Source organism: Henckelia pumila, chromosome 3 (assembly GCF_033568475.1).
Source record: "Henckelia pumila isolate YLH828 chromosome 3, ASM3356847v2, whole genome shotgun sequence".
Classification (NCBI taxonomy): Eukaryota; Viridiplantae; Streptophyta; class Magnoliopsida; order Lamiales; family Gesneriaceae; genus Henckelia; species Henckelia pumila.
In genome coordinates, this window is record NC_133122.1 from 51466538 (window position 1) to 51538626 (window position 72089).

At 40.3% G+C, this 72089-nt stretch overlaps 1 pseudogene; it reads right to left on the minus strand.

The window, feature by feature from the left end:
* Positions 1-21217: 21217 nt before the first annotated feature.
* On the minus strand, positions 21218-53688 carry LOC140888710 (uncharacterized; annotated as a pseudogene).
* Positions 53689-72089: the final 18401 nt, after the last annotated feature.

Below are 72089 nucleotides of genomic sequence, written 5' to 3' on the forward strand. Positions count from 1 at the left end.
GTATATTCTAAACTGTTCCTAGTCGATTGAGCCGTCCGATAATAAGGATAAGGATCGCTCGAGTTTGAGACTAGCATTTGCGATGCAGAGTACCACGTTTCATTGGTAAGGAACATAGAGATGTTCGAAGCATGCAAATGGATATTAATACGATGAATGATCGAACTACCCTATCCGGACTTTCCAAGTGGTTATCACTTATCGAGTGGATAAATTCCGCGGTTTTGGTTGTACACCATTAGTCCTTACTACTTGAAACATCATTGAGACTCTATATGCTAGTACTGTGCTTTGACTCGTTTACCGACTCTATTGGGGTCATCAGGTGTCGGGATTGGGTACAGTTACGACACATATAGGAGTCGATGCTTTGTTGTCAAGGATTCACCACATACTTGCGAGTGTGGATATCCTATGCGATCTGAGGAGATATTAGTGTGACGAATCTATGGCCAGAGTACATGATGTGTTTTAAGAAATGGTTTCTTAGTAACACATGCGATGTCACTATTTGATCTTCAAGATGTATTGCATAGTTATCGAATCTCGAACGACTCTCGATATACCAATGGTTGTTGATTCGATCGGGATATATGGATGAAGGGACCGTACTGTACGCTAACCAAAATCTATTGGTTCTTGCAGGCACTATCAGTGATACCTAGGGAATCATGGGGCGATGTTGCTAGGCGCTCTTACCATGATTCGATGGGCAAGTCGGAAATTGTTGTTTCGAGTCACAAGGAGTTGTGAGCCCACGGCTAGCTGTATCCCTGAACCATTGAGGGTCACACAGAGTAATGGATTTTTAATCCCCGTTGAGATAGTTAAATTTAAAGAGTTAAATTTAATGAACAAAGAAGTTGGACTTCTTAATTATGAGTAGAGGAGTAAGATTTCCTAAAATGACATAGTGATGGGCATTTTTGGAAACCACTGAATTCGGATTCAGAAAAATTTATCTTGACTTTAAAAGGTGCAGAAATGGTTTCTGTGCACATTGGTGAAATCGGTTTATCAATCGGAGTCATGATGAATTTTATATTAATTTCTGAACATGCGGGCTTTGCTTGTCGGGCTTGAACTTATGACTAATGGGCCCTAAGCTGTTAGCGGCCTACATTATAAATAAGTTATTGCAGTACAGAAATTACATACAACAGGTCACAATTTTCGAAAACCCTAGTATTTTTCTCTCAATAGTGGCCGCCCCCTTTCTCCCCTCTGCTCGGAAAATCCAGTCTGTGAATTTTGATTTACATTCTGGTTTAACGGATCAAATTCGTTAATCTCTTCGTAGAAACTTCTGATAGATTTTCTAGTGCAATCTATCAGAGGGATTAAATATCCGTTCGTGGACCTGATTGAAGAACAGTTCGTCCATCAGTTTCAGGGATATACAACAAGAGCAGAGCAATCTGTTGGTGTCCATAATCTCGCTTCGAGATTGGAGGTAAAAATTTATAATCGTTATTTAATTTTTACACACACACAATTTAATCGTAAGGTTGATACCCATTATGGAATCGTTTCATATAAAATTTTTAAACTTCCGCTGCACCGGGTATCAATCCTGATTGATCTGATCGCCGCGTTCTCCAACAGTTCGTTCATCAGTTCCTGGATATACAACAAGAGCAGAGTTATCTGTTGGTGTCCATAATCTCGTTTCGAGATTTCAAGGTAAAAATTTAATTGTTATTTAATTTTTACACGCACAATTTAATCGTAAAGTTTTGATACCCATGATATGGAATCGTTCCATATAAAATTTTAAAACTTCCGCTGCACCGGGTATCAATTTTGATTGATCTGAACACCGTTTTCCAACATCTACACCAGCGGGCTGACGACGGACGAAGGTATAATTTGGCTTCCTAAAAATATTTAGGAGTATGCAATAGCTTAGTTAAGGCTTTTAGAGCTTAATTGTTGATGCATGGATATTTGCATTGTAGTAGCTAGTAGACTGGACTAGTAGGCTTGGAGTCTAGACCAGCAGAGCTAGGTTTGACCAGCAGTGTAAGAGGTACGTAAGTACTGACCGAGATAGCCGGCATGATATATTTGCTTATATGTTGCATGAGTATGTGCTATATGTTTTATCATGTTTTAGCATGTTTTACCGCCTTAGCACATACATGATTTTACGTGTGACTGCATCCGGAGAGATGTGAGTCATTGACAGTCTCCATAGGGAACGATGATCTCATTCTGGACTCGAGTCAGGTATGACAGTTTCCATATGAGGCTTGTATCCTGTTTTGGATTCGGGTCAGGATGGGGTTGGCTCAGCCCTGATATGGAATATACGAGTACCCCGCGGAGTAGCTCTCTAGCCGGTACTGTATATTCTCGGCGCCATGAGCAAGTGTTTTCACTTGAGTTTTAAATCATCTGTGTGCGCATATTTGTAATTATATCATTGCTTCGCATTGAGCGTTCTAGCTCATGCCCCTGTGTTTGGGTATTGTGTACCTTGTGGCAGGGCAGGTTTGAGGCTGGACGGTTCAGGCGGCTCCCACCAGGATTGAGCTTTGGAGAGTCCTAGGTAGTAGAGGATAGGGATTTATTTACCCTGAACCTTCGATTTGGTTGTATAACAGTATTTATACTTGTGACAGCGTCGGTTGTATTCTGCCGATTGGATTTGTTGTATTTTAATTATCCGCACTTTACGCTTAAAGCTTTTATTGCGTGTGCTTTTACTATAACTCTGATTAGATAGTGGATCCGGGTTGGGTCACTACATTTTTGGTATCAGGGAGACGCATTGCACTGGGAATATCATAAGCGGATTAAGTAATTATGTGTTCTTATATAACAGATGGAATATTACGACGAAAGTCACGGTAGCGTAGACGGCGGTCGTTGGGGCGATCCAGATGATCGTAGACGTCGGGGACAGCCCGAGGAGCGCAGGCGAGTCAGCATGCGTAGGTTTAAGGAAATTAGCCCGAAGCCTTTGACGGGTGGGGAGACAGCTGAAGAGGCAGAGGATTGGATGGAGAGGATGGAGCAGTGCTTCCAGGAGTTCCGTTGCACGGCTGAGGATAGGATGGAGATTCTTGCCTTTATGCTTGAAGGCAGAGCGAGGAAGTGGTGGATATCTACTTCCGCAACGTTCATAGCAGCTAGAGGTGCAGCTACTTGGGTTGAGTTCCGTACTGCTTATCAAAGATTTTATTTTCCTCCAGCTCTTCGTCAGGCGAAAGCCAGTGAGTTGTTGAGTTTGCGGCAGGGGACGATGACGATCGAGGAGTACCAGCAGAAGTTCTTTGATCTGCTACCTTTTTGTCCTCATATTGCCGATAGTTCTATGGCAAAGTTTGATCATTTCCTTCAGGGTTTGAATCCTGACATTCATCGTATGGTTGCTGTGGGCGGCGATGGGACTTACGAGGATTTGGTGGACCGTTGTCGCCAGGCCAAGGTAAGTATTCGGAGGAACAGGGGACTTTATTCTTCTTCCAGGCCAGCGAGCTCTAGTCCTTTGGGTCCAAAAGGACAATCCTTCAAGAAGCCAGGAGGTACTTCTTTTTCTTCCTCTGGATCTGGTGGAGTGCATAACTTTGGTGGCCAAAGGCCGAACCGTTGCCATCAGTGCCGACACAGACATCCGCCAGGGCAGTGTGGTCGATCGACCACTGCATGTTTCCAGTGTGGCCAGGAGGGTCACATGAAGAGAGATTGTCCTATGCTGATTGGGGCAGCAAGTGGTTCTGGAGGTTCTCAGGCATCTGTTCAGCCACCTCAGTACCAGCAGCCACCTTTCCAGCAGCAGTTTTCGCAGCAGCGTCAGCATCCGCCAGAGACAGCCTACTCAGACTCCTTCTCGGGGTCATTCTTCTTTGAGGCCACGTGCCCAGGGTCAGGTCTATGCGCTTAACCAGGAGCAGGAAGAGGCTGACAGCGATCGGATGATTGCAGGTATTTGTAGTTTATATGGTTTTCCTGCATATGTTTTAATTGATACCGGTGCATCGCATTCTTTTGTCTCAGCACGTTTCGCTAAGAAGTATAAGTTGCCATATATTCCTCTAGACGTGTTATTAGTGGTTTCTACTCCTATGGGGAGCGAGGTTTTAGCCAAGCGTCTAGTTGTGGTTTGTGTTTTGGATTTCGAGGGACATCAGCTTAGTGTGAACCTAATGATTTTAGCGATGGAGGATTTCGATTGCATCATTGGGATAGATCTATTGACTACCTACCGAGCGATAGTGGATTGCTATCAGAGGTTTGTTCAGTTTCGTCCAGAGGATGACGAGTCATGGTATTTATATGGTGAGGGAGCGCGACCTCCGATGCCAGTGGTTTCAGCTCTGAAGGCCCAGCGTGCGTTAGAGTCTGGTGGGGAAGGCTACCTTATCTACGCCATTGACGCATCCTTAGGAGAGCCAGATATCCAAGAGATACCAGTGGTTCGTGACTTTCCAGATGTGTTTTCGGAGGAGATTCCAGGTTTGCCACCAATAAGGGAGATTGAGTTTGGCATTGAGTTAGTGCCAGGGACTACACCGATTTCCAGAACTCCTTACCGATTGGCACCGTCAGAAATGAAAGAGCTACAGAAGCAATTGCAAGATCTTCTTGATAAGGGTTATATTCGACCTAGTGTTTCGCCATGGGGAGCCCCAGTACTGTTTGTCAAGAAGAAGGATGGGTCGATGCGGTTGTGTATTGACTACCATCAGTTGAATCAGGTGACAGTGAAGAATAAGTATCCTTTTCCGTGGATAGATGATCTCTTTGATCAGTTGCAGGGTACTTCTGTCTATTCGAAGAATGATCTTCGGTCTGGGTATCATCAATTGCGAGTTTGACAGGGGGATGTTCCTAAGACAACATTTCGTACGTGGTATGGACACTATGAGTTTCTAGTGATGCCGTTTGGTTTGACGAATGCTCCAGCTGTTTTTATGGATCTGATGAACCGAGTTTTCCGCGACTTTCTGGATAAGTTCGTGGTGGTGTTCATCGATGACATTTTGGTGTATTCTCGCAGCATGGATGAGCATGCCTACCATCTCTATACTGTACTGCAGGTCTTGAGGGAGAGACAGTTGTACGCGAAGCTGAGTAAGTGTGACTTCTGGATTGACCGAGTTGTGTTCCTTGGTCATGTCATTTATCAGGAGGGCGTATCTATGGATCCTAGTAAGACAGAGGCTATTTTGAATTGATCGCGTCCGACTACAGCTTTTGAGATTCGTAGTTTCCTTGGTTTAGCAGGATACTATCGTTGTTTTGTGGAGAATTTCTCTCAGATAGCTAAGCCATTGACTCAGTTGACGAAGAAAGACGTTTCTTTCATTTGGTCTGATGCTTTTGAAGATAGTTTTTGTGAGTTGAGACATCGTCTGACGACAGCTCCAGTTCTTGCCTTACCGTCTGGATCAGGTGGATTTGTAGTCTTCACTGATGCTTCTCTCCAGGGTTTGGGGTGTGTGTTGACTCAGAATGGTCACGTGATTGCCTATGCCTCCAGACAGTTGAAGACTCACGAGGAGAACTATCCCGTACACGATTTAGAGCTTGCAACTATTGTCTTTGCTCTTAAGATATGGCGTCATTATTTGTACGGAGAATGATTCGAGATCTTCACCGATCATAAGAGTTTGAAGTATCTGTTCACTCAGGCTGAGTTGAACATGCGGCAGCGTCGTTGGATGGATCTGTTGAAGGATTACGACTGTGAGATCAAGTACCATCCAGGTTCTTCAAATCCCGTTGCTGATGCGCTTAGTCGAAAAGTTTATGTGAGTTCCCTTCGTACCAGTTCGATTTCGAAGGCAGTGGAGGAGTGTTGTTCTTTGGGATTTACATTCCGTCATAAGAAATAACATCAAGGGATTCATGTCTCTTCTGTGCTTGCAAAGCCAGCGCTATACAGACGAATCCGGGAAGCTCAAAATTCTGATCTGAAGACTCAGAAGTTGGTCCGGCTGGCTGAAGGTGATAATACTTCTGGTTTTCATCTGCAAGGAGACGGTCTGTTGTGTCTTTCTGGTCGAGTTGTGGTACCCAAGGATTCTACTTTGAGGGATGAGATCTTATTGCAAGCTCACCGCAGTCGATTCTCTGTACATCCCGGCAGCATGAAGATGTATAAGGATCTTCACACTCGATTTTGGTGGAAAGGGATGAAGCGCAGTGTTTATCAGTTCGTATCTCGATGCCTTGTGTGTCAACAAGTCAAGGCAGAGTTTAGACGACCCGGAGGGTTACTTCACAGCTTAGAGATTCCTGAATGGAAGTGGGAGCATGTGACGATGGACTTTGTCACCCACTTACCTATGTCTTCCAGGAATTGTGATGCTATTTGGGTTGTCGTGGATCGGTTGTCGAATTCAGCGCATTTTCTTCCCTATAACCGCAATTACACCTTTGATAGGATGGCGCAATTGTATGTGCAAGAGATTGTGCGATTGCATGGGATTTTGTTGAGCATTGTCAGCGATAGAGATCCGAGATTCATCTCGAGATTTTGGGGTAGTTTCCAGTGAGCCATTGGTACTACTTTGAGCTTGAGTACGGCTTATCATCCAGAGACGGACGGACAGTCGGAGCGTACTATTCGCACTCTAGAGGATATGCTTCGCACGGCGGTGATGGATTTTGGTCCAGCGTGGCATGACCATTTACCCTTGGTGGAGTTCGCCTACAATAATAGTTTCCACCGCAGCATTGGCATGGCACCATTTGAGGCTCTTTATGGACGCCGTTGTCGTACACCTTTGTTTTGGGACGAGGTTGGAGAGCGTCAGGTTGAGGGTCCTCAGATGATTCAGCAGATGATTGATGCAGTAGAGTTGATCCGAAGCAGGGTTAAGGCAGCCCAGGATCGATAGGCTAGCTACGCAAACACTCACCGCAGACCACTTCATTTTGAGGTAGGAGAGTATGTTTTCTTGCGTGTGTCACCTTTCCGGAAGGTGATGAGGTTTGGTCTCAAGGGTAAGTTGTCACCCAGATTTATTGGTCCTTTCGAGATTCTCGAGAAGGTTGGGGATGTTGCTTATCGTCTGGCCTTGCCACACGATCTTTCGGAGATCCACAATGTGTTCCACGTATCCTTGTTAAGAAAGTATGTGGCAGACGAGTCGCATATTTTTCATCCGACCGAGGTAAAAGTGGATCGAGATCTATCGTATGTGGAGAAACCCCTACGGATTCTTGACAGGAAGGACAAGGTACTTCGTAACAAGAGTATACTGTTGGTGATGGTACAGTGCCAACACAGAGGTACAGAGGAAGCTACTTGGGAGTTGGAGAGCCGGATGTTAGCCGAGCACCCCGAGTTATTTTGAGATTTTGTACTTCTTTATATCAAGTTTATACTTGTTCAGTTGTAATAAAGAACATTGGTTAGCTATTTATGTTTTTCCTCTAAGACTTAAATTTCGAGGACGAAATTTCTTAAGTGGGGGAGAATGTAGTAACCCGCATTTCTGATTAGTGATTAAATGAGTAATTAATCACGTGATCATGTTTAGATTAAGTAAAACATGATTAAGTAAGTTCCTGTTGGGATAACTGACTTCAGAAATGGATTCAGAGCACTCGAACTAGGTGAATTGGTTCAGCAGGACCGGACGGTCCGATGAGGAGTTCGGACGATCCGAAGTGGATCGGAAGCACCGTGCCAGGATCGGAAGCTCCGATCGAGATCGGAAGCTCCGTCGGCAAGATCGGAAGCTCTGATCTGACTCGGTGAACACATCATCGCTTACGTCAGCAAGATGACGTCATGACTGACGTAATATTGAGTGATCGGACGCTCCGAAGGTGCGATCGGAGGTTCCGATCATGATCAGACGTTCCGAACGGGGATCGGAGGTTTCGATCGCCGTCTATAAATAAGGGGTCCGAGCCCTCATTTTGTGCACAGATTTTCCCTCTTTTCCTCTGGTTTTCGAACCTTCTTACTTAGATCTATGGAGTTCTAGGCATCTATTGGGAATCCGGAAGTTTACTAGCGATCCCGGCGTCGTAGCGGAGGTGTGCCTAAGTTTTGAGGCGATTCTACACCAGCGGGCTGACGACGGACGAAGGTATAATTTGGCTTCCTAAAAATATTTAGGAGTATGCAATAGCTTAGTTAAGGCTTTTAGAGCTTAATTGTTGATGAATGGATATTTGCATTGTAGTAGCTAGTAGACTGGACTAGTAGGCTTGGAGTCTAGACCAACAGAGCTAAGTTTGACCAGCAGTGTAAGAGGTACGTAAGTACTGACCGAGATAGCCGGCATGATATATTTGCTTATATGTTGCATGAGTATGTGCTATATGTTTTATCATGTTTTAGCATGTTTTACCGCCTTAGCACATACATGATTTTACGTGTGACTGCATCCGGAGAGATGTGAGTCATTGACAGTCTCCATAGGGAACGATGATCTCATTCTGGACTCGAGTCAGGTATGACAGTTTCCATATGAGGCTTGTATCCTGTTTTGGATTCGGGTCAGGATGGGGTTGGCTCAGCCCTGATATGGAATATACGAGTACCCCGCGGAGTAGCTCTCTAGCCAGTACTGTATATTCTCGGCGCCATGAGCAAGTGTTTTCACTTGAGTTTTAAATCATCTGTGTGCGCATATTTGTAATTATATCATTGCTTCGCATTGAGCGTTCTAGCTCACGCCCCTGTGTTTGGGTATTGTGTACCTTGTGGCGGGGCAGGTTTGAGGCTGGACGGTTCAGGCAGCTCCCACCAGGATTGAGCTTTGGAGAGTCCAAGGTAGTAGAGGATAGGGATTTATTTACCCTGAACCTTAGATTTGGTTGTATAACAGTATTTATACTTGTGACAGCGTCGGTTGTATTCTGCCGATTGGATTTGTTGTATTTTAATTATCCACACTTTACGCTTAAAGCTTTTATTGCGTGCGCTTTTACTATAACTCTGATTAGATAGTGGATCCGGGTTGGGTCACTACAACATTAGTCAAACCGAACGGCATGACTATAAACTCAAAGTGACCATACCTTGTTCTGAATGCGGTCTTAGGAACATCTTCCTCTCGCACTCTCAGCTGATGATAGCCTGACCTCAGATCAATCTTAGAATAGACAGAAGAACCCTGCAGCTGATCAAAAAGGTCATCTATTCGGGGTAAAGGATACCTGTTCTTAACTGTAGCCTGATTCAACTAACGGTAGTCGATAGAAAGCCGCATAGAACCATCCTTCTTTCGAACAAATAGAACAGGAGCACCCCAAGGAGATACACTAGGTCTGATGTATCCCTTGGCAATCAAATCTTTAAGTTGCTCCTTCAACTCTCTCAGTTCAATAGGTGTCATACGATAAGGAGCTTTGGAAATAGGTTGAGTACCTGGCACCAAATCGATGCTGAATTCGATCTCTCGAATAGGTGGCAATCCAGGAACATCTTTCGAAAACACATCAGCAAAATCTCTAACCACTGGTAAGTCAACCAAAGCTGGGCTAGATTTTTGTACATCAACTGCATAAACCAAAAATCCTTCTGCACCTCTCTGTAACAAACGAGTCATAGATAACACTGAAATCAAAGGAATTCTAGATCGAGAACCCTTACCAAAGAACTTCCATTCGTCTTCCATTTCAGGTCTAAATCTGACAACCTTCAGAAAACAATCAACTGTTGCCCTGTACTTGGTCAAAGCATCTATACCGACAATACAATCAAAATCTGACAGCCCAAGCACAATACAGTCGAATTCTAACAAATTCCCCTCAACACAAAGTTCACAGTTCCTGACTAGTCTGACAGAAACAATTCCTCCACCCAACGGTGAAGTAACAGCTACTATAGTAGGCAACAACTCAGTAGGCAAGGCATGCAATAACACAAATTTCTCAGAGATAAAGGAATGGGAAGCACCTGTATCTATCAAAACATGAGCAGAATAACCGAAAATCGAACATTTACCTGCTATAACATCGTCAGATGCTGCCTGAGCCTGATCCTCTGTCAAAGCAAAGACTCGTGCCTGCTGTCTCGGAGGCTGGTTCGCACTAGAGTTACCTCCCTGTCTGTTCTGCTGCTGAGGCTGGAAAGAGTGCACTGCAGAAGACTGCCTCTCGGGTTGAGCTACAGGTCGAGATGAACTTCCACTCTGAGCTCTATCTCTGTTACGCTGAGGGCACACCTTAGAGAAGTGTCCCGGTTGCTGACATGTGTTACAATTACCAAAGACTCCCACACACTGATCCGGTGAGTGTCTTCCCCCACACTTGCTGCAGTACATGGCTGAAGATCCAGAACTCTGTCCTGAACCGAATTGCTTGGAACCACTGGAACTAGAAGAACTGTTCCCCTGCCTCTTGAACTGTTTACCTCTTGCTTTGTACTGATCCTTTTTGTTTCCCCCACTGTTTCCACCTTCATACCTTTGCTGCTGGTTCTGATGCTGAGGTGGCTGATTCTGATACTGAGATGGTGGGTTCTGATACTGCCTCTGTTGCTGAGGTGCTACCTGGTTACCTCTTTGCCTCCACAAGCCTTCTTCTACTCCCTTTGCGTGATTCATGGCATCCGCAAAGTTGTTAGGCCTGTTGGTGTTTACCAACGTGAAGACGTCGGGGTTCAAACCATTGATGAACTGATCTGCCTTAGCTTCTTCATCTCCAGCAATTAGCGGTGCAAAACGCAACAGACTATCAAACTTAGCCACGTACTCTTCAATGTTCAGATTCCCTTGCCTCAGATTGGCAAACTCTGCTCCCTTATCTTTGCGATACGAGATAGGGAAAAACCGCTTATAAAATTCAAATTTAAAAAGAGTTCAAGTAACTTCCGTACCTCTACTCTTCATTGCTTTCTTCGTCATGATCCACCAGCTCTTAGCAACCCCATGGAGCTGATGAATGACTAACCTGATTCGGCGGTCATTGGTGTAGTCAATGGAATCGAACAACTGATCGATATCATCCAACCAACTCTCACAGTCAACTGGATTTTCTGAACCCATCAACAACGGCGGATTAAATGACTGAAACCTCTTCAGCAAGGTTTCCATAGGCGTTGCTGAAGCATCCAACTGATCAACTTCAGTGCTAGCTTGCTCAGTCGCAGGTATAACTGGCGGTGTGTTTCTGTTTATCACTCGACGAGGACCCATCTGAATAACAAAGGTTAGGACACGAGATATCTCAATCGCTACAACCGGTGCCCTATACAACCGCTCAGAAAAACCGGATACCAGTCGATAGCATAAGCAGTTATATCTCAAGTAGATCATGCTTTATAAAAGTAAATCACATAACCATATAATTCAAATAATTCTCAACAATAAAGCATGCTCGCATGGAATTAATTATACAGCTAAAATAATTCAAACACATGCGAGGAGCCAATACACGCAAACTCGATCTACCCCGCTCAATCTAGTTCAACCAAGAATCTTATCTCTCTGATACTACTTAATGTGAGACCTCGTTTCTAATCAACTAATCTCGGACAAAACAACTGATAAGTAAACAAGAAACCAAGATTAGAAGCAACCACTGATTTTTTTTTTTTTAAATAAGGCTCGCGCGCCCGCGCCGAAGCTTCGCTAAAACCAGCGCGCTCGCGCTCTAAGGAAGAGCACCCGCGCCCTTTCCTCGCAAAGAGGCCGCGCGCCCGCGCCGTCCTCTCGCCCAGAAATATTAAGGCATCAAAATAAACTCAACAAAACCTAAACACTTGCATTAAAAGTATTTGATAAGCCAATAACAATACAAGAAAGGTTTACGGAAGAGAAACATTCAATTCGGTAGTACCTACATCTATTCTTGCTTACAAAACAAATACAAGAAGTTCGAATGACTAAACATGTTCGCAAAACATAACTAGATTGACATGCTGATTCGACTTCTAAACGAGTCTCACTTCTATCTCTTTCTCTTGACGCTAACCAGGTCTATGCTGACTTGATCCTGACCCTCCTGTTGCCAAGTACACATACAAAACAAAGCAATAGCCGGATAAACCGGTGAGAATGATAATCCCAGTAAAAGCAACATATCAAGTAATACAACAATAAACATGCTTTCAAGACAACAACAAAATCAATAACAACGTAATGAAATGCATGTCTTTAAACCGGGATATCAAATCTGATAAATGAAGGATTGCTGCTGCGCTTTTGGGATCCCGAGGATGAGATCATGTGACGACTCATCGACTCTCCCAATCGAGGTGGTGCCACATATCTCACTCCTCTAGACTTTGAGCAACCATAATGAGTATGCTAGCACTAGGCGATACGACTACGACCTAGGCCACTCAATCATAGTTCCCTAACGTCCAAACAAAAAGGGCGGTTCTGCCCGCTGAAATCAACGTAGGCTCAAGATGAATGCATAGCAGAAACATAAAACATAATCCACATAGTCAAAAGCAAAATCAATCAACAAGACACAAGTTCCTCATGCTAGCACAAGTGTAGATGCAATATGAGATTTGAAAGGGAAACTCGAGAACCAACTGTCCCGAGTATGCTATCCCGCTACGATGACTGTTTTTACCTTTCAATGCCGTAGATCCAACTCCGGACAAGCTACAACAAAAGATTGTATCAACAATTATACAACCTAAACAACAAACAACGGTTCAAGGAAATCTCTTTACCGTTCTTCGTCCAACTCTCGACGAACAATGCTGCTAACACAGGGCTCGAAAAACTCCAATGAATCTGTAAGAATACAAGATTTGATCAAAAACAATGATCACTCACAAGCCAAAGCTTCAATCAATACGAAAATGGTTCGAAATCTCCAAAACTCAAACCGATGGCATAACGGCTATAAACTGAACAAACCGGAAACGCAGACAGCAGTTCAATACCGATATAACCTCATATCAATGCCCAAAACAACAATAACAAACCCATCAATCTCAAAATCCAAGTTTTCGAAAATGGCTTCCAAAAATCATAACAAATCCGAACGTCGCTCTAATTCAAAACCGACAGATAATAAACGATCAAAACTCTGTCAAGAACTACATACTCGAGCTCGAACTGGATTCCGAAAGCTTGGAGGCTCAATGGATCGGCTTCAATGGAGGAGACGTTCTTGGGGAAGGAGGAGAAGACTTGTCAAACCAATTATATGTGTAGATAATATATAAAACTCAATAATTGCGTTTTAGTCCCTAAAAAATCCAAATTTTGCAAAAAGGACCCTGATCAAAATCAAGTCGGCTCGTGAACTCTGTAATCTCCGATTAACTCAAAAAAACTCATTTAAGATAAAAACGGGGCGTTACAATTAGTATTTGACATGAATTGTCAGCCTCTTCGACTTTTCATATTCAAGTTGAACCAGTGCTATTGTTGCGAATTAAAGATGCTTAGAAACTTGATCAGAATGTGCAGAATTTGATTGAGAAAGTCCGATCAGGGCATGTATCTAAATACCAGGTTCGAGATGATCTTTTATATGTAAACAATCGCCTTGTAGTTCCTGATATTTTTGATATGTGACAACAACTACTGAAAGAGGTGCATTGTAGCCGTTATAACATTCATCCTAGTGGTAGGAATATGTACAATGATCTAAAGACTCAATATTGGTGGAAACAAATGAAGTCAGATATCACTGATTTTGTGTCTCGATGTCTTAACTACCAATAGGTGAAGGCTGAAAGAAAGAAACCGTATGGTTTATTGCATAGTTTATCAGTGCCTGAATGGAAATGGGATCATATTTCCATGGACTTCGTTACCAAGTTACCTCGATCTTCTAGGATTCGATGCTATCTGGGTGATTATCGACAGATTGACGAAATCAGCGTGTTTTATTCCTTATCGCATGACATATAGACATGACCAGATGACAGAGATTTATATCCGAGAAGTTGTCAAATTGCATGGAGTACCGAAGTCTATCGTATCAGATTGTGATCCTCGATTTACATCACACTTCTGGCATAGCTTACAGAGTGCTTTAGGTACTCAGCTACACCTGAGCACAGCCTATTATCCACAGACAGACGGACAGTCTGAGCATACCATTCAGACCTTGGAGGACATGTTGAGAGCTGTAGTGCTTGATTTTGGCACTAGTTGGCAATATTCACTGGCACTTTGTGAATTCTCGTACAACAACAGCTATCAATCGGTATTGAAATGGCTCCATTTGAAGCATTGTACGGTAAAAGGTGTCGATCTCCTCTTTACTGGGATGATATTTTAGAGGTACCTGACGTTGGGCCTGACATGATTCGAGATATGACTGAACAGGTGAAGCTTATTCAGAAAAGAATGAAGACAGCTCAAGACAGACAAGCGAAGTATGCCAATATTCGACGTCGACCTTTGTCTTTTGAACAGGGGGATAGGGTGTTTCTGAAGATTTCTCCGTCCAGAGGCACTGTACGATTTGGCAAGCGAGGGAAGTTGTCTCCACGTTACACTGGTCCGTATGAAGTTCTTGAGAAAATAGGCAATCTTACCTATCGATTAGCTCTTCCACCGTCCTTATCTGGAATAGATGATGTTTTTCATGTATCGATGCTTCGAAAATATCTTGCTGATGAATCTCATGTGATTCAATCTAATGAGGCTGAACTCGATGAAACCTTGTGTTATTTTGAAAAGCCAATTCAGATTCTTGATCGTAAGGAGAAGCAACTTCGAACGAAGACTATTCCGCTTGTGAAAGTTCAGTGGAGTTGTCATGGTATTGAAGAAGCAACCTGGGAGACAGAATCGGACATGCGACAACGATTTCCAGAGATGTTTCAATGATGTGAGTATCTTCTCCAGTCTTTCTGATTTTATTATATACTGATAGTACTTGAGATTTCGAGGACGAAATCGTGTCTTAGTGGGGGAGAATTGTAACGTCCGAAATTATTTAATTTTAATCCGAAAATATTTAATTTGGGAATATTTGGAATTTTGATTTAAATTCTAATATTCTTAAATTATTTAGGATTGAAATTTAATTAAATGATTGGCTGAGGACTGAATTGCAAATAAGCAAGATTTGAGGGGCCAAAGGGCAATTTTCAGATTTTAATTGGACACTTGTCTTGAACATGAGTTTGAACGTGTATGCTACTCATTTCTATCAGAAAAATCAGAGAAGAACCGAGAGAGAAAGAGGAAAGGAAACTCAAGTTTTATCTTCATCTTCAAATGCCAATATTTTGAGTTTCGATTATCCAATTTTGATTCCGAAAAGTGTTCTGGAATCCTTACAACGAGGCCTTCGATTTGATGTAAGTTTTATTTTGGTTCATCATGTTTTGAGAATTCGAAAATGGCAGAGATCAGTACATTGTGTTTTGTTTGAAGTTTTTGAAGTGTTATATCTTGTTATAGTGAAGATGGATTCAGAAATGGTGATTGTATGTTATTGTGATGATTTAGCAGCTTTAATGCGACATGCTTAGCATCTGATATGTTGGGTTTTAGTGGTATACAACTGATATATGTTGTATATGATTGTGAGTTTAGTTAGCTTTGAGTTTCGGTTGCCGACTTTATGCCGTTACGCCGCCGGACTTGTGATTGTGAACTGTTTTGCTATCTTCTTTTATTGAGTTGGGATATGATTGAATTGTATTGATGTTGTTGGATGTATATACTTCATTTCAGATTGTGGTTGAAGTATTTTGAGTTCAAGAACGTCAACGTCAAACCGGGAACGAGTTGAAGCAAGGTTTGGAGTCTATTTTGCCTATAGAATTGAATTGAACTTGAGGGCAGATTTTGATACAGATTTAGTTATTGTGTTGTTCAGATTAGGATAGCTTGGAATCACCTTAAACATCACAATTGAAAGGTAAAAGTGGACTACTACTTGAATGAGATTAAAACTCGAGATGGTTTGTATCGAGTTCCCTAAATCATATACGTATTTGATTAATTTCTTTTATGTGTTCTATGGGAATTGTTTAATGAATATAGGATGGTAATGAAAGCTATATTGATGTTATATTTTGCATTCATCTCGTGAAACCTATTCCTTGATTTTGAAATGAACGGAAACGTTCGATTAGACGATTTGAGGAACTATATATGTATGGCCTGGGTGGTTGAGTTAGCCTAGCGTCTGATTTGCATGTATGGTGGCTTCAAAGTCTAGAGAAGCAAGATAAGTAGCCCCACCTCGATCGGGAGTGTCGGTGGTTTAGTTACGATATCTTCTTCTTGGGATCCCAACCGACGAAATGAGAGATTTCTTGAGAGAAGCCTGTTTTAAATCATGCATTGTATTTTATTTCTTATCATGAGTTTGATAATTATAATTTTCTATGCATGTTAGTTGCTTTTACTGGGAAATATGTTTCTCACCGGAGTTATCCGGCTGTTGTCGTGTTGGTATGTGTGCATGGCAACAGGTGGTTCAGGAACAGGGCAAAGACGGGCTTGATGAGTCGAGGATTAAGAGATTAGTGTGATGATCCGGTTTAGATGTGTTGTTGATGTCAAGTTATGCTAAGAACAAGAGTTGGAATTGTTTAGTTTAGGCTTGAACTTGTAATCACATTTGATATTTATGTGTTTACTCTAGACTTGATGTATTGAAGGATATGTTATGATCTTACTAATGACTTCACTTACCTTGTTTTATGCTTTTTGGAACTTGAATAATGTTCTTGCAATGAGTTGAGCTAATATAATGAAGCATGGACATTATTTGACAGCAGCTGGGTGTGCAGCAGATTTCTGGCCGTTTGGCCTGTGCACGGGCTAGCCCTTGATCGCACGCGCGCAGGCCAAGCCCAAGGGGGCTCTGCCCCATTGAACTATGCATGCGCGAGGGGCGAAGCGTTGGTAGAACTCAGTTTTGAAGACATTCCAGGTAATTACAGTTCCTTTACGCTCCAAAGCCCTCTTGGTTATCACCCACCAACTCTTTGCAACCTCATGCAACTGGTGCCCTTGGTAGCGCTTATCGTGTACGCCCAAATTACCCGACTCAATCAGATAAACAATTAATGCAGTAGTGTGAGTAGAGATCGTTCCCATGAGGAAAGTAAAATTCAATGTGTTCTAAATAAATAAATAAAGGGAGTTTTGAGGTTGAGATTAACTACTGAAACTTTTAGACAATTAAAATTTACTAATATGCAAGTTTAAATAAAAGACTGGAGAAAATCGATAGGAGACGAGACTTGGTATCGGTCGACTACACCCTTGATATTCATTCATTTAATCATTGATTCTCTAAAAATAATTAATCTTATTAAATATTCGCCATTGAAAACTCAATTCCTGTTTCACCGTAATTTTAATTAATTAGAAAACAACATTCAAAATTAACCCTTACCAATGAATTAACCCGATAACAACAATCTAGATTTAAATCCACGGTAGCATTCAAACTAGTAAAACTGACGAATTTAGACAACACAAACACCAGCGGTTGTATTTATCCTAGTCAATAATTGATCCTACGAAGTAATAAATTCAACAGCAGAAATTATCACACGTAGTTGCTTCGCAAATTAGTTTATTCAAAAAAATAAAACAGATCAAAGGTTGATACTTAATAAAGATTAAACACTACGAATCAAATCTCATGAACAAAATATATCAAGGTTTCGTCTCCCTCAACCAAGTAAAAGAGTTTAGCTACAACGATTCATAACTAAATTCATAAAAATTCCAAGAAGAGAAGAAAACTAGAGAGTAAAATTCAAGAATAAAACCTAGCCTCCAAAGTAATCTCCAAAAAGTTTGATAATAATCCTCCCAAAACGGAATTAAAAGTCTAATAGAGGCTAGGAACTAAAATAACAAAATTACCAAAATTAAAACAAACTTTCCGGAAAACAACGCCCGCTCGATCTGCAACATCCTGCGGATTGAGAGGCGTAAAAAGTATCAACTCTCTGCCTCGCATAAAAAATGTGTCGCTCGATCTGCAGACTTTTGCGGATCGATCGGCACAAAACATCCAAAGCCACTGTCTTCCAAATATAGGCGCCCGCTCGATCTGCAGACTTTTACGGATCGATCGGCGTGAATTATCCAGGATTTTTCCAGCATATCTCCATTCCTCCGAGGTTCCATCTTAGTCCGCAAAATAAGCGACCTAATCACAAAAACAAGAATCCCATCATGCAAACACAAAAAATGCAACACTAACAAAATGCTAAAATAAAACATGCAACTAATGCAAAAAAACAACAAAATGACACTAACAAATGCAATAAAAAACATAACTATCAAATACCCCCACACTTAATCCTTGCTCGCCCTCGAGCAAGTTATGCAAAAACAAAAAGAAACAGAACAAACACATAAGCAAGGATGAATCACGCATATCATAGCCTCAGAGAAAACCACTTTCATCTAAAAAAAATTAGTTCATAGCAACTCTCAATCATCAGTGATACACCTTCAGTCGAATGCAAACGTGTGTGTGTGCCATGTTACCCCAGTTACATGCAACTTCAAAAGAACAAAGTTTCAAGATTGTTTGCCTACCTATAACAATTCAGTGTAAGTTTCACTTTTCAAGTGTCCATTCCTTCCAATGACCTCTATACATATTCACTTCTCTTGAGATAATGAATTACACACCTCCGGATTTTGCACCCGGCATTGCTTTAGCCCCAATAATTACCCGCATACTTAGCTATAACTAAGACAGGATTAGAATTTCAATCCCCTCATCTATAGCCCGGATGGAGCATCAACCCCATTTAATCCGCATACTTAGCCTTGAATTTAATCTTTTAGGATTAGGATATCCTTTCTAGGCCCGGATGGAGTTGTATAAAATTTATTATTTATTTTTTTCTAGGTGCGCCAAAGATCATAAGTGTCTTACTAGAGTCTCATCAAAATTCATAGAACACAATCAAGATCCACAACCCACCTATTGTCGTGCAATAGTCCAACAGACATCCACGATATCTAATACATCGCTACACTTCACCAGGGAAACATGCGTGCTTAAAATATTCAACAAACAACTTCCGATTTCTCATATCCAATCAAGAGTAAAAAAAATTTTTCAAAAATTCATAATTTTTCAACTATCTCATCATAGGCTAGAAATCATCATCCTTTTCTTATGCACACAAAACACACATGAAACAATTTATGAACTATATGCAAATACGCAACAAACACAATGATGCAATGAAATGCAATGCATGAATGCACCCCCCCCCACACTTAAACAACACATTGTCCTCAATGCAAGACAACAAAAACTTAACCAAACAACTAAACATAATGCAAAAACTAAAAACGGGACTCCCCTGGTTTACAGGTCTGCGGCGTCTTCATCTTCAGCCTCTGGAGGAATGACAGGAGAGGCAAACTGGAAAGGGAAGGGCGGTGGATATGGTAGAGCAGCCAGAACAGCATTTTGATCAAGACCAAAGTGCAATGTGAGATTTCGCATCATAGCATCTAAAGCTTGCGAATTATGCGCCGCCACCATATTGTATGCATCCTGATATTGAGCGAAGGCGGTGAGTTCACGGATGGCATCGGCTTGGGAACGACGAGGAGGTGGAGGCGGCCTTTGAGGAGCTGGCGGTTGTTGGAAGCGGCCGTCCCTCATAAAATTCTTGACACGATGTGCCCTCTTGGCTTCGATAAAGGCGAAGTCGAGTGGGCGCTGAGGCGGCAACCACTCTTCATCATTCTGAACAACCACCCCGGTGCGTAGGCATAGACATGTGATAATCATGGGAAAATAGAGACCCATCGTGATATTATGGATGGACTTGTGGATCTCACTATGAAGAACACGGCCCACATTAATTGGTGCATCCACTTCAAGCGCATAAAGAAGGGTGGCGCGCTCTAGACTGAAATCGCTGGAATGTAATATCGGGATCAGACGCTGAATCACGAAATCATACCATGATGCAGGAAGCACACGTAAGAACCGCTCCTTGTAGAAATTGGGTCAACCCATGTAGCGCCGGGGTATGCCAGTTGTTCAAGCAACTCGTCCAAATCCTGGCCGGCTTGTAGGCTTTGTTAGAGCGAATCGTCTACCTTCGGTATTTCAAATAAAGCATTCAGCTCATGGGGTAAAAAGGAAATCAGCTTCCCCCGAACAAACGCTTTGCTATCGGTTCTCTCCGCTGCATTTGCATAGAATTCGCGGACAAGCGGCACTACAGCGGGTGGAGGTGACTCACAGAATTTTGCCCAACCACGCTCATGAATCGTCCGAACGATTTCTGGATAGGCCAAGTCTGCCTCAAAACCACGTTCAGGAATGGGTGAACGAATTACCTTGGCTTCGATGTACCGATCACGAGCGGTGTCATTGACAAAGAGCCCGGTGAACGCGGCATAAGAACGATCAACAGCCCGAGAAGAGGATTCGCCTTGGCGTCGGACACGTTTAGGCCCCATTGAGAGTAGGAAGATGATAGCAAAAGGGAAAGATGCAATTTATTGAACACCTTGCGTGCGAATAAGAATCCGGCAACTCCTTGAATAGCACAAGAGAAACAACGAAAAACGACGTCCGGTAGATGCCTAAGAGTAGAAAAGCCCGATGAATATAACCCACGACGAGAAAATATCGAGAAAGTCGACTGGCGGCTGAGCAAGGTTCCGATGAGAGAGAGGCCGGAGAAGATGATCGGAGAAGATTGCATCCAAGAAGTTGTTGCGTTGCCTCCGAGAGATCCCTGCGTATTGAAAAAAAAACGAACAAAGAATTAAAAAGAGAAAAAAAATTTGTAGGCAAAAATTTGGGGGTTAAGGGATTGAGCACGAGAGGGGGAAGGATGGGAAAGAAAGAAAGAAAAAGAAGGGAAGTCTGCGTTTTAATTAAGGAAAAAGTGTTGTCGCTCGATCTGCAAGATTTTACGGATCGAGCGACACAAAAACGTATAAAGCATTGCCCGAGCAAAAGTGCTTTCGCTCGATCGGTAAGAAGTTGCCGATCGAGCGAGAGAAAATGTTCCAACTTACTGTCCCGAGGAAAAGAGCTCTCGCTCGATCTGCAAGATGTTGTGGATCGAGCGAGGGAAAAATGGCCAACTTACTGACTTGAGTTAAAAGAGCTCTCGCTCGATCGGCAAGAATTTGCGGATCGAGCGGGAGATAAAAATTTTTTTTGGATTTTTCAGAATTACGGAAAAACAAGAAAAACTGGGAAATAAACTTAATGCTGAGGAAAAAGAAACGAAAATAAAGCGAAAGAATAAAAACGAGCAAAAGAAAAAGGGAAAGAAACACTGGGTTGCCTCCCAGTCAGCGCTAATTTGGAGTCAGTCTATAGCTCGACTGCATGCCGTGATTTATTCGACATTTGGCGGGGCATCGAGAGTGATATCGTGCTCGTCCCCTCCAATGTTCACTTGGACTCCTTCATAGTAGTGCTTAAGCCGGTGGCCATTCACCTTGAATGTTTTGGATATGTCCAAACTTTGAATTTTGACTGCACCATGAGGAAAAACATTAGTTACAACAAAAGGTCCATTCCAACGCGAACGTAACTTACCTGGAAACAACCAAAGTCGTGAATTAGCAAGACTTTCTGACCGACTTCGAAGTTCCGTCGAGAGATCATCTTGTCATGGAAGACCTTTGTTTTGTCCTTGTAAATTTTAGAGCTGGCATAAGCATCATTTCGGATCTCTTCCAATTCTTGCAACTGCAGCTTTCGGTGCTCGCCGCTCTCATCCACCTGCATGTTAAAATTTTTGATAGCCCAATAGGCTCTATGCTCCAATTCCACTGGCAGATGACAGGCTTTCCCAAAAATCAACCGATATGGAGACATTCCAATCGGTGTCTTGAATGCGGTTCTATATGCCCACAAGGCATCATCCAACCGTAAGCTCCAATCCTTTCTTGTAGGATTCACGGTCTTTTCTAGGATAGATTTTATCTCTCTGTTTGAAACTTAAGCTTGACCATTGGTTTGTGGATGATACGCCATGGAAATCCTATGCGTCACATGGTACTTTTTAAGCAAACTCGCCACAGTTCGGTTGCAGAAGTGCGTACCTCGATCACTGATGAAGGCTCTCGAAATTCCAAACCTAGAAAAAATGTGATGCTTGATAAACTCTGCAACAACTTGAGAGTCGTCAGTACGGGTGGCCTTTGCTTCCACCCACTTCGAGACATAATCCACAGCAAGTAATATATATATATATATATAACCATGTGAATTCAGAAAGGGTCCCATGAAGTCGATGCCCCAAATATCAAAGATCTCACAAACTAGAATAGGTTGTTGGGACATCTCCTTTCGTTGGGAGATGTTACCTGTCTTTTGGCATTGAGCGCACGACTTACAGAACAGGTAAGTGTCTCGAAATAAGGAAGGCCAGAAGAATCCGCTGTCCAATACCTTCCTTAACGTCCTTTTCGGCCCAAAGTGGCCACCACACGCATAAGAATGACAAAACGTGAGAATAGGGATTACCTCGCTCGTGGGTACACATCGACGTATTACTTGATCAGCGCAGTGTTTCCACAAGTATGGATCATCCCACACATAGTACTTTGCATCGCTTCTCACTTTTTCTTTTTGTGCCTTGGAAAATTCAGAGGGGAAGTCATTAGTAACTAAATAATTCACAATATTTGCGTACCATGGTAATTCGGTGCTCGCTGTAAACAACTGTTCGTCAGGAAATTCGTCTTGCAAATCCAGCTCATCATCAACATGAACTAGACGACTCAAGTGGTCAGCGACTTGATTCTCGGCCCCTCTTTTGTCTTTTATTTCTACATCAAATTCAGTCATCAGTAGTATCCACCGGATTAGCCTTGGTTTTGCCTCTTTCTTCGCCATCAAAAAATGAAGAGCTGCATGGTCAGAGTAAACAATAACTTTAGCACCAAGTAAATAGGAGCGAAATTTTTCTAAAGCAAAAACTACTGCTAAAAGCTTCTTTTCAGTAGTGGAGTAGTTTCGTTGGGCATCGTTCAGAATGCACAAAGCATAGTAGATAGCGTGCGATGCCTTCCCAACTTTTTGTCCCAATACCGCTCCTACGGCATAGTCACTAGTGTCACACATAATTTCAAACGGCTGGCTCCAATCCGGTGGTTGGATTATTGGTGCAGATGTCAAGGAGTTCTTCAATTTGTCAAAGGATGATTTGCATGACTCATTAAACTCAAATGACACATATTTTTGTAAGATCTTGCACATGGGGGACGCGATCTTGGAAAAATCTTGAATGTATCTCCTGTAAAAACCTACATGGCCAAGGAAAGAACGCACTTCCCGCACATATGTGGGATAAGGGAGAGACTGAATGATATCAATTTTAGCCCTATCTACCTTTATTCCCTTAGATGACACAACATGACCCAAAACCACACCTTGCCCAACCATAAAATGACATTTTTCATAATTTAAAACTAGGTTGGTTTTGACACACCTCTTAAGGACAAATGCAAGGTTAGATAGATAGTTTTCAAAGGAATCACCTGTTGGAACACTCGTTCTCTGATCACACGGATGTGATACCTGGAGCAGCGGAAGTTTAAAAATTTTATTTTTCGATATGGAACGATTCCATATCGTGGGTATCAAATCCTAACGATTAAAATTGTTGCAAGTAAAATATATAAATAATTAAATATTTTACCTATTCAAGCAAAGGCTTGATTATGGACTCCAACAGAATTTAATCTGCTCTTCTTGTAAATCCCGGGAACCGATGACTATCGCGATCAACCTCCGGAATTAAGTCCACGAATAGAAAACTAAAACCCTCTGATTGATTGCACTAGAAATCAATCAGATGTTTATTGAAGAGAATAAACAGATTTGATCTGTCAATTCAGAATGTAATTTTTCACAAAAGTTACAGACTGAATTATCTAAAAAAGGAGCAGAGGATTTTCGAAAATTCCTCTTGAAAATATATGTGTGTAATTCGAAAATTGCAAGACTGAAAAGCTTATGATTTTCGAACACTACACATGTATTTATAGATAATTTCTAGACTAGATTAAGTTATAATTGTATTAGGACTCTAACTGCTTAGGGCCCACAATCCATAACTTAAGCCCAACAAGCCAAGCCTGTTATTATAGAAATTAATATAAAATTCATCGTGACTCCGATTGATAAACTGATTTTACCAATGTGCACAGAAACCATTTCTGCATCTTTTGAAGTCAAGATAATTTTTCTGAATCCGAATTCAGTGATTTCCAAAAATGCCCTCCCTATGTTATTTTAGGAAATTCCACTCCCTTTTAGTTAAGAAGTCCAACTTCTCTTTCATTAAATTTAACTATCTCAATGGGGTTTGGTAATCCATTACTTGTTTGACCCTCAATGGTTCAGGGATACAGCTAGCCGTGGGCTCACAACTTCTTGTGACTCGGAACAACAATTTCCGACTTACCCATAGAATCATGGTAAGAGCGCCTAGCAACATCGCCCCATGATTTCCTAGGTATCACTGATAGTGCCTGCAAGAACCAGTATATTTTGGTTAGCGTACAGTACGGTCCCTTCATCCATATATCCCGATCGAATCAACAACCATTGGTGCATCGAGAGTCGTTCGAGATTCGATAACTATTCATTACATCTTGGAGATCAAATAGTGACATCGCATGTGTTACTAGGAAAACCGAGTAACCTAAAACATATCATGTACTCTGGCCAAAGATTCGTCACACTAATATCTCCTCAGATCGCATAGGATATCCACACTCGCAAGTATGTGGTGAATCCTTGACAACAAAGCATTGACTCCTATATGTGTCGTAACTGTACCCAATCCCGACACCTGATGACCCCAATAGAGTCGGTAAACGAGTCAAAGTACAGTACTAGCATATAGAGTCTCAATGATGTTTCAAATAGTAATGACTAATGGTGTACAACCAAAACCGCGGACTTTATCCACTCGATAAGTGATAACCACTTGGAAAGTCCAAATAGGGTAGTTCAATCATTCATCATATGAATATCCATTTGCATGCTTTGAACATCTCCATGTCCATTACCAATGAAACGTGGTACTTGGCATCACAAATGCTAGTCTCAATCTCGAGCGATCCTTATCCTTATTAGCGGACGACTCAATTGACTAGGAACTGTTTAGAATATACAGTGACTATAAGATGTGTTTCATAATAGTGATCTCTCTTTATTCACTATCTCATCTTACTTACACTATAGTATATTCAAGGTCTTTTTCAAAACATCAATAGTATATCACAATATAACAATATGAAGAAAGACAAAGAAAATGCCATTAATGAATGTAAATTATATTAACTTGGTTATATCACAATATAATCAATACGTGTTTGGATCTTTGATGAGACCTTGGTTCCTTTTCCTGAGCAATGGCACCAGTGTTGTCGCAGTACACCGGAACTGGACCAATAACTTCAGGAATTACGCCCAACTCTTGGACGAAATTCCTCATCCAAAAGGCCTCTTTAGCAGCAGCTGATGTTGCAATGTATTCTGCCTCAGTGGTGGAATCCGCTGTGGTGTCCTACTTGGAACTCTTCCAAGAGACAGCACCGCCATTGAGCATGAATACAAATCCAGAGGTTGACTTCGAGTCATCCACGTTGCTTTGGAAGCTAGAGTTGGTATAGTCTTCCAATTTCAATTCTCTTCCTCCATAAACCATGAATATATTCTTAGTCCTTCTCAAGTACTTAAGAATATCCTTCATGGCTTTCCAATGCATTTGACCGAGGTTGGCCTGATATCTGCTCGTGACACTCAGAGCAAAGGCTACATCCGGTCTGGTAGATATCATCTCATACATAATACTACCTATGGCTGACGCATATGGTATGTGTGTCATTTTCTCTATCTCTTTGTCAGTCTTGGGACACATAGACTTGGATAGAGAAACTCCATGACACATAGGTAGATGTCCTCTCTTGGACTCATCCATAGAAAACCTTTTCAATATGGTGTCGATGTAGGTTGCTTGAGTGAGTCCTATCATTCTCTTAGATCTATCTCTATAGATATGTATCCCTAGAATATAGGAGGCCTCAACCAAATCCTTCATCGAGAATCTACCTGATAACCATATCTTTGTTGACTGCAACATCCCTACGTCATTCCCAATGAGTAGGATGTCATCAACATAAAGCACTAAGAACGTCACCGCATCCTTAACTACTTTCTTGTACACGCACGGTTCCTCCGGATTTTTGATGAAACCAAAGTCCTTTATTCTTTCATCAAATTTCTGGTTCCAACTTCTTGATGCTTGTTTGAGACCATAAATTGATCTCTGAAGCTTGCATACCTTATGCTCGCTTCCCATGGATTTGAATCCCTTGGGCTGCATCATATAGATTTCTTCCTTAATGTTTCCATTAAGAAATGCAGTCTTCACATCCATTTGTCATATCTCATAGTCATACCATGCTGCTATGGCAATAAGGATTTTTATGTACTTGAACATTGCGACTAGTGAAAAGGTTTCATCATAGTCAACTCCTTGTCTTTGAGTATAACCTTTTGCTACCAATCGTGCCTTGTAGGTTAGTACCTTGCCACCAGGCCAAAGTTTTTTCTTGTAGATCCATTTACACCCTATTGAAACAATTCCATCGGGATGATCTATTAAAGACCAAACTTGGTTTGTATGCATCGAGTCTATTTTCGACTACATAGCATCAAGCCATAAATTTAAATCCGCATCAGAAATTGCTTCTTTGAAGTTTCTTGGATCACATCCAATGTCGGGTTCACTTTGATCCCCTTCAAGAAGAAAACCATATCGAATAGGAGGTCTAGAAGTCCTCTCGGATCTCCTAGATGTAGGCGTGTACACTGAAGGTTCTTGAGGTGTGGGATCGTTATTTTATATCTCAGGTTCTTCTCGAATTTCTTCGAGTTCCATCATCTTGTCTTTCTTATCTAATAAAAACTCCTTATCCATGAAGGTGGCATTCCTCGAAACAAACACTTTTGTTTCAGTGGGATGATAGAAATAATATCCGATTGAATTCTTCGGATATCCTACAAAATAACATAAGGTGGATCGACTATCCAACTTATCTCCCACTGTCTGCTTCACGTAAGCAGGACATCCCAAAATCCTCAAGTACGAATACTTAGGAGCTTTGTCATTCCATAACTCATATGGAGTTTTATTCACTACTTTGGTGTGAACATTGTTCAACAATAATACCGCTGTTTCAAGTGCATAGCCCCAAAACGAAGGAGGGAGCTCAGTGAAGCTCATCATAGATTGAACCATGTCCAACAAAGTTCGATTGCGATGCTCCGAGACACCATTCAGCTGAGGTGTCATAGGAGGAGTCCACTGAGAGAGAATCCCATTCTCTTTTAGATAGCTCAAAAACTCGGTACTTAAGTATTTTCCACATCGATCCGATCGAAGTGCTTTAATACTTCTACCTTGTTTGTTTTCTACTTCAGCCTTGAATTCTTTGAACTTTTCAAATGATTTAGACTTATATTTCATTAAATATAAATACTCATAACTAGAATAATCATTAGTAAAGGTAATGAAGTAGGTGTGTCCAAATTTAATACTGATACTAAATGGTCCACAAACATCTGTATGGATCAAATCCAACAGGTTTTGACTACGCTCAGGCTTCCCTTTGAAAGGAGATTTAGTCATTTTTCCTTTTAGGCAGGACTCACAAGTAGGTAGAGAGTTAATATCAGACATATCAAACATGCCCTCTCCCACTAGCTTGTTCATCCTCCTTGAGGAAATATGACCTAGCCTAGCATGCCAAAGGTTTGTCGGGTTTTGACTATCATTTTTTCTTTTATTTGTTGTTACCGGTTTATCAACATAATTAATTGGAACGTCTTTTAATTTTAAGTTATATAGATCATTTTCAAATTGTCCATTTCCAATCAAACATTCATTCTTGTAAATATTGCAAATCCCATTTACAAAATTACAAGAAAAACCATCTCTATCAAGCATAGAAACAGAAATAATGTTTTTAACTAAATCTGGCACAAATAAAACATCTGTCAATAGTAACTTAAAATTGTTCTGCAAAACTAAATAAACGTCTCCCACTGCTTTGGCTTCAACTCTGGAACCATTTTTGAGCCTCAGCTGGGTCTCACCCATCCTAAGCTTACGACTTCTTGTCATCACCTGCAAATCATTGCAAATGTGAGATCCACATCCGGTATCCAATACACAAGAAGTAGTATTAAGTGAAACATTTATTTCAATGTAAAACATACCCTTTGCAGTTCGCAACTGCTCGAGGTATTCCTTGCAGTTACGTTTCCAATGACCGGGTTTCTTGCAGTGATGGCAAACATCTCCAGATATGTTCACGTTTGAAGCTTTTGTATTGCCCTTCTTATGTGGTACAATTTTCTTGGGTGGGGCAGAACGTTCTTACCCTTTCCACTTGGCCCCTTCTTGGAGTAAGAAGAGGAGCCAACCAAGAGTACCGGTTTATCCTTCTTTAATGTGGCCTCATAAGACACAAGCATATTGACCATCTCTTCAAGGGTGACCTCTCTATCTTGTTCATATTGAAGTTCACCACAAATCCGTCAAACGACGAAGGAAGAGAAAAAAGTAACAAGTCCGCGTTTAGTTCATGCTCCAAAGTCAAATCGAGTGTTACCAATTTTTCAATGAGCCCAATCATGTGTACCCCATGCTCAAGGACCGAAGTCTCATCTCGCATGCGGCATGTCATGAGATCTTTGACGGTGGCATACCTCTCCGACCTTGACTGAGATCCAAAAAGTTCCTTGAGGTGCATGTGTATGTCAGCAGCATTCACGGCATCCTCAAATCGTCTCTGGAGTTCATCAGACATTGAAGCTTGCATATAGCATTTAGCCTTGACATCATGGTCCCACCATTGATCAAGTTTTGCCAATTCTTCCAGACTTATATTAGCCGGTGCTTCCTTTGGAGGATTCTTTTCTAACACGTAGAAAATTTTTTCCGAGTTTAGAACAATCTTTAATTTACAGAATCATTCCGTATAGTTTGCGCCAGTCAATTTGTTTTGTTCGAGAATTGAGTATAGTGGATTGCGCGAATTCATTGTAATGAAATACTGAAAAGAAACAGACAATAATCAGTGATTGTTTAATTAATTTACTAAGACATAAAATGTAAGGCCCGAGATTAATTAATATTAATCCAAATTTATTTAATTTTAATCCGAGTATATTTAATTTGGGAATATTAGAGTTTTGATTTAAATTCTAATACTCTTAAATTATTTAGGATTGAAATTGAATTAAAATAAGGGTCGAGGACCAAATTGCAATTATTGAAGAGTTGAGGGACTAAATTGCAATATTGATTGAAAGTTATCAGATTTGAATTGTAAGACTCAGCATGTGCACGTGTAACTTTAAGTTCAATTCAGAAAAATAAGAACAGAGAAGCCGAGATCATTTCTTTTCTTTTGGATTTTCAATCTTCAAAGTCTCGTAACTTTTGAACCGGTTGTCCGATTTTGATTTCGTAAATTTCTCTGGAATCCTTACAACGAGGGCTTCGATCTCGTGTAAGTTTTATGTTATGTTATTTGGATTTTGAAATCAGTATGGAGCAGATATCAGATTTTGAGTTCTTGATTATGTTTATCAACGTATATGCGATTCTATGTCAAAACCGGATTGAGAAGTTTGTATTACATGTATCCAATCTTGATTCCAGCATGTTAATCGATTTTTATAGCTATTGAGATGAATATTTGAATGATTTATCAGCTGGTTATTGACTTGAATATACGTATGATTGGGTTTTGAAGTTAGAAATGGTTTCGGGATTACGCCGGTTACCGATTTTCAATCGCTACGCCGTTTAATCGAGTTTTTGGACTATTTTGATATTCGATAGCTAAGCTGAAACACTTATCTTGATGATGTGAATATTATAGAATTTTATTCTTCAGTTTCAGTTGAGTTTGGAAGGCCAACGACTCGAGACAACGACTTTGAACCAAAGAAAGTGGATTGAGGTCTGAAATGCGATTGATTGACGATCTTATGATGTTTTCGACTTGTTTTTGATACAATAGATTTAAATGAAGTTTGATATATGTGTTATGATTGTATCTTTAAGATTTGAAGAGTTCAGAATCGAGATAAACGAAGGTATAATGACAACATCACGAAGTAGGGACTTTGAAACTCAAGAACGACTAATCTTGAGTTGGCCCGCAAAAACCACATACTTGTTTATGTTTTTGATTTGATTGTGATGTTGTCGATCCATCTCAGGTAGTGGATCTTTATATTCGAGTTGATATGATGCTATATTGAATCGATTCTATGCCAAGGTTGCGGTTAACCTTATTTGCGAGTCGTTTACGAACTCGTTAGATGGATATCCATGTCAAGATCGTTTACGAATCTTGATGGCACGAATTTATATGAATCAATTCTTATTCGAAGCGTTAATTTACTCTATTTGTTGAGTCGAGTTTTAAATAGAGTCGATATGATTTATTTAACGCCTTTTATATGTTGGTTATACTGAGAATCGTTTCTCACCGGAGTTTATCCGGCTGTTGTCTTGTTTTGTATGTGTGCATGACAACAGAAGAGGCAGGAGCTAGTCATCGACATCATTGACAGCTGGGAGAGAGTCTAGCACGTGAGGACTCGGGTTGTAGATGATGTCTTGAAATTTAGAAGCATGAAACTTTGGTTTAGTTTGTTTGGATTACATTTATAAAGTTTGAGATAATTGTTGTCGTTTACCGATCTTTAGCAACTTGTTGATGTAATGAAATGCATGTATAAATGCTTATGACCTTGTTTATATGTATATGCATGTTTTGGAATTGATATATCATGTTTTGGACCATGTTTGGTGATTGGAATTGATGGTGCACGGTTTTGACAGCACAAGAACTCCTCTGCAGAATTTCTGGAATTTGGGGGCCGCTCGATCCGCAGAAGTTGACGGATCGAGCGAGCCTTGTAATTTGCAAGCGGAGGATTTGAGTTTTTGGCTTGCTCGATCCGCAGAAGTTGACGGATCGAGCGAGGCCAAATTGTTTTCCATCCGAGAGCTGAGCAATTGTGCTCGCTCGATCGGGTGTTTTTCACCGATCGAGCGAGACACTGAATTTAAAAAAAAAAAAATTTACTTGGCTCTTGGTTTCTTAATTGATGTTTAATGAATGTTAATTGTTCATTAATTGCCCTAAGATGAGATTAGCAACCCGAGGTCCCCACAACAGGTGGTATCAGAGCATAAGTTTCTTGGACTGAGATTAGATGAGCAGGGTAGATCGAGTCTTCTATTCTGATTTATTTATTGCTTTCATAATTGTATGGTATATGATTGATTGATTACAGATATTAAATTGTCACATGATGCTGTGATAATTTGCGAAGAATATGCTATACAATGGTTTGAATTACACGCTATCTGGTTATTTGATTGAAGTACTAGCATGTATTATGAGGATGAATCGAAACTCGATCTTTTATGAAGGCAATGTGGACTGCAACAGACTTGTTGTAATTGAGATTGAACTGTACACTAATCTGTTTGCTTATCAGATATGCCTCCCCGACCAGCACCGAGAGTTAGAAAGACATTTGCTACGAATCAGCCTGAACAGATGAATGCTGCACAGGTCCCAGTGACAGTGTCTGAACATGGACAGGGTAGTACTTCTACTGATGAGTTTAGTGATCCTAATCCGATGGAGAAACTTCTGAAACGATTCCAGTCATTCCAACCATCGAAGTTGCACGGAACTGAGAATGCTGTGGAATGTGAGAATTGGCTGGAAGATATTGAGCAGTTATACGAGTCTATTGACTATTCAGATTATCGTCGTGTGAGACTGATTATTCATCAACTGCATGGCCTTGCCAAGAGTTGGTGGATAGCGACGAAGAAAGCATTGGAAAACCAAGGTACTGTGTCTTATCGCAAGGACAAAGGAGCAGAGTTTGCGAGTTTGCAACAGGGACAGTTAAATATCGAGGAATATGTTGCAAAGTTCACTAGCTTGTTGAAATTTTCTCCACATATTGCTGTTAGTGATGAAGCTCAAGCCGATCAATTTATCAATGACTTGAATTCTGATGTGTTTACACTTGTGAATTCAGGAAGACCGAATACCTTTGCTGATGCTCTGAATCGAGCAAAGGGTGCAGAAGCAGGGATACTGAAACAACGAGGAGCACAGTTTGTGCCACAGCCAGTGAGACAGTCCCAAGAGCAGCCACAGATTCCACCGCCACCTCGATTTGAAGCTGGAGGTAGCAGCAGTGGAAAGAAAAACTTCTTCAAAGGCAAGAGTAAACAGTTCAAGAGATCTGGTGGAAGTAGCTCTTCGAGTTCAAGTAGTTCCCGATAGTCTAGAACTGGACAGAAGTCTGATGTATATTGCACCAAGTGTGGTGGACGCCATACCAATGAACAATTCCGAGGTGTATTTGGAAGCTGCCACATTTGCAACAAGATGGGACACTTTGCGAGGGTATGTCCACAACGAGGATCTGAAGGTGCACAGGATACTGGATCATCGAGACCGGTGGGTCAATCTGCATCTTCTGTTCATTCGTTTCAACCACAACCAACAGTACAGAGTAGAGCAGGAGGAGGAGGAGGAGGTCAGTCAGTGAATCAACCTTCGAGGCAACAAGCACGAGTGTTTGCATTGACAGAAGAGCAAGCACAAGCAGCACCGGACGATGTGATTGCAGGTAACTGTTTTCTTTATGGTTATCCTGCCTATGTCTTATTTGATATGGGTGCGTCGCATACCTTCATATCTGAACAATTTGTTACGTTGTATTCATTGCCTGTTGAGTCATTAGCTACTGTAGTGTCTATATCTTAACCGTTGGGAAAAGGTATAGTATCAGTGAAGTCTGTTAGAAACTGTGTACTACAGTACGAAGGTAATGAAGTTGAGCTTGACTGTATCGTTCTTGGTTTATCTGATTTTGATTGCATAATCGGTATCGATATGCTAACCAAGTACAGAGACACAGTGGACTATTTTCAGAAGATCGTGAAGTTCAAACCTGATATGACTGATGAATGGAAGTTCTATGGTAAGGGATCACGAGCCAGAATTCCTTTGATATCTGTTATTGCTATGACTGATTTGTTACAGAATGGAGCAGAGGGATTTTTTATTTATGCAGTTGATATGCTGAGGACTAGTCCGAAATTGACTGATCTACCAGTGGTGAATGAGTTTGCAAATGTGTTCCCTGATGAGATTCCGGGATTGCCACCATTCAGAGAGATAGACTTCAGTATTGAATTGATGCCAGGTACACAACCGATATCTAAAGCACCTTACCGTATGGCACCGATCGAACTGAAAGAATTGAAGGACCAACTTGAAGATTTATTGGCCAAAGGATATATCAGACAGAGTGTATCCCCATGGGGTGCTCCGGTATTATTTGTTAGAAAGAAGGACGGATCGATGAGATTATGTATTGACTATCGGCAATTGAACAAGGCAACGGTAAAGAATCGTTATCCTTTATCTCGTATCGATGATTTATTTGATCAATTGCAGGATTCGTCGGTATATTCGAAGATTGATCTACGATCCGGTTATCATCAGTTGAGGGTTAGAGACGGGGATATTCCTAAGACTGCATTTAGAACCAGGTATGGCCATTATGAATTCATAGTCATGTCTTTTGGTCTAACGAATGCACCAGCAGTTTTTATGGGATTGATGAATAGAGTATTTCAAAGATATTTAGATGATTTTGTGATTATCTTTATCGATGATATTTTGATATACTCTAAGAATCTGTGTGAACATGCTGATCATCTCCGAACTGTATTGAGAATATTAAGAGAAGAGAAATTGTATGCCAAGTTATCCAAATGTGAGTTTTGGTTGCAGCGAGTTGTTTTTCTTGGTCATGTAATTTCAGGAGATGACATTTCAGTGGATCCGAGTAAGGTTGAAGCTGTGATCAGTTGGCAGAGACCGACATCTGTGCCAGAAATTCGAAGTTTTATGGGCTTGGCAGGTTATTACCGTCGATTCATTCGAGATTTTTCCTCGATAGCGAAGCCTATTACACAGCTTACACAGAAGAATGCACCATTTCTTTGGTCCGAGGCTTGTGAAAGAAGTTTTATCGAAATTATGAAGATATTGACGACAGCGCCGATTTTAATAATCCCTACAGGTACTGGTGATTTTGTTGTTTATTGTGATACTTCTCACCAGGGTTTGGGATGTATTTTAATGCAGAAAGGATATGTTGTCGCTTATGCTTCTCGACAACTGAAACCACATGAAGTCAGGTATCCGATTCATGATCTTGAATTGGCTGCAATTGTCTTTGCATTGAAGATCTGGAGACATTACTTATATGCGAGAAGTTTGAAATCTTTTCTGATCACAAAAGTCTGAAGTATCTGTTCTCACAATCTGAATTGAATATGAGACAACGACGATGGCTTGATTTGTTGAAGGATTTTGATTGTGAAATCAAATACTATCCGGGAAAATCTAATGCAGCAGCGGATGCCCTGAGTAGAAAGGTATGTGCTTTATCCTTGTCTACGGTAGGTGTATCTAATTTGATTGAAGATTTTTGTATTTTTCGGTATGTATTTGAGACAGATAGAAGGCCGATGAGAGTGTATGCAATCAGTGCTGAGCCACAGTTATTGATTCGTATCAAAGAAGCACAAAAAGCCGATCAAAATGTGCAGAAATCGATTGAAATGATTCGATCAGGACATCAGTCTGAGTACAAGGTTAGTGACGATGATATCTTTTATGTGAATGACCGAATAGTTGTTCCCAATATTGCAGATTTGAGACAAAATATTTTGAAAGAAGCCCATTGCAGTTGCTATAGTGTTCACCGTGGAGGCAGAAAGATGTACAACGACTTGAAGAGTCAGTACTGATGGAAACAAATGAAGTCTGATGTGACTGAATTTGTATCTAAATGTTTGAATTGCCAACAGGTGAAGGCTGAAAGAAAGAAACCGGGTGGCTTATTACAGAGTTTATCGATTCCTGAATGGAAATGGGACCACATTTCCATGGACTTTGTAACGAAGTTTCCACGATCATCTCGAGGATGCGATGCTGTTTGGGTGATCATCGACAGATTGACGAAATCTGCGTGCTTTATTCCTTATCAAATGACTTATCGTCATGATCAAATGGCGGATCTCTATATTCGATGTAGTAGCCCATAACCCAAAATCAGTAATTAAGGAAATTAATCATAATTACTTGGGTAGAGTTCGGAAGCTCCGAAGGTGAGTTCGAAAGTTCCAAACTGGATCGGAAGCTCCGAACAGGATCGGAAGCTCCGATAATATTACGTCAGGCATGATGTGTGGTTGGATCAGAAGCTCCGATCAGGATCGGAAGCTCCGATCACCCTATCCGAAGTCAACAAGTGATATTTTGACACGTGGCAGATCAGGATCTTCGGAAGCTCCGATGGCAGGATCGGACGTTCCGATCGAGGTTCGGACGTTCCGATCGAGGATCGGAAGTTTCGATCGTTGTCTATAAATAGAGGGCCGAGGCTTCATTTCCAATTGCCAATTCCGAGTATTTCCCTCTCCTTTCTAGTCTATTCGAGTTGTTCTAGCCTTCCTAGGCTTGACCCGGCGGTCGGCGAGGCGTTCGGAAGTCGTAGCAGAGTTGTGCCCAAGTTCTGGAGGCATCGACATCAAAGGGCTAACGACAGACGAAGTGTAGAGCAGACTATAGGCGTGGACCTAGAGTTGGTAGAGCTTGCACTGTTTTGAGATACGAAAGTAATGTTCGAGATATCCTGACTGAGTATGCATGTATTATGTGACTGCATGGTTTATATGTCATTGATTTATGCTGCATTCATTTGCATACTGAGCTATCTTCTTCGAGATGTCTGTTAGTAGGGTTTTTCCCTATCCTGTTAGTGGTTGGACTTCCATCGATTTGGGTCTGGCATATCCACTAGTATTATGGTATGAGAGCCACCTCCTGAAGCGACGGCACAGCGTGCTACATACCAGGGCCCGGTCTGTCTCTGTTATCTGATCCTTGACCTCGAGTTTATAGGGAGTTCACTTTGCATGCATGTATACTCATACTCTCGTACTGAGCGTTTTATGCTCACGTCTCATACTCTATGTTTCTGGACACCCTATTCCATGGGGCAGGTTTGCGATTGGATGAGGCGGGTGGATCCAAGAGGGGCTAGTCGGTGGTTGACCAGCTGGAGCTTCGTCTAGGATTTATTTCTGTTGTTTTGAGGTTGATACAGCTATTCGATTTGGTTGTATATTTTTTGGATAAATTACAGATTTCTTGACTTGGGATTGTATAACATTTATGGTTTCCGCAGTTTTATTCTGATATCTATTTAATTAATTTAATTGCATGCCTAAGTTCTGTTAGTAGGTGATCCGGGTAAGGGTCACTACATTTATGGTATCAGAGCATGCAAAAGTATTCTTGGGATTTAGTCTCATCATGAGGTATTTTTGTAGATGGCAAATCGTGATGACTAGAGTTCTCATGGCAGTATTGGTGGGCATTGGGGTGATGCCGACCGAGAGCATCGTCGAGAACAGTGTCATCGTCATCATGACGACGAGCGTTTCACTGTGCGTCGATTCTTAGATATGGGTCCTAAGCCCTTAGTTGGAGGTGAGTCTCCGGAGGATGCGGAGAACTGGTTAGACCGCATGGAGACGACATTTCAGACTTTCCAATGCACCGAGGAGCAGAAGATGGAGACCCTTGGCTATCTTCTGGATGGGAGAGAGCCCGTAGGTGGTGGAGGTTTACTTCTGCACCCTTTATTGTGGCGAGAGGAGTGGCCACCTGGACCGAGTTCCGCACAGCTTTCCAAAAAAAGTTCTTTGATCTGCTATCCTATTGCCCTGAGATTGCTGATAGCTCAGAGATGAAGTATAATCTGTTCCTTCAGGGCCTTAACCCTGAGATCCATGACCGTGTGGCGGTTGGCGATGACATGTCCTACGAGGGTTTTGTGAGCCGTTGTAACCAGGCGGAGGACAGCATTCGGCGGAACAGGTCTTTCCCTCAGTTGAGGCCTTCTAGTTCTTTGGGTCCCCGTGCCCAAACTTTTAAGAAGTCTGGATCTACTTCTTCCTCTGGTTCTGGAGGTGTTGTCCATTTCGGTAAGAAGGACAAGTGTGATCACTGTGGGAAGAACCATCCATCCAACAAGTGCCGCAGAGCTTCTGAAGCTTATTTTCGTTGTGGAGAGACTGGTAATATCCGAAGGGATTGTCCACTATATGGGGGAGACGGTTCTAGTTCTGGTTCAGGATCTGGTTCTCAGGCCTCCGTTCAGCAGAGGTCACAGGGACAGCCTGCTGGGAGTTCTCATTTGAGGCCACGAGCTTCGGGCCAGGTGTTTGCCCTGAGACATGATCAGGAAGTGGAGGAGAATGAGAAAGTCATCGCAGGTACATTTCTGCTTTATGGTATACCTGCTCTTGTACTTATTGACACTGGTGCATCTCATTCCTTCATTTCTGCACGTTTTGTTAAGAGGCATAAGTTACCATGCATTGCACTAGACGTAGTGATGTCTGTTTCTACTCCGACGGGCCAATCTGCTTTGGCTAAGCGTCTAGTGATGGGTTGCCCTTTAGAGTTCAAGGGTAACATTCTGTTAGCGAATCTCATGGTCCTGGCGATGGACGACTTTGATTGCATTCTGGGAATAGATATGTTGACTACCTATCGAGCTTCAGTGGACTGCTATCAGAGATTAGTACGCTTTCATCCGGAGGGGAGTGAGAGCTGGTTTTTCTATGGTGAGGGAGCGCGACCCCCGATGCCTTTGGTATCAGCTTTGAGAGCCTGTCGAGCTCTAGAGTCTGGCGGGGAAGGCTACCTTATCTATGCAGTTGATTTGTCCGCTGAGAGTATTGGGATAGAGAGCATTCCTGTTGTGGATGAATTTCCAAATGTATTTCCTGATGAGATTCCGGGTTTTCCTCCTACTAGGGAAGTCGAGTTTGGCATAGAGTTGATGCCGGGTACTTCACCAATTTCTCGAGCACCGTATCGTCTGGCTCCATCAGAGATGCATGAGTTGAAGAATTAGCTACAGGATCTTTTGGACAAGGGGTACATTCATCCTAGTGTATCTCTTTGGGGAGCTCCTGTTCTTTTTGTAAAGAAGAAGGATGGGTCGATGCGGTTGTGCATTAACTATCGGCAGCTGAATCGAGTCACTGTAAAGAACAAGTATCCGTTGCCTCGTATTGATGACTTGTTTGATCAGCTGCAGGGCACGTCAGTTTACTCCAAGATTGACTTGAGATCTGGGTATCATCAGTTGAGAGTCCGTGATCAGAACGTAGCCAAGACTGCATTTCGTACTCGCTATGGGCATTACGAGTTCCTAGTGATGCCATTTGGTTTGACTAATGCGCCGGCTATATTCAAGGATCTGATGAACCGTGTCTTCAGGGAGTATTTAGACAAGTTTGTCGTGGTCTTCATTGACGACATCTTGGTGTATTCGCGTAATACGGAAGAGCATGTTTCTCACTTGCGGTTGGTACTGCAGACTCTTCGAGATGAGCAGTTGTACGCCAAGCTAAGCAAGTGTGAGTTCTGGATGGATAGAGTAGTCTTTCTTGGCCATATCATATCCAGGGAGGGGATTTCTGTTGATCCAAGCAAGATTGAAGCGGTACTTAATTGGTCGCATCCAACGACAGTTGCTGAGATCCGTAGTTTTTTGGGTCTAGCAGGGTATTATCGTCGCTTCATTCTGAACTTCTCTCAACTAGCTCGACCTTTGACGCAGATCACCCGTAAGGGTGTGGACTTCGAGTGGTCCTCCGAGTGTGAGGAGAATTTCTGTGAGCTTCGACGGCGGTTGACTTCTGCGCCGGTGTTGGCATTACCGTCAGGATCTGGAGGGTATGTGGTATACACTGATGCTTCTCTTCAGGGGTTAGGTTGTGTCCTGACTCAGAATGGGCATGTGATCGCATACGCTTCTAGACAGCTAAAGCTTCACGAGGACAACTATCCAGTCCATGATTTGGAGTTAGCAGCCATTGTGTTCGCTTTGAAGATCTGGCGTCATTATCTATATGGCGAGAAATTTGAGATCTTCACCGACCATAAGAGTCTCAAGTATTTGTTCACTCAGGCGGAGTTGAACATGAGGCAGAGACGTTGGATGGACTTGCTTAAGGACTATGATTGCGAGATAAAGTACCATCCGGGAGCTGCTAATCTCACCGCTGATGCTTTGAGTCGCAAGGTGCGACTATCCGCACTTCAGACTTGTTCGATGTCTAGTGCGATCAGTGACTGTTGTACTTCAGGTTATACCTTCAAGCATAAGAAAGGTATGCAGAGTATCCAGATGTTTGAGATATTATCTGAGCCAGCTTTGTATTCGCGGATTCGAGATGCTCAGATGTCTGATTTGAAGACCCAACATTTAGCTCGTCTAGCTAACGAGGGTAGCTCGTCTGGATTTCATTATCAGTCAGATGGCTTTCTGTGTTTGTCTGGTAGGCTTGTGATTCCGCAGGATCAAGAGTTGCGAGAGGAGATTTTGTCTCAGGCACATCGCACTAAGTTGAGTATTCATCCTGGGAGCAACAAGATGTACAAGGATCTACGTACTCGTTTCTGGTGGAAAGGAATGAAACGCAGTGTTTATCAGTTTGTTTTGAGATTTTTGGTGTGTCAACAGGTCAAGGCAGAGCACCGACGACCTGGGGGATTGCTTCACAGTCTGCCTATTCCTGAATGGAAATTGGAGTTTATCACAATGGACTTTGTGACCCATTTGCCATTATCCCCGAGGAACTGTGATGCTATCTGGGTTGTGGTGGACCGACTTACCAAGTCAGCGCATTTCATTGCCTATAGCCGAGAGTACAATGTGGATTGTATGGCTCGGTTGTAAATTCAAGAGATCGTTCGACTTCATGGAGTGCCTGTGAGCATTGTTAGCGATCGGGACCCCAGGTTTACTTCTAGATTCTGGGGGAGTGTTCAGCGTGCGATGGGTACTACTCTCAGTTTGAGTATTGCCTATCATCCGGAGACTGATGGTCAGTCGGAGCGCACTATCCGTACTTTGGAGGATATGCTTAGAGCATGCGTCATGGATTTTGGTTCAGCCTGGCAGGATCATTTGCCATTGATCGAGTTCGCGTACAACAACAGCTATCATACTAGTATTGGGATGGCACCTTTTGAGGCATTGTACGGGCGACGTTGTCGTACTCCACTCTTCTGGGAAGAAGTGGGGGAGAGACAGGATGAGGGACCGGAGTTTATCCAGCAAGCGATAGACATTGTTGATCAGATCAAGAAATGGATTAAGACTGCACAGGATCATCAGGCCAGCTATGCTAATATCAAGCGTAGGCCTTTGCAGTTTGATGTCGGGGAGAAAGTGTTTCTGAGAGTGTCACCTTTCCGCAAGATTCTCAGATTTGGCCTTAAGGGCAAGTTATCTTCCAAGTTTATCGGTCCGTTTGAGATCTTGGAGAGCATTGGCGATTTGGCTTATCGACTAGCTTTGCCACCGCATCTATCCAGTATTCATGACGTGTTCTACGTATCTCTGTTGCGACGGTATGTGGCGGATGAATCTCATATTCTGCAGCGGTCTGAGGTTCAGGTGAACAAGGATTTGACCTATGTTGAGAAACCTATTCGTATCCTGGATTATAAGGATAAGGTTTTACAGAACAAAGTCATTCCTTTGGTTTTAGTTCAGTGGCAGCGCCGAGGCACTGAGGAAGCTACTTGGGAGCTTGAGGACAGGATGCGTGAAGACCATCCTGAGTTGTTTTGATTTCATTCTTAAGTTGTATTCAGTTGAAAACTCTGTAAACGTTTGATTTGAATAAAGAATGCTTCTGATTTCTATATTGCATTCGGTACTTAAGATCTGATTTCGAGGACGAAATATCTTAAGTGGGGGAGAATGTAGTAGCCCGTAACCCAAAATCAGTAATTAAAGAATTAATCATAATTACTTGGGTAGAGTTCGGAAGCTCCGAAGGTGAGTTTGGAAGTTCCGAACTGGATCGGAAGCTCTGAACAGGATCGGAAGCTCCGATAATATTACGTCAGGCATGACGTGTGGTTGGATCGGAAGCTCCGATCAGGATCGGAAGCTCCGATCACCCCTATCCAAAGTCAACAAGTGATATTTTGACATGTGGCAGATCAGGATCTTCGGAAGCTCCGATGGCAGGATCGGACGTTCCGATCGAGGTTCGGACGTTCCGATCGAGGATCGAAAGTTCCGATCATTGTCTATAAATAGAGGGTCGAGGCTTCATTTCCAATTGCCAATTCCGAGTATTTCCCTCTCCTTTCTAGTCTATTCGAGTTGTTCTAGCCTTCCTAGGCTTGACCCGGCGGTCGGCGAGGCGTTCGGAAGTCGTAGCAGAGTTGTGCCCAAGTTCTGGAGGCATCGATATCAAAGGGCTAATGACGGACAAAGTGTAGAGCAGACTATAGGCGTGGACCTAGAGTTGGTAGAGCTTGCACTGTTTTGAGGTACGGAAGTACTGTTCGAGATATCCTGACTGAGTATGCATGTATTATGTGACTGCATGGTTTATATGTCATTGATTTATGCTGCATTCATTTGCATACTAAGCTATCTCCTTTGAGATGTATGTTAGTAGGGTTTTTCCCTATCCTGTTAGTGGTTGGACTTCCATCGATTTGGGTCCGGCATATCCACTGGTATTATGGTATGGGTGCCACCTCCTGAAGTGACGGCACAGCGTGCTACATACCAGGGCCCGGTTTGTCTCTGTTATCTGATCCTTGACCTCAAGTTTATAGGGAGTTCACTTTGCATGCATGTATACTCATACTCTCGTACTGAGCGTTTTATGCTCACGTCTCGTACTCTGTGTTTCTGGACACCCTACTCCATGGGGCAGGTTTGCGATTGGACGAGGCGGGTGGATCCAGGAGGGGCTAGTCGGTGGTTGACCAGCTGGAGCTTCGTCTAGGATTTATTTCTGTTGTTTTGAGGTTGATACAACTATTCGATTTGGTTGTATATTATTTGGATAAATTACAGATTCCTTGACTTGGGATTGTATAACATTTATGATTTCCGTAGTTTTATTCTGATATCTATTTAATTAAGTTAATTGCATGTCTAAGTTCTGTTAGTAGGTGATCCGGGTAAGGGTCACTACATTCGAAAAGTGGTAAGGCTACACGGTGTGCCAAAGTCGATTGTATCTGACCGAGATCCGAGGTTTACTTCGCACTTTTGGCATAGCCTACAGGAAGCTCTAGGTACGCGTTTACATTTGAGTACCGCTTATCATCCTCAAACTGACGGTCAATCTGAACGAACTATTCAGACACTTGAGGATATGCTCAGAGCTGTAGTACTTGATTTTGGCGTTACATGGCAAAATTCTATACCACTTGTGGAATTTTCGTATAACAACAGTTACCAAACGAGTATAGAGATGGCACCATTTGAAGCATTATATGGAAAGAAGTGTCGATCGCCTTTGTATTAGGATGATGTTTCTGAGGTACCTGAGTTAGGGCCAGATATGATCAGACAGATGACTGAGAAAGTGAAATTGATACAGCAGAGAATGAGAACAGCGCAGCATAGACAGACGAGATATGCAAATGTACGACGATGGCCGTTATCTTTTGATCAGGGAGATAGAGTGTTTCTAAAGATTTCACCGTTCAGGGGCACAGTTCGATTTGGCAAACGAGGAAAATTATCTCCGAGGTATATTGGGCCGTATGAGATTCTCGAGAAGATAGGCAATCTAGCTTATCGACTCGCTCTTCCTATGTCTTTATCTGGAATACATGATGTCTTTTATGTATCGATGTTGAGGAAGTATATATCTGATGCGTCTCATGTGATTCGATCTGATGAAGCTGAGTTGGATGATACTCTTTGCTATTTTGAACGACCTATTCAGATTCTTGATAGGAAGACAAAGCAACTCCGAACGAAGACCATTCCATTGGTGAAGATTCAATGGAATCGACACGGAGTTGAAGAAGCGACGTGGGAAGTCGAAGAAGATATGAAGCAACGATTTCCTTATCTATTCCACTGATGTGAGTTCTTATTCAGTTTTCAGTTATTCTTTATTCTTATAAGCATGCAGTCTGCATATCTATACAATTTATGAATTCGAGGACGAACTCATGTCTTAGTGGGAGAGAAATGTAAGGCCCGAGATTAATTAATATTAATCCGAATTTATTTAATTTTAATCCGAGTATATTTAATTTGGGAATATTTAGAGTTTTGATTTAAATTCTAATATTCTTAAATTATTTAGGATTGAAATTGAATTAAAATAAGGGTCGAGGACCAAATTGCAATTATTGAAGAGTTGAGGGACTAAATTGCAATATTGATTGAAAGTTATCAGATTTGAATTGTAAGACTCAGCATGTGCACGTGTAACTTTAAGTTCAATTCAGAAAAATAAGAACAGAGAAGCCGAGATCCTTTCTTTTCTTTTGGATTTGCAATCTTCAAAGTCTCGTAACTTTTGAACCGGTTGTCCGATTTCGATTCCGTAAATTGTTCTGGAATCCTTACGATGAGGGATTCGATCTCGTGTAAGTTTTATGTTATGTTATTTGGATTTCAAAATCAGTATGGAGCAGATATCAGATTTTGAGTTTTTGATTATGTTTATCAACGTATATGCGATTCTATGTCGAAACCGAATTGAAAAGTTTGTATTACATGTATCCAATCTTGATTCAAGCATGTTAATTGATTTTTATAGCTATTGAGATGAAGATTTGAATGATTTATCAGCTGGTTATTGACTTGAATATACGTGTGATTGGGTTTTGAAGTTAGAAATGGTTTCGGGATTACGTCGGTTACCGATTTTCAATCGCTACGCCGTTTAATCGAGTTTTTGGACTGTTTTGATATTCTATAGCTAAGATGAAACACTTATCTTGATGATGTGAATATTATAGAATTTTATTCTTCAGTTTCAGTTGAGTTTGGAAGGCCAACGACTCGAGAGAACGACTTTGAACCGAAGAAAGTGGATTGAGGTTTGAAATGCGATTGATTGACGATCTTATGATGTTTTTGACTTGTTTTTGATACAATAGATTGAAATGAAGTTTGATATATGTGTTATGATTGTATCTTTCAGATTTGAAGAGTTCAGAATCGAGATAAACGAAGGTATAATGACGACATCGCGAAGTAGGGACTTTGAAACTCAAGAACGACTAATCTTGAGTTGGCCCGCAAAAACCACATACTTGTTTATGTTTTTGATTTAATTGTGATGTTGTCGATCCATCTCAGGTAGTGGATCTTTATATTCGAGTTGATATGATGCTATATTGAATCGATTCTATGCCAAGGTTGCGGTTAACCTTATTTGCGAGTCGTTTACAAACTCGTTAGATGGATATCCATGTCAAGATCGTTTACGAATCTTGATGGCACGAAGTTATATGAATCAATTCTTATTCGAAGCATTAATTTACTCTATTTGTTGAGTCGAGTTTTAAAAAGAGTCGATATGATTTATTTAACGCCTTTTATATGTTGGTTATACTGAGAATCGTTTCTTACCGGAGTTTATCCGGCTGTTGTCTTGTTTTGTATGTGTGCATGACAACAGAAGGGGCAGGAGCTAGTCATCGACGTCATTGACAGCTGGGAGAGAGTCTAGCACGTGAGGACTCGGGTTGTAGATGTTGTCTTGAACTTTAGAAGCATGAAACTTTGGTTTAGTTTGTTTGGATTACATGTATAAAGTTTGAGATAATTGTTGTCGTTTACCGATCTTTAGCGACTTGTTGATGTAATGAAATGCATGTATAAATGCTTATGACCTTGTTTATATGTATATGCATGTTTTGGAATTGATATATCATGTTTTGGACCATGTTTGGTGATTGGAATTGATGGTGCACGGTTTTGACAGCACAAGAACTCCTCTACAGAATTTCTGGAATTTGGGGGCCGCTCGATCCGCAGAAGTTGACGGATCGAGTGAGCCTTGTAATTTGCAAACAGAGGATTTGAGTTTTTGGCTCGCTCGATCCATAGAAGTTAACGAATCGAGCGAGGCCAAATTGTTTTCCATCCGAGAGCTGAGAAATTGTGCTCGCTCGATCGGGTGTTTTTCACCGATCGAGCGAGACACTGAATTTAAAAAAAAAAAAAAATTTACTTGGCTCTTGGTTTTTTAATTGATGTTTAATGAATGTTAATTGTTCATTAATTGCCCTAAGATGAGATTAGCAACCCGAGGTCCCCACATAAAATATGGCGAGATTTAATTTTATGAATTTCGCTCTCACTATTTTAACGATTTCACTATCCTCTAGTGAAAACGGGAAACTTATTTCCTTAGTGGGAACATGGAGTCCAATTGACAAACTATAGTTCCGAATAATATCAGCCAACCATAATTTTTAAAAGGTAGAGCCCAATTGCTTCCAAAGAAACCCCCATGTTTTTACCTCATGTCCAATAAGGGCCCAAAAATATGACGCTGTTTAATGTGACATGTCAAGATGACCCATCAATATCAAGTTGTGATGGACGGTCGCCATGTGGATCACCAATAATATGAGCCAATCCCATGGGAGTTCCACCCAACTTACAACATGTGTCGATCCAATGTACAGCTTTCCGACGAACGGGCCCCCCCCAATAATATGAGTCGGACTGTGCCCGTGGATAGCATCTTATACATTGATCGTTGATGGAAGGTAGGAACATTTAAACAATATTTAAATTCCCTTTTGTTTATCTTGATATCAATTTTAAATCATATTTAAAATGAGGAATTTTTAATTTTGAAAATTGTCTCATCATGCAATATTTGTATGCTTGCGGGATTCATACAATTTAGTCTAAACATGCATACAACAATAATATCATATATTATTTAAAGGATGATCGATCTCAATCACTAATCGACCCGTGGTTGCCAATCACGAGTCTAAGTCCAATCCTAGGTGATATGCAAGTATGCAATACAATCCTATTACATTGAGCTTCCAATTTACATTTTTTCGGTCTTTATTGTCTGCTGGGCCCACCTTTGTCTTCAAATATTTATCTCCCACTAAGTCTAATAAATTTACAAAAAATTTCGATGACAAGTAGGGAATACATATTTAAGGGTGGGAACGGGCCATAAACCAGGCCCACTTTTTATTACAAATGACAATTCAAATTGGGCTATAAACCAAGCCCATTAATAAAACCCAAAAATAATAAAACCAAATGTAAATAACCTAACGTACACCTACCAAATTAGTCATGGCAATCGATCATCCTTTTATCCAATAATTAATTCAATAATTAAATAATTGGATAACATGCAATGACATCATAATTAAAAAGATAAAATCAAATTTTATCTTATCCTTTCATAAGATCATATCTTATCATCAATTGTACCAAAATAATTAATTTTATAAAATCTAATTTAACGGATAAAATTTATAAATTTTCCAAACATTCAAATTTATCCAAAAATCAATTTTAAAAATTTCGGACTCAAACAATTTGATCCGATGCCTCGTGGAGCAATCAAAAACAATTTTCGATCGGACCAAAAACTAAAATTTCAAAAAATTCAAATTTTTAAATTTTCGGACTGCCCGGGACATTCCCGGGCAGCCCCGCCTCCACGTGGGACAGGGCTGCCCAAGTGGAGGTGGGCAGCGATCAAATCGCTGCCCGATTGCCTTGTTTCCTTTCAAATTTAATTTTAAAATTTTTTGTTTTGTTTCAAAAACCGAGGCTAAAAATTTTGTACAATCGATTAATTTTAATCGTTTGATCAAAGTTTACGACCTGGCTCTGATACCACTGTTGGAACACGCGTTCTCTGATCACACGGATGTGATACCCGGAGCAGCGGAAGTTTAAAAATTTTATTTTTCGATATGGAACGATTCCATATCGTGGGTATCAAATCCTAACGATTAAAATTGTTGCAAGTAAAATATATAAATAATTAAATATTTTATCTATTCAAGCAAAGGCTTGATTATGGACTCCAACAAAATTTAATCTGTTCTTCTTGTAAATCCCGGGAACCGATGACTATCACGATCAACCTCCGAAATTAAGTCCACGAATAGAAAACTAAAACCCTCTGATTGATTGCACTAGAAATCAATCAGATGTTTATCGAAGAGAATAAACAGATTTGATCTGTCAATTCAGAATGTAAATTTTCACAAAAATTACAGACTGAATTATCTCAAAAAGGAGCAGAGGATTTTCGAAAATTCCTCTTGAAAATATATGTGTGTAATTCGAAAATTGCAAGACTGAAAAGCTTATGATTTTCAAACACTACACATGTATTTATAGATAATTTTTAGACTAGATTAAGTTATAATTGTATTAGGACTCTAACTGCTTAGGGCCCACAATCCATAACTTAAGCCCAACAAGCCAAGCCTGTTATTATAGAAATTAATATAAAATTCATCGTGACTCCGATTAATAAACTGATTTTACCAATGTGCACAGAAACCATTTCTGCATCTTTTGAATTCAAGATAATTTTTCTGAATCCGAATTCAGTGATTTCCAAAAATGCCCATCCCTATGTTATTTTAGGAAATTTCACTCCCTTTTAGTTAAGAAGTCCAACTTCTCTTTCATTAAATTTAACTCTTTAAATTTAACTATCTCAACGGGGTTTAGTAATCCATTACTTGTGTGACCCTCAATGGTTCAGGGATACAGCTAACCGTGGGCTCACAACTCCTTGTGACTCGGAACAACAATTTCCGACTTACCCATAGAATCATGGTAAGAGCGCCTAGCAACATCGCCCCATGATTCCCTAGGTATCACTGATAGTGCCTGCAAGAACAAGTAGATTTTGGTTAGTGTACAGTACGGTCCCTTCATCCATATATTCCGATCGAATCAACAACCATTGGTGCATTGAGAGTCGTTCGAGATTCGATAACTATGCATTACATCTTGGAGATCAAATAGTGATATCGCATGTGTTACTAGAAAAACCAAGTAACCTAAAACACATCATGTACTCTGGCCAGAGATTCGTCACACTAATATCTCCTCAGATCGCATAGGATATCCACACTCGCAAGTATGTGGTGAATCCTTGACAACAAAGCATCGACTCCTATATGTGTCGTAACTGTACCCAATCCCGACACCTGATGACCCCAATAGTGTCGGTAAACGAGTCAAAGTACAGTACTAGCATATAGAGTCTCAATGATGTTTCAAGTAGTAAGAACTAATGGTGTACAACCAAAACCGCGGACTTTATCCACTCGATAAGTGATAACCACTTGAAAAGTCCGAATAGGGTAGTTCAATCATTCATCATATGAATATCCATTTACATGCTTTGAACATCTCCATGTCCATTACCAATGAAACGTGGTACTTGGCATCACAAATGCTAGTCTCAATCTCGAGCGATCCTTATCCTTATTAGCGGACGGCTCAATTGACTAGAAACTGTTTAGAATATACAGTGACTATAAGATGTGTTTCATAATAGTGATCTCTCTTTATTCACTATCTCATCTTATTTATACTATAATATATTCAAGGTCTTTATCAAAACATCAATAGTATATCACAATATAACAATATGAAGAAAGACAAAGAAAATGCCATTAATGAATGTAAATTATATTAAACAAAGATTGTTTATACATAGAGTCATAAAAGCCCTTAGCCACAAGTTGGCTAACCAGGCACCCACTCTTTCATCACCATAGACAGTGAAGTCATCCATGAAAACTTCTAAGATATGCTCAATAAAATCTGAAATAATACTAACCATACACCGTTGGAAAGTGGCCAGTGCATTGCAATGTCCAAAGGGCATCCGTCTATACGCAAAGGTGCCAAACGGGCATGTGAATGTCGTTTTTTCCTGATCCTCTAGCGCGATAGCAATCTGAAAATAACCAGAATATCCATCAAGAAAATAATAGTAAGGATGACACGCTAACCTTTCAATCATTTGATCAATAATGGGGTAAAGGAAAGTGGTCCTTTCGGGTTCCGGCGTTCAGCTTCCTATAGTCAATACAATCCCTCCACCCATTTTGAATACGGGTGGGAACCATCTCATCATCCTTATTCTTTACCACAGTAATTCCGGTTTTCTTGGGCACCACTTGAACCGGACTGACCCAATGACTGTAAAAAATTGGGTAGATGACCCCAACTTCAAGTAGCTTCAGAATTTCAGCCTTTACCACCTCCATCATTGGTGGATTCAGTTTGCGTTGCGGCTGACGTGAAGGGTTTGCTCCTTCCTCCATCAATATTCGGTGCATGCATGTGGAAGGGCTGATTCCCTTAATGTCTGCCATGGTCCATCCAATAACAGTCTTGTGCTCTTGTAACACCTTGATTAATTGCTCCTCTTGATCGACTTCCAAACTGTTGGAGATGATAACCGGTAGTGTTTCTCCTTCACCAAGGAAAACATACTTCAGATGGTTTGGAAGCGTCCCACTGGCGCCTGCAAAACAGATGGAAGGCGCCTAGTATTAGAGATTGGCAAAGCTAAGTAAGAGACATTACCTGACTGCGGTAGCTCAGGAGAATTATTCAGAAGTTTCTCAATCTCTTCCACTTCTTGACTGCATTGAACCCCATCATCTGTCTGCATAATGGGTGCTGTAATAGCCACCTCTAACTCATCTTCTCCTGCATGCTCACAATATTCTTGTGCCAAGAAATCCACAATATCAACAGAAAACACACAATCATCCCTGTCAGGAAATTTCATGGCATCATAAATATTAAATTTCACAACTTCGCCATCGAATTCCATAGTAAGTGTGCCACTGTGAACATCAATTTTTGTCATGGAAGTTTTCAAAAAATGGTCTGCCTAACAAAATAGGACTATTATGATCACCGTTTTCCATGTCTAGCACATAAAAATCTGCAGGAAACACCAATTCATTCACTTGCACCAATACATCTTCTACGACTCCCCTAGGATATGCATTAGACCTATCAGCTAACTGAATCACGATTTCAGTTTTGTTCAATGGACCAAGTTTCAAAGAATCATAGATAGAATAAGGCATAACGTTGATTGATGCTCCTAGATCTAGCATGGCCTTCTCAAGTCTAACATTCCCTATAGTGAATGGGATAGAAAACATACCAGGATCCTTACATTTTGCGGGTAGTTTCCTTTGGATCACAGCAGATACGTTCTCACCAAGTTCCACTTTTTGACAGCCCTTCAATGTCTGTTTCCTCTTTGCTATGCACAGTTCCTTCAAGAACTTCGCGTATCGAGGCACCTGCTTAATAGCATCTAGCAACAGAATATTTACCTCATATCTACGAAAAGTTTCATAAAGGTTCTTTATCCCTTCATCTTTTCTAGACTCTTTTAGCGCTAAGAGAAAAGGGGCGACATGCTTATATTCAGAAAGGGGAGGAAACTTACCTCTTGGTGCTTCTTCCTTGGATGCTTCTCCATTAGTCGCCTTCGGCTCTTCTTGTGGTTTCTCCTTGGGTGAAGCCTCCACCTCTTTTTCCTTGATCTGCAACTCCTTCCCATTCCTTAGAGTAATTGCACTAGCGTTTTCTCTTGGGTTTGGAATTGTTTGCGATGGTAGAGCATTTGAGTGCTGTGCTTCTAACTTATTAATGGCGGTCTCAAGCTGTCCCATCTGGGTGCTCAAGTTTTGGATACTTGTTCTGGTATCCTGTTGAAAAGCTGCAGTGTTAGTGGCAAGTTCCTTAACTATATTTTTGAGGAACTCACCTGGTGTTGGTATCTGAGGTCTCTGCTGTTGCTATTGAGGATATGGCGGCCTATAATTTTGATTATGCGGTGGTGCTTGCGGCTCCGATTGATTAGCTTGAGGATTCCCATATCTCAGATTTGGATGATCCTTCCAACCAGGATTGAATGTGTTGGAATAAGGATCATATTTTCGCTGGGGTGGTCCAGGAAATCCTCCAGTAGCGTTGACCTGTTCAACTGCTTCTTCATGAAGTGTGGGACATGTATCAGTAGCATGTCCCATTGCAGCATAAATTCCACATGCCTTTGCAGGTTGTCCATTCCCTACAGCCATCTGACGCACAAGAGTCGTCAATTCAAGTAATTGCTGTTCAAGGGAAGAGACATTTACCTCGTTGTTCTTTCTTTGTGGATGCTCGTTCCTGATGGTGTCAAATTGTTGAGAATTGGCAGCCATATTCTTTATCAAATTTCTTGCTTGCACCGGAATTTTGTCAACGAAAACTCCTCCACTGGCTGCGTCAAGCATGCTCCTATCATGAGGTAACAAACCTTCATAGCAAAATTGGATCAATTGGTTTTCACTTATCTGATGATGCGGACAGCTAGCGCAAAGCTTCTTGAACCGCTTCCAGTATTCATGCAGTGATTCCCCGGAGTATTGCTTGATCCCATAGATTTTCTTCCGGATATTTGCAGCTATAGAGGCTGGAAAGTATTTCTCCAGGAAGCTTCTTTTCATCTCCGTCCAAGTTGTGATGGAGCCAGAGGGCAAGTAGTATAGCCAATCCTTAGCAGCACTCTTCAAAGAGAAAGGAAAGGCTCTCAGCTGAATCTGTTCCTCTATCACTCCATGGGGTTTCATACTCGTGCAGACCACGTGAAACTCCATCAAGTGTTTGTTGGGATCCTCACCTGCAAGTCCATGAAAAGAGGGAAGTAAGTGAATTAATCCAGACTTAAGCTCAAAAGTTGCATTATTTTCTAAAGTAGGAAAAGTAATGCATAAGGGTTGTTGATTGGGATCAGGAGTGCCCAATTGTCTAAGACTCAAGTTCGCATTAGCAGCCATCTCTTCTTCTTCTCTTGGAAAAGCAGCTCGAGCAGCTGCCTCTAGTTGTTGCCTTCGAAGTTCTCTCCTTTGCCTATGCAAAGTTATTTCAATTTCCGGATCATAGAGAAAATCTTCTTCAGCAAAATCTCCTGAAAGCATGAACTAGAGAGAACTAAAAACAAAGAAAAGAGAAGAGAGTGAGATTATTCAGAACTAAATAAAACAAAAAAAAACAAAAAAAAACACAAAAAATTAACACCGTTCCCCGGCAACGACGCCAAAATTTGGTAGCGCTTATCGTGTACGCCCAAATTACCCGACTCAATCAGATAAACAATTAATGCAGTAGTGTGAGTAGGGATCGTTCCCACGAGGAAAGTGAAATTCAATGTGTTCTAAATAAATAAATAAAGGGAGTTTTGAGGTTGAGATTAACTACTGAAACTTTTAGACAATTAAAATTTACTAATATGCAAGGTTAAATAAAAGACTGGAGAAAATCGATAGGAGACGAGACTTGGTATCGGTCGACTACACCCTTGATATTCATTCATTCAATCATTGATTCTCTAAAAATAATTAATCTTATTAAATATTCGCCATTGAAATCTCAATTCCTGTTTCACCGTAATTTTAGTTAATTAGAAAAGAGCATTCAAAATAAACCCTTACCAATGAATTAACCTGATAACAGCAATCTAGATTTAAATCCACGGTAGCATTCAAACTAGTAAAACTGACGAATCTAGACAACACAAACACCAGCGGTTGTATTTAGCCTAGTCAATAATTGATCCTACGAAGTAATAAATTCAACAGCAGAAATTATCACACGTAGTTGCTTCGCAAATTAGTTTATTCAAACAATTACGGATTTAAACTCTAATTTAGCTATCGCTCGCAATACAAAATCCTAAGATGGGCAATCCTAAAATCTCGCATACAAACATAAAATAAAACAAATCAAAGATTGATACTTAATAAAGATTAAACACTACGAATCAAATATCATGAACAAAATAAATCAAGGTTTCGTCTCCCTCAACCAAGTAAAAGAGTTTAGCTACAACGATTCATAACTAAATTCATAAAAATTCCAAGAAGAGAAGAAAACTAGAGAGTAAAATTCAAGAATAAAACCTAGCCTCCAAAGTAATCTCCAAAAAGTCTGATAATAATCCTCCCAAAACGGAATTAAAAGTCTAATAGAGGCTAGGAACTAAAATAACAAAATTACCAAAATTAAAACAAACTTTCCGAAAAACAACGCCCGCTCGATCTGCAACATCCTGCGGATCGAGTGGCGTAAAAAGTATCAACTCTCTGCCTCGCGTAAAAAATGTGTCGCTCGATCTGCAGACTTTTGCGGATCGATCGGCACAAAACATCCAAAGCCACTGTCTTCCAAATATAGGCGCCCGCTCGATCTGCAGACTTTTGTGGATCGATCGGCGTGAATTCTCCAAGATTTTTCCAGCATATCTCCATTCCTCCGAGGTTCCATCTTAGTCCGCAAAATAAGCGACCTAATCACAAAAACAAGAATCCCGTCATGCAAACACGGAAAATGCAACACTAACAAAATGCTAAAATAAAACATGCAACTAATGCAAAACAACAACAAAATGACACTAACAAATGCAATAAAAAACATAACTATCAGCCCTATCAGTCTGACTCGTCGTTCATCACCATAATCAAGTGAATCAAATAGCATCTCCATATCATCAAGCCAACCTTCACACTCAACCGCATTCTCAGTACCTTTTAGTTTTGGCGGCTTATAGGATTGAAATCTTTTCAGTAATGTTTCCATCGGAGTGGCGGTCATATCTATCATATCTCGAGAGGTACTTCCTTGTTCATTGCTAGGAATTTCTGTAGTTGGTGGCACTGTCGGTGCTACAACTGTCTGTTCTGGCAGAGGAGTAGGAGCTTGCGGTCTAAGAGGTGGTCGTCCTAGTCGTCGAGACATATCTGATTATCAAAATGGTTAGGATACCAAATATATCTCAGTCCTCCTCTGATCATCTTACCTCTGATCAAGACTCGGTTCTGATTCAATCTTAAATAAATACTCAAGGTACTCATACAAAACATGCTTCCAATCAATTCAGATAATCAGGTAGCATGTCATAAAACAACAGAACACATGCCTCTAATCGTTTTAGATATTCCAGTAAGCATGCGTCTTTAACAATCATAAACCATACTTACACTGGGTCGAATGTATCCCTTGGCCAGTAAATCTTTCAATTGTTCTTTCAATTCCACTAGTGTCATTCGATAAGGTGCTTTAGTATTATTTGTCAGAAAGAAAGACGGTTCCATGAGACTTTGTATCGACTACCGGCAACTGAACAAGGCAACGGTAAAGAACAAATATCCTTTGCCTCGTATTGATGATTTGTTTGATCAGTTGCAGGGTTCTGCTGTTTATTCCAAGATCGATCTGAGATCTGGGCATCATCAGCTGCGAGTTAGAGATTCTGATATTCCGAAAACTGCTTTCAGAACCAGGTATGGCCACTATGAGTTTATAGTTATGTCGTTTGGTCTGACGAATGCTCCAGCTGTTTTTATGGCTTTGATTAACCGTGTTATTCAGAAATATCTTGATGACTTCGTTATAATTTTTATTGATGATATTCTGATATATTCGAAGAATCTGATTGATCATTCAGAACATTTGAGAACTGTGTTAAAGACTCTGAGATCTGAGAAACTGTATGCTAAACAGTCGAAATGTGAGTTTTGTCTAAAACAGGTTGTTTTTCTTGGACATATTATATCCAGAGATGGTATATCTGTTGATCCAAGCAAAGTCGAGGCTGTGATTAACTGATCTAGACCAACATCTGTTCCTGAGATACGTAGTTTTATGGGTTTGGCCGGGTATTATCGCCGATTCATTAAAGATTTTTCTAGTATTGCGAAGCCAATTACTCAGTTAACTGAGAAAAATGCTCTATTTATCTGGTCTGGAGTTTGTGAATCCAGTTTTCTTGAGTTGAAGAAACGACTGACCAGTGCACCAGTCTTGATGATTCCTTCAGGTACTGGTGGTTTCACTGTGTATTGTGATGCATCTCATCAAGGCTTAGGATGTGTATTGATGCAGCGAGGGCATGTGATTGCTTATGCCTCGAGACAGTTGAAGCCTCATGAGACCAGATACCCGATTCATGATCTTGAATTTGCCGCCATTGTATTTGCTTTGAAGATTTGGCGACATTATCTGTACGGGGAACAGTTTGAGATTTATTCTGATCACAAGAGTCTGAAATATTTGTTTTCATAGTTAGAATTGAATATGAGACAGCGCATATGGCTTGATTTGCTTAAAGATTTTGATTGTGAGATTAAATACTACCCGGGAAAATCTAATGCAGCTGCTGATGCACTGAGTCGAAAGGTATGCTCTCTATCTTTATCGACGATTGGTGTATCCCATTTGATTGAAGAATGTTGTCTTTCTGGATTAGTATTTGACACGAATTGTCAGCCTCTTCGACTTTATCATATTCAAGTTGAACCAGCGCTATTGTTGCGAATTAAAGATGCTCAGAAACTTGATCAGAATGTGCAGAATTTGATTGAGAAAGTCCGATCAGGGCATGTATCTGAATACCAGGTTTGATATGATCTTTTATATGTAAACAATCGCCTTGTAGTGCCTGATATTTCTGACGTGCGACAACAACTACTGAAAGAGGCGCATTGTAGCCGTAATAGCATTCATCCTGGTGGTAAGAAGATGTGCAATGATCTAAAGACTCAATATTGGTGGAAACGAATGAAGTCAGATATCACTGATTTTGTGTCTCAATGTCTTAACTACCAACAGGTGAAGGCTGAAAGAAAAAAACCGCCTGGTTTGTTGCATAGTTTATCAGTGCCTGAATGGAAATGAGATCATATTTCCATGGACTTCGTTACCAAGTTACCTCGATCTTCTAGAGGATTCGATGCTATCTGGGTGATTATCGACAGATTGACGAAAGCAGCGTGTTTTATTCCTTATCGCATGACATATAGACACGACCAGATGCCAGATATTTATATCCGAGAAGTTGTCAGATTGCATGGTGTACCGAAGTCTATCGTATCAGATCGTGATCCTCGATTTACATCACACTTCTGGCATAGCTTACAGAGTGCTTTAGGTACTCAGCTACACCTGAGCACAGCCTATCATCCACAGACAGACGGACAGTCTGAGCGTACCATTCAGACCTTGGAGGACATGTTGAGAGCTGTAGTGCTTGATTTTGGCACTAGTTGGCAAGATTCAGTGGCACTTTGTGAATTCTCATACAACAACAGCTATCAACCGAGTATTGAAATGGCTCCGTTTGAAGCATTGTACGGTAATAGGTGTCGATCTCCTCTTTACTGGGATGATATTTCAGAGGTACCTGATGTTGTGTGAGGACTCGGGCACTAATCTCTCAAATCATAATGGTTAATCCAATAATATACAAATTAAGAACAAGCAAGCAAAGGCAAAAAATTATTATTATTATTTTTTTAAAACCCATAGTGGCTCGCTCGAGCGAGCCTCACCTCTTGCTCGAGCGAGAGCCACTCGGGATGTTACACCCATGGCTCGCTCGAGCGAGCCTAGGCTTCGCTCGAGCGAGCTGTGCTCTGCCGGGCCTGCTGTAAATCTGCTCTTGAGCTGTTCTAGGTTGGTTTATTCAAGTCTATTCATCTACAAATACTAAATATGATATATAGATCTAAATCTCAATTGTTTACCACAACTCATAAATACAAAAAAAATGTCATCTTATCTAAGTTCACCATATCATAAGATGCTACAACAAGTAGAGTTCCAACTCTTCACATAAACAATCTCAATTTTACATGTAGAACCTACAAAAAGTAACTCAACTAGATTTCAAAGTAGCAACATCATATACATCTAGATTAAAGTCTAGTCTCAAGCCTTTAATACAAACATCAAACATGAAAGGTTAAACTAAACCAATGAGTTCAACAACTCAACATTGGAATCTAAATCTAACATGTTTGACAAAACATAAACTTCTTCTAACACCCGAGTCTCCACTCTAATCTCTCAATCTCTCGCTTCCCTGTCAAGTCCGACTCGCTTACTCTTCAACCTGATGCAATGCACACATACAAGCAAAACAATAGCCGGATAACTCCGATGAGAATAAATCTCAGTATGAAAGACATCTATATAAATCAAGTAGATATAATTCAAATAAGAAATCACGATCACAATCATCATTTCCTTATACCCTTACCTTTCGAATATATTTCAAAGAAAATTCATTCAATTACATAAAGACTCAAAGACAAGTCGAGGGTTAAAGGATTCAAGTCTCACAGAATCGATATTTTTATAAATCATTTCGTTGGGATCCCGGGAATATAATTAGGCAAAAAATCAAGCCTCCCACCTACACTCCCGCTCGAGGTGGTAATAATCTCATATTCCCTGGACTGTGAACACTATACTGAGAACCGTGGCAAAAGAAATCAAGTCAGATATCTAGCCTCTCATATACAAGTTCACCACGTCCAATATTTTCTTTTCGATTCTGTTTTCAAGGTTTCGAAAGAATTATGGCTCAAGAGGTTTACTCTCAATTCTATAACCAATCTACCATAACTCAACAATTTAGAATAATCTAAACTCATCAATCTCAAATAAATATTCAATCATCAATATCAACAAGTAATCATGTTTAAATCAAACAACTCATATATCAACCAAATCAACTAAGTCAAGTAATTCATTTAGATCATATAAGATTAAGTAAAACAACTAATCATGCATGTGTGTGATTTAATAAACTCGAAAACCAGCACGTTCTCGAGTTATTCTACCTGTCAAGGTTAATGTCGAATCATACCTTTAATCTGAACTCAAACCTCTGAAACTCTTGCACTACTTGATCAAACATAAGCTGTCCAGAATTCTGCTCAATCCTTTCAACATCTGCTCACTCAACCATTGCTAGTCCAAGGTGTTAGTTGATCCAACTTGAAGCTCATTTCAAATCAATTCCGGACTCGTCGACTCGACTTCGATACTTTCCAACTTAAATCTGAATTATATTGTTTAAAACTCAACATCAGCTTCTAAACATCATTGCAATTCATCAAGCAGCAACTACAATTCTTGATCGATTGACCGGAATTTAAACCGACGGCGCAACGATTCAAATTCGATAAATCCAAAGGCTTACACATCATACAAAAATTGATCTAAATCTAATATCAACCTCAATATATAAGCCATAATTCGAAAATAGCATCCCAATAATTTCAGAATTTCATATCAATTCAAACTCTTTTACCGACGGCACAACGGACCCGAATCGAAAATTCTAAAAGCATTAACATCATCTTCTCAATCATCTAAACACATATTCATATCAATTCCCATCAGCCATACACGAATTCAGCAGCATAATATTTCCAAAAATTCAGAAAATATTCAAAAATTGATAAACATGCCCGAACGACGATCTTTTCACGATTCGACTTAGATATACTATCGTCGTATATACTAGAACACGTTTATACAATCAAATCTTAATTCTAACAATATATTCAAAATTAAAACATCTCAAAATTTAGCCAAACTTACGTCAGAGTGTAGCACTCAAAGCCGTGATCGCAAATATACGATCAATTTGAAATTCTATCGGACGGATCAATTTCTATGAATTTTTGGGAAGAAGAATCGGCCATGAAATCTTATTTCTGAATTCTCACTTCTTAATCTGATGAGGAAGGTGATCTACACGTGTATGCATGCTAAACATATATAAATCCCACTTGCATATCATAAATTTGTTGGATAAATTGCGGTCAGATCAATCACGATTGATACCCGGTGCAGCGGAAGTTTAAAAATTTTATCATGGAACAATTCCATGGTGTGGGTATCAACCATTCAACGATTAAATTATTGTGTGTGTAAAATTCAAATAACAATTAATTAAATTTTACCTTCAATCTCGAAGCGAGATTAATGGACACCACACAGATTTCTCTGCGCTTCTTGTATCTCCCAGGAACTGATGAACTCCTTCAATCAGGTCCACGAATGAGGTTTTAAATCCCTCTGATAGATTGCACTAGAAAATCTATCAGAAGTTTTCTGCGAAGAGATTAAACGAATCTGATTCGTTATTCCTGACTGCAATTAAAAATCACAGACCGGAATTTCTCAGACAGAGGGGAAGGGTTCGGCCGATTTCTTTTGAGAGGAGGCTAGGGTTTCGAAAATCCTGTCTCAAAAATTATGACCTGTTGTTTTTAATTTCTGTACTGCAATAACTTATTTATAATGCAGGCCACTAACAGCTTAGGGCCCATTAGTCATAAGTTAAGGCCCGACAAGCAAAGCCCGCACGTTCAGAAATTAATATAAAATTCATCGTGACTCCGATTGATGAACCGATTTCACCAATGTGCACAGAAACCATTTCTGCACATTTTAAAGTCAAAATAAATTTTCCTGAATCCGAATTCAGTGGTTTCCAAAAATGTCCATCCCTATGTCATTTTAGGAAATCCTACTCCCTTACTCTTATTTAAGAAGTCCAACTCCTTAGTTCATTAAATTTAACTCTTTAAATTTAACTATCTCAACGGGGATTAAAACTCCATTACACTGTGTGACCCTCAATGGTTCAGGGATACAGCTAGCCGTGGGCTCACAACTCCTTGTGACTCGGAACAACACTTTCCGACTTGCCCAACGAATCATGGTAAAGCGCCTAGCAACATCGCCCCATGATTCCCTAGGTATCACTGATAGTGCCTACAAGAACCAGTAGATTTTGGTTAGCGTACAGTACGGTCCCTTCATCCATATATCCCGATCGAATCAACAACCATTGGTATATCGAGAGTCGCTCAAGATTCGATAACTATGCAATACATCTTGAAGATCAAATTAGTGACATCGCATGTGCTACTAAGAAACCATTTCTTAAATCACATCAAGTACTCTGGCCAGAGATTTGTCACACTAATATCTCCTCAGATCGCATAGGATATCCACACTCGCAAGTATGTGGTGAATCCTTGACAACAATGCATTGACTCCTATATGTGTCGTAACTGTACCCAATCTCGACACCTGATGACCCCCATAGAGTCGGTAAACGAGTCAAAGCACAGCACTAGCATATAGAGTCTCCATGATGTTTCAAGTCGTAAGGACTAATGGTGTACAACCAAAACCGCGGACTTTATCCACTCGATAAGTGATAACCACTTGGAAAGTCCGGATAGGGTAGTTCGATTATTCATCCTATGAATATCCATTTGCATGCTTCGAACATCTCCATGTTCCCTACCAATGAAACGTGGTACTCCGCATCGCAAATGCTAGTCTCAAACTCGAGCGATCCTTATCCTTATTATCGGACGGCTCAATCGACTAGGAACGGTTTTAGAATATACAGTGACTATAAGATGTATTTCATGATAGACATCCCCATGTTCTACCACATCTTACATACACTATAGTATATTCAAGGTCTTTATCAATCACAATATAACAATATGAAGTAATATAAAGTCATTGCCATTAATAAAAGTGTAAATAATATTAAACAAAAGATTGTTTATACATAGAGTCATCAAAGCCCATAGCCACACAGTTGGCTCACTGGGCACCTACTCTTACAATCTCCCACTTGCCCTATAGCCAACTAGTCATACTACGTAGACCCATTGCTTCGCGATGTTTGTCAAACAATGGTCCTGGCAAGGGCTTAGTAAGCGGATCAGCGATATTGTCTGCAGAGGCCACTCGTTCGACAATGATGTCTCCTCTTTCCACAATCTCCCGGATTATGTGGTATTTCCTCAGTACGTGTTTGGATCTTTGATGAGACCTTGGTTCCTTTGCTTGAGCAACGGCACCCGTGTTGTCACAGTACACCGGGACTGGACCAACAAATTCAAGAATGACGCCCAACTCTTGGACGAACTTCCTCATCCAAACGGCCTCTTTAGCAGCAGCTGATGCTGCAATGTATTCAGCCTCAGTGGTGGAATCCGCTGTGGTGTCCTGCTTGGAACTCTTCCAAGAGACAGCACCGCCATTGAGCATGAACACAAATCCAGAGGTTGACTTCGAGTCATCCACATTACTTTGGAAGCTAGAGTCGGTATAGCCTTCCAATTTGAGTTCTCGTCCTCCATAAACCATGAACATATTCTTAGTCCTTCGTAAGTACTTAAGAATGTCCTTCACGGCTTTCCAATGCATTTGACCAGGATTAGACTGATATCTGCTCGTGACACTCAGAGCAAATGCTACATCCGGTCTGGTAGATATCATCCCATACATGATACTACCTATAGCTGACGCATATGGTACATGTGTCATATTCTCTATCTCTGCATCAGTCTTGGGACACATAGACTTGGATAGAGAAACTCCATGACACATGGGTAGATGTCCTCTTTTGGACCCATCCATTGAAAACCGTTTCAATATGGTATCGATGTAGGTTGATTGAGTGAGTCCTATCATTCTCTTAGACCTATCTCTATAGATCTGTATCCCAAGAATGTAGGATGCCTCTCCCAAATCCTTCATCGAAAATCTACCTGATAACCATATCTTTGTTGACTGCAACATCCCTACATCATTCCCAATGAGTAGGATGTCATCAACATAAAGTACTAAGAATGTCACCGCATCCTTAACTACTTTCTTGTACACGCAAGGTTCCTTCGGGTTCTTGATGAAACCAAAATCTTTTATTGTTTCATCAAATTTCTGGTTCCAACTTCTTGATGCTTGTTTTAGACCATAAATTGATCTCTGAAGCTTGCATACCTTATGCTCGCTTCCCATGGATGTGTACCCCTCAGGCTGCTTCATATAGATTTCTTTCTTAATGTCTCCATTAAGAAAAACAGTCTTCACATCCATTTGCCATATCTCATAGTCATACCATGCAGCTATGGCAATCAGGATTCTTATGGACTTGAACATTGCAACTGGTGAAAAGGTTTCATCATAGTCAACTCCTTGCCTTTGAGTATAACCTTTCGCCACCAATCGCGCCTTGTAGGTCAATACCTTACCATCAGGCCCAAGCTTTCTCTTGTAGATCCATTTACACCCTATTGGAACAATTCCATCAGGAGGATCTACTAAAGACCAAACTTGGTTTGTATGCATCGAATCCAATTCAGACTGCATAGCTTCAAGCCATAAATTCGAATCCGCATCAGAAATTGCTTCCTTGAAGTTTCTTGGATCACATCCAATGTCGGGTTCATCTTGATCCCCTTCAAGAAGAAGACCATATCGAACTGGAGGTCTAGAAGTCCTTTCGGATCTTCTAGGTGCAGGCGTGTCCAGTAATGGTTCCTGAGGTGTAGGATCGTTATTTTGTATTTCGGGTTCTTCTCGAACTTCTTCGAGTTCCATCATCTCGCCTTTCTTATCCAATAAGAACTCCTTCTCCAAGAAGGTGGCATTCCTAGAAACAAACACCTTTGTTTCAGCAGGATAATAGAAATAATATCCGATTGAATTCTTCGGATACCCTATAAAATAACATAAGCTGGATCGACTATCCAACTTGTCTCCCACTGTCTGCTTCACGTAAGCAGGACATCCCCAAATCCTCAAGTACGAATACTTAGGAGCTTTGCCATTCCATAACTCGTATGGTGTCTTGTCCACTGCTTTAGTGTGGACGTTGTTCAACAATAAAACCGCCGTTTCAAGCGCATAGCCCCAAAACGAAGGTGGAAGCTCAGTGAAGCTCATCATGGATCGAACCATGTCCAACAAGGTTCGATTACGACGCTCCGATACACCATTAAGCTGTGGTGTCATAGGAGGAGTCCACTGAGAGAGAATCCCATTCTCTTTTAGATAGTCCAAAAACTCGGTACTCAAGTATTCTCCACCTCGATCCGATCGAAGTGCTTTAATACTTTTACCTAGCTTGTTTTCTACTTCAGCCTTGAATTCTTTGAACTTTTCAAATGCTTCAGACTTATATTTCATCAAATATAAATACCCATACCTTGAATAATCATCAGTAAAGGTAATGACGTAGGTGTGGCCATGTTGAGTCTCTACTCTAAATGGACCACAAACATCTATATGGATCAAATCCAACAGATTTTGTCTACGCTCAGGTTTCCCCTTAAAAGGAGATTTAGTCATTTTTCCTTTTAGACAAGATTCACAAGTAGGTAGAGAGTTAATATCAGACATATCAAACATGCCCTCTCCCACTAGCTTGTTCATCCTTCTTGAGAAAATATGACCTAGCCTAGCGTGCCATATGTTTGCCGGGTTTTGACTATCGTTTTTCCTTTTGTTTGTTGTAGCCGGTTTATCAACATAATTCATTGGAACGTCTTTTAGTTTTAAGTTGTATAGATCGTTTTCAAATTGTCCATTTCCAATTAAACATTCATTCTTGTAAATATTGCAAATCTCATTCACAAAATTGCAAGAATAATCATCTCTATCTAGCATAGAAACAGAAATAATGTTTTAATTAAATCTGGAACAAATAAAACATCTATCAAAAGTAACTTAAAACCGTTCTGCAAAAATAAATATTTCCCATAGCTATGGATTTAACTCTGGAACCATTCCCGAGCCTTGACTGGGTCTCACCCATCCTTATCCTATTACTTCTTGTTATCATTTGCAACTCATTGCAAATATGAGATCTACATCTGGTATCCAATACCCAAGAAGTAGTATTAAGAAAAACATTTATTTCAATGTAAAACATACCCTTTGCAGTTCGCAACTGCTTGGGGTATTCCTTGCAGTTACGTTTCCAATTACCGGGTTTCTTGCAGTGATGGCAAACTTGTTTAGACTTGTCCAATTTTTCATGTAACATTTGGCCTTGAGATCATGGTCCAACCATTTCTCTAATTCGGCCAACCTTTCGGCAGTTACATTAGCCGGGGCTGTTTTCGGAGAAGCCTTTTCTAACACTTAGAAAATCTTTTTCCGAACTTAGGACAATCTTAACTTATGGAATCATTCTGTATTGTTTGCGTCAATAAGTTTGTTTTGTTGGAGAACAGAAACATGTGGATTACTGAGATAAAACAGACAATTATCGATGATTGTTTAAATAATTTACTAAGACATAAAATTGGCGAATTTTATTTTATGAATCTCACTCCCACTATTTTAACGATTTCACCACCCTCTAGTGAAAACGGGAAACTTTTTCCTTAGTGAGAACATGGAGTCCAATTGACAAACTTATGGTCCCGAATAATATCAGCCAACCATAATTCTCAAAAGGTAGAGCCCAATTGCTTCCAAAGCAACCCCCATGTGTTTACCTCATGTCCAATAAGGGCCCAATAATATGACGCCGTTTAAAGTGACATGTCAAGATGACCCATCAATATTAAGTTGTGATGGACGGTCGCCATGTGGATCCCCCAATAATATGAGCCGATCCCATGGGAGTTCCACCCAACTTACAACATTGTCGATCCAATGTACAGCTTTCCGACGGACGGGCCCCCCCAATAATATGAGCCGGACCGTATCCGCGGGTAGCATCACATACATTGACCGTTGATGGAAGGTGGGAACATTTAAACAAATTTAAATTTCCTTTATTTATCTTGATATAAATTTTAAATCATATTTAAAATGAGGGATTTTTAATTATAAAAATATTTGTCTCATCATATTCATTTATTGCATGCTTGCCGGATTCACGCAATTTATGTCTAAACATGCATACAATCATAATATCAAATATTATATAGGATGATCGATTCCATTTCTAATTGACCTGTGGTTGCCAATCACGGGTCTTAGTCCAATCCTAGGTAATATGCAGTATGCAATGCAATCCTATTACATGTGCTTCCAATTTACATTTCTTCAGTCTTTATTGTCTGCTGGGCCCACCATCTTCAAATCTTGATCTCCCACTAAATCTAATGCATTTACAATAAATAACAATGACAAGTAGGGGATACATTTTTAGGGGTGGGAACGGGCTATAAACCAAGCCCACTTTTATTACATATGACATTCATATTGGGCCATAAACCAGGCCCATTAATAAAACCAACAACAATAAAAACAAAATGTAAATTCCTAACATACACCTACAAAATTGGTCATGGCAATCGATCATCCTTATCCAATAACATTTAATTCAAAATTAATTTATTGGATAACATGCAGTGGCAATTCAAATTTAAACAAGATAAAATCATATTTTATATAAAATCTCATTTCACATATAAAATCATATTTTATCTCTATATCAAATAAAATCATATTTTATCTATAAAATCCAATTTTACAAATAAAATCATATTTTACTCAATATATCATAAGATCATATCTTATGATCAATTGTACCAAAATAATTGATTTCAAAATTCAATTTACGGATAAAACATTAAAATTTTCCAAAAATTCAAATTTATCCAAAAATCAATTTTAAAATTTACGGACTCGAACAATTCGATCCGAAATCTCGTGAACCAATCAAAAACAATTTTTGACCGGATCAAAAATAAAATTTTATCACATTAAAATTAATTTTAAATAAAAATTTAATTTTTCCCGCGGGCCGCCCGGGACACTCCCGGGCCGGCCCACACCCGGGGGCGGGCGGGGGCAGCCCGGCTGCCCCCTTAGGGCAGCAACAATTGCTGCCCTGGCGGCGCCTGGTGCCGCCGCTGGGCGGCGCCGAGCGCCGCCCCTGGGCGGCGCTGGCGGCGGCGCCGCCCTGGGCAGCGCCGAGCGCTGCCCTGCGCAGCGCCCTGCGCAGCGCCCAGCGCTGCGCTGGGCAGCGCACCGCGCTGCCCTGGGCGGCGCCATGCGCCCCCTTTGGGAGGCGCCGTGCGCCGCCCGGGGCAGCAACAATTGCTGCCCCACCGGGCAGCGATCCAATCGCTGCCCGGGTTTTGCCCCGGAAAAAAAATTTTTTTTTATTTAAAAATATTTATTTTGTTTTCCAAAAACCGAGATTCAAAAATTTTGTACAATCGATTAATTTAATCGTTTGATCTGAGCAACCTGGCTCTGATACCACTGTTGGATAACTTGCGGTCAGATCAATCACGATTGATACCCGGTGCAGCGGAAGTTTAAAAATTTTATCATGGAACAATTCCATGGTGTGGGTATCAACCATTCAACGATTAAATTATTGTGTGTGTAAAATTCAAATAACAATTAATTAAATTTTGCCTTCAATCTCGAAGCGAGATTAATGGACACCACACAGATTTCTCTGCGCTTCTTGTATCTCCCAGGAACTGATGAACTCCTTCAATCAGGTCCACGAATGAGGTTTTAAATCCCTCTGATAGATTGCACTAGAAAATCTATCAGAAGTTTTCTGCGAAGAGATTAAACGAATCTGATTCGTTATTCCTGACTGCAATTAAAAATCACAGACCGGAATTTCTCAGACAGAGGGGAAGGGTTCGGCCGATTTCTTTTGAGAGGAGGCTAGGGTTTCGAAAATCCTGTCTCAAAAATTATGACCTGTTGTTTTTAATTTCTGTACTGCAATAACTTATTTATAATGCAGGCCACTAACAGCTTAGGGCCCATTAGTCATAAGTTAAGGCCCGACAAGCAAAGCCCGCACGTTCAGAAATTAATATAAAATTCATCGTGACTCCGATTGATGAACCGATTTCACCAATGTGCACAGAAACCATTTCTGCACATTTTAAAGTCAAAATAAATTTTCCTGAATCCGAATTCAGTGGTTTCCAAAAATGTCCATCCCTATGTCATTTTAGGAAATCCTACTCCCTTACTCTTATTTAAGAAGTCCAACTCCTTAGTTCATTAAATTTAACTCTTTAAATTTAACTATCTCAACGGGGATTAAAACTCCATTACACTGTGTGACCCTCAATGGTTCAGGGATACAGCTAGCCGTGGGCTCACAACTCCTTGTGACTCGGAACAACACTTTCCGACTTGCCCAACGAATCATGGTAAAGCGCCTAGCAACATCGCCCCATGATTCCCTAGGTATCACTAATAGTGCCTACAAGAACCAGTAGATTTTGGTTAGCGTACAGTACGGTCCCTTCATCCATATATCCCGATCGAATCAACAACCATTGGTATATCGAGAGTCGCTCAAGATTCGATAACTATGCAATACATCTTGAAGATCAAATTAGTGACATCGCATGTGCTACTAAGAAACCATTTCTTAAATCACATCAAGTACTCTGGCCAGAGATTTGTCACACTAATATCTCCTCAGATCGCATAGGATATCCACACTCGCAAGTATGTGGTGAATCCTTGACAACAATGCATTGACTCCTATATGTGTCGTAACTGTACCCAATCTCGACACCTGATGACCCCCATAGAGTCGGTAAACGAGTCAAAGCACAGCACTAGCATATAGAGTCTCCATGATGTTTCAAGTCGTAAGGACTAATGGTGTACAACCAAAACCGCGGACTTTATCCACTCGATAAGTGATAACCACTTGGAAAGTCCGGATAGGGTAGTTCGATTATTCATCCTATGAATATCCATTTGCATGCTTCGAACATCTCCATGTTCCCTACCAATGAAACGTGGTACTCCGCATCGCAAATGCTAGTCTCAAACTCGAGCGATCCTTATCCTTATTATCGGACGGCTCAATCGACTAGGAACGGTTTTAGAATATACAGTGACTATAAGATGTATTTCATGATAGACATCCCCATGTTCTACCACATCTTACATACACTATAGTATATTCAAGGTCTTTATCAATCACAATATAACAATATGAAGTAATATAAAGTCATTGCCATTAATAAAAGTGTAAATAATATTAAACAAAAGATTGTTTATACATAGAGTCATCAAAGCCCATAGCCACACAGTTGGCTCACTGGGCACCTACTCTTACAAAATTGCACTTTGGCCCTTAAATTCTTGGCTAATTTCAAATCGGTCCTTGGAACCTTTATTCATATCTCTCTCGTTCTTGCTGCTGCTGAAGGAAAGATATACACATGAAAAGTGTAATATAAATCTCTTGTTAACAAGTCAAATCTCATGTTTGTAGTTTAGCCCCTGAAACTTTGATATTTGCAATTCGGTCCCTGCTCGAGTTTCTTCTTCAAATTAAATTATCTTTAATTTCCAAAACGCGGAATTTTCAATCTTAATCCTATAAATATTCAATTAGAATATTTATTCTTTTAATTTAAGAATCTCGGAATTTAATTCTCAAATATCCGTAAATTCTCAAATTAAATATTTTCGGCTCGAAAATTACATCTCTAACGTCCATAATTTCCAAATTGAATATTTTCCAAATACGAAATTTAAATCTCTAATTCCGTAATTAATATTCATATTTTCAGGGCCTTACAATTCCTCCCCTATAAGGAATGATTTCGTCCTCGAAATCGCATTCAATTTTACCACAAAATCTCATAAACTGCAAGGCTGCTTGAAGTAATTCTTACTTCTATTTTGGGAATTTCGGATATCTGTTCTGATATCTCTTCTCGTCTTTTCCTTTCTGATCATTTATTCAATCATATAAATTTCATTCTTCAGTAGTCACTGAGTTAACTCACTTCTAAGCTGCTCTTACTCCTGATCAAAATCTGTATTGATCATTCCAATTATTTCACAACCTTATCAGGTTCTGTTTCATCTAATTGGAATTCATAGACAAGAGTTTAACTGATATTCTTCAGCGTATACACCAGAAACAAGTCTTATTTATTCACAAACATCTAGATCGTTTCTGAACTCTCTCTTTTTGAATCAAATGGTGCTTCAAACAGAACAGTTCTCGCTGATCATTCCGTTCAAGCTTCAAAATTTATATCTATCATTCAATTTCCAACTCTATCCAGTCTGCACTGTTCTTATTCTTTTCGGATCAATCTTTACATTTTCTTCATTTTCACAAACCATATCCGGTCTAATCGTCGATATTTCAGAAATACTCTCTCAAAATAAAGAAATTCCTTATTCTTTTATCATCTAATAATCAAAACTCTATCTCTATATCCATTAGTTAGCTGTTACAAGAATCATAATCATCAAGTGGCAAAAATAAATCAGATAATACCGAATCAGATACTATAATTCTGTGCATTTCAAAAACAAAATCTGGATAGTCGCCTCAGACAATCCATCGATCAGAGGATGGTATAGTGCAATCACCTCCAATCAAACACTCAGAATCTCTGAAAATCGATGCCACACTCTCTCAAATAACTCTAAAGTCTCTATCTCGACAATAGATTTCAATGATTCTTGTAATCTTGTAACATCAATACCTTCTTAACAACTATCTAATCATATCTGTATTCCATCTAATACAGTATATTCTTAAATCGGTCGGAACTTATCTTCATTCAATTCGCAAACTCTTGACAACTCGAGTAGTTTCAACTAAAACTATTTCGAAAAATCGATCTTACTTCAACTCAAAAATCATAAAACCGTTTCATAGCCCATTCAGTCTCCTCTTTTCTGCTTCTTTTACAGGAAATTTAGATATTGAGACTTCAATTCGGTCGTAACTGTTTCCATTTTCTTTCATCAATACTAAATTCCGAGTAATTCATACATTTTTCAAACAGCTGAATGGATATTTAATTTGTTGTAGTGTGCCTTTTTCCAGAATTTGATATCTCATATCTAGATTATCTGACACACTCAAACGAATATTCATTTCAAAATCCATTATCTCTTATATGTTATCTTGTATCATATCTCAATCTAGCATTCTCAACTAAATTCTAATCGCTTGATTTAATCTCAATGTTGCTTTAATCATTCCAAACTAATCTAACATAGTTTGGATTGCAACAATCCTGACTGGTTGATAATCTGCCTAGAACTCAAGAACAAAAAGAACAGATCTTTAATCAGTCGATCAAGCATTCTTCTAATTTCTTTTTTTTATTTCTCAAGTTCTGGAAAAATCGTACAATCAATTCAAAATTCTTACTGATACTCTGACTCCAAATTTCTATCAGTTACGAGCCAAAATCATCAAAATATACTAAATTTATATATCAAATGATTAACGACTCTTGAAATTCATAATCAAAGAAACTCACTTAAGTAGAGGTCATCCAAAGATCAAATATTCTGAACGACAAAATTTGCAAAGTGAAAACAACTTACTTGCATCTCGACTTTAAGCGAGTGAATCAAATCAGACTCTAACAAGGAATAAGAGTCAATCAAAATCAATCGAGGTCGAATACAAAACCTCATAATCGATATCAAGAAATTCAAGAGTCATGATTCCATGATATAATAGATTCAGCAAAATCAAAAAAAAAGACTCAACTGTAACTGATTTTCGTACTTATCTTATCAGATTTCTAAATTGTTCCAAAATAATCATGATTGATCCAAAAACTTATTCAATACCCAAAATAAGCGGAACCTGAATTTGGATAATTCTCACAATATTTCAGTTAACACAATCAACTTCAATTCAATCTTATTTCTTTCACTAAAATTCAGCTTTTCTGATACAAATACTGATATCTTCTATCTTAGCCATTCATCACGATTAGTTCATAACAACTATTTCAGATAAAGGTTCAACATACCGTTAATGTAACATAATAGATTATGCAACCATATCTGTATGCAATGCACCCAGGTTCATCAATATACAGGCAAATTACTCAAAGCTCAAATATACCTGTAGTGTCATCATCTGGTGCATATTGAAACAAAGTATCTGTAGATGTTTGTTGTCTCAGAGTTGGATCTTCATTCAAGTTTCTCCTCGTTCCCCAAGGATTAGGACACACTCGCGAAAAATGTCCCACTTGATAGCAACGATGACATTTTCCTAAAGTTCCTCGGCATTCATCGCTAGCATGTTTTCCTCCACAGTGAGTACAGTATTCGCCGGCAAATTCTGCTTTCTGACTTATACGAAGTTGCTTCAGTCTGCTAGAGCTAGAAGAGCTACTTCCAGACTTCTTGAACTGTTGCCTCAAATGCTGTAACCGCTCTTCACTTCCACTAACACTACCTCCTGCCTCATAGCTGCTATGTGATGACAATTGTGACTGAAAGTGCAGTTGTTCGAAATGCTGAGGCACGATTGAACTTTCTTTCTGTCTCATAAAACCGGCTTCAGCTCTTTTAGCCCTGTCAATAGCATCAGCCAATCTATTCGGTCTCCCCGCATCTATCCAAGCATAAATTTCCGGATTCAGTCCATTGATAAACAGATTCGTTTGGACTTCTTCATCCTGATTCACGTGAGGAACAAATCGGAGCAAGTTGGAGAATTTTGCAACATACCCGTCTATAGTCATATTTCCTTGTTGCAAGTTAACAAATTCTCCTGCTCTATCTTCTCTATAAGATTTTGGCAGAAATCGTCGACAAAATTCAGTCTTAAATATCTGCCAAGAAATTACTATACCTCTGATTTCCAGACATTGCTTCGTCGCAAACCACCAGCTTCTTGCTGAATCTTGCAGTTGGTATACAACCAGCTTGATTCTTCGTTCATCAGAGTATTCTAAAGATTCAAACAATTGATAAAGCTCTTCTAACCAACCTTCACAAGCACTGGTATCTTCTGTACCTTTCAAAGTTGGCGGATTATACGTCTGAAATCGTTCATATAGCACCTCCATCTGTGTGAGTGTAGCATCCATCGATTCTGATAGTTTACTACAATACTGATCAGTTCAGTCGAAGGTACTGACTTCACTTGCGGAGTACTGTTCGATTCAATCTGGGGTGCTTACATCACCCAAAGAACCTGACTTACTTTAAAATAAGATTCATAAGCAACACAGAGATTATAATATTCAAATCATTAAAATACATATAATCTCATGCTTTGCCATATAACACATGCTTACAATTCTTCATGCTATTCAAAGAAACATATTTACAAGGAATTCAAAAATTCATGTGAATTCACATAATCAGGTAAGCAAATAAGCATATAAGCATATAATTCCTTCAATCAGTAAATCATGTTCGCATACATTATATCAAAGTAAGTAAAGCATAAATCAAGCAATACTAAAAATGCATGCGACTCGATCTACCCCACTCAACTTCTAACTCATTTCAAGAACTTACGCTTTGATACCACCTGTTGTGAGGACTCGGGCACTAATCTCTCAAATCATAATGGTTAATTTAATAATATACAAATTAAGAACAAGCAAGCAAAGGCAAATTTTATTTTTTTTAAAACCCATGGTGGCTCGCTCGAGCGAGCCTCACCTCTCGCTCGAGCGAGAGCCACTCGGGATGTTACACCCATGGCTCGCTCGAGCGATCCCAGGCTTCGCTCGAGCGAGCTGTGCTCTGCCCGGCCTGCTGTAAATCTGCTCTTG